Source organism: Passer montanus, unplaced genomic scaffold (genome assembly GCF_014805655.1).
Source record: "Passer montanus isolate IOZ18808 unplaced genomic scaffold, ASM1480565v1 scaffold121, whole genome shotgun sequence".
Taxonomy (NCBI): Eukaryota; Metazoa; Chordata; class Aves; order Passeriformes; family Passeridae; genus Passer; species Passer montanus.
Window position 1 is genome coordinate 1,062,434 of NW_024358834.1, and position 71,802 is coordinate 1,134,235.

General features: G+C 42.6%; 1 protein-coding gene across 1 annotated transcript; it reads left to right on the forward strand.

Moving 5' to 3' along the window:
• Positions 1–18,466: 18,466 nt before the first annotated feature.
• Positions 18,467–41,408, forward strand: GPI (glucose-6-phosphate isomerase). Its single transcript, XM_039698158.1, has 18 exons — positions 18,467–18,715; positions 22,970–23,060; positions 23,449–23,517; positions 26,463–26,582; positions 29,016–29,099; positions 29,185–29,331; positions 31,055–31,126; positions 32,131–32,175; positions 32,946–32,999; positions 33,986–34,046; positions 35,519–35,562; positions 35,791–35,943; positions 36,264–36,393; positions 36,744–36,820; positions 38,149–38,277; positions 38,671–38,746; positions 38,827–38,893; positions 40,347–41,408. Exons 1-18 carry the CDS (start codon positions 18,597–18,599, stop codon positions 40,468–40,470), a joined length of 1,662 nt encoding a protein of 553 aa, XP_039554092.1. The 5' UTR covers positions 18,467–18,596; the 3' UTR covers positions 40,471–41,408.
• The last annotated feature ends 30,394 nt before the right edge of the window (positions 41,409–71,802 follow it).

Sequence of the window (71,802 nt, forward strand, 5' to 3'; positions counted from 1 at the left end):
GGGCCAGGCCGGGCAGAGCCGGGCAGAACTGGGCCAGGCCAGGCAGAGCCTGGCCTGCAGCACCAGGGCACATCCGGAGCGAGCCCTGTGCTGGACTCGGCTTCGCTGGTGTCCCGCCAGGCCTGGCCCTCAGCAAGCCCAGCTCTGTGGCTGCTGCTGCTGGTTCTGCTCTCCAGGGCTCCCTGTCCCCTGCAGGTCCCGGCCATCCCAAGGCCAGGTGTGCTGCTCCCAGGAGACAAAGCTGGGGAGGAGCTGGCAAGTCAGAGCGGGGCCAGGCCGGGCAGAGCCGGGCCAGGCTGGGCCGAGCCAGGCCAGGCAGAGCTGGGCCAGGCCGGGCAGAGCCGGGCCAGGCTGGGCCGAGCCAGGCCGGGCAGAGCTGGGCCAGGCCGGGCAGAGCCGGGCCAGGCCGGGCAGGGCCGGGCAGAGCTGGGCCAGGCCAGGCAGAGCCTGGCCTGCAGCACCAGGGCACATCCGGAGCGAGCCCTGCGCTGGACTTGGCTTCGCTGGTGTCCCGCCAGGCCTGGCCCTCAGCAAGCCCAGCTCTGTGGCTGCTGCTGCTGGTTCTGCTCTCCAGGGCTCCCTGTCCCCTGCAGGTCCCGGCCATCTCAAGGTGTGCTGCTTCCAGGACACAAAGCTGGGGAGGAGCTGGCAAGTGCTGCTGCAGGAGCGGATGGCCACAACCACAACTCTTTTAATTGTACCCTGTTTTACCAACATGCAGTTTTACCAAGAGATCCCAAAAGCCCACGAGCCATGCTGACTAAAGTGCACTGTGTTCACATGCAGAAATCTGTTCTACAGACTGTGGTTTACAGCTCAATACACCAACGGGTTCTTTCTCACTATCTGGAGGTATCCAAATCTGCTCCTATTTTGTTATCCTACTGATTTAATTCAGTGGAGTGTGCAGAAAGTGGTTCTGTCAACACTAACAGTGGAGTTACACACAATAGTCATATTTTTTATTCTGACTCCCTGGATTTATTTACATGTTGTTACGGGGTGGTTTTTTGTTTTTTGGTTTTTGGGTTTTTTTTACAGTGCTATATTACAACTTTTAGCACATAACTATCCCTAATGAGCAGACATTTTATTTGAAATTTATTGCAGATTAAATTTATGGATTGAGAGCATAAAGGCACAAAGGACTTGTAGGAATTTTAGCCTTAAAGTTAATATGTCTTACCAGATGGCAGGAATTTTAGACAGACTGTGAAATAAATAGGAAGTTCACACTTCCTGATATAAACAGGGCATGAAAACATGCAATTCAACAGAGTGTATAATAACCAATGAGGAATAAAGAGAAAACTCTCAAGGGCTAGAAAATATGTGGTGTAAGTATCTATTATGACATCATACAATAAAATTATTTTTCTGAGGTCTTACAATGCAATATTTAAAAATGAGTAGTCTATTTTTAAAATTTTGTGAATTCTATTTTGAAAGATGGTAGTAAGATTAGCTATTTAGTAAAGTCCTACGTAGATCAGCATAGAATAGATGTATTCAGTTATGTTTTCCCCATTGATATTACATGTAAGAGAAGAGTGCTTTCCAAGACCTCCCTTGAATAGGAAGGGAAGGAAGTCGGTGCACAGTTTAAACAAAAAAATGTAACAATGCTTTTCTAAAAAAAGAGGAAAGCAGCTTTGAAATGTATTATGAGTCCAACTCAATGTTGTGGGCTGTAGGAGGAAGAAATCATTAGCTTGGGAAAAGAGCAGCACTGGCACAATAGCCATGTGCAGATGTTAATAAGGATATGCCTATCAGCAAGGTGTGGGATAAGATTAGGAGGATGAACGTTAGTAATATAATCCCTAAAGAGTGTTTTAAAGGAAAAACCTAATTCACAAGAGGTTGTTTCTGTTAACCAGATGGATATGTGTTTAGGAAAAGGAAATGTGGGGAAAACCAGGGTGATTTTGGAAAACAGACCTGACCACTAATGTCCTATTGTATCAGCAGTGATTTTCCCTTTGTGGTTGGTAATCTCTGTGGAAGCTGTAGTGAGAGCATGCTGAAGTGCAGGATGAGCAGAGCAGTGTTGCCCTGGTGCTTGGGCTGTGTGTGCAGGTGGAGCTGAGCAGCTCTGGCTGGGGCTGTGTTGTACAGTCTGTACAGTGTGCCACAGCCCTCGTGGCCACAGCCTGACCCACTCCTGCTTCTTGAATGTTTGACAATGCAGGCATACATGTAGGCAAATCGGGCTTCTAAAAATACCTTTCACAAATCATCCATTCCAGCTGTCAGGGTGAGAGCAGTCCTTTTGTCCTGCAGCCCTGGACAACGAAAATCCCATTTCAGACAAATGAAATTTAGTCCTTTGCTGCCCGCCAGGAAAGCTGCTGACCTGTGCTTTGTGCCCTCAGTGCTCTGCCCACCATTGTGTCCAACCTGAGGCTTAGCACACAGTTGGCCTCTTGCCCAGGGCTCTGTAAACAGCAGCAACTGGCAAAAGCAGGCGTGGGCAGAGCCCCCAGGGCTCTCTGGAGCAGCTCCTGCCCGCTGCCTCCTCAGGGCCAGTCCCACTCTGGAAAGACTGAGCATGGCTGGCTATAAATGGCCACCTAAAAATAAAAAGAGGCACAATCACCTTTTCTTGTCAGACAAATCAAAGACCCAGGTCACCTTAAAAAATGCTAGGCTGCAAGCCAAACTGGTTATAGGAAAAATAAATAAGTATATAAAGTATATAAACCTCTTAATCCTGCGTGGATCAGTCCAGTTTTGATCGAACTGAACGGAGGCCGTTTACTTCAACTGACACTGGATGTGTCCCATGACCTTCTGGTTTATATATTTAGATTGCCCATACTAATCTTCTCTTCCACATGTCTGATGTCATCACCATTATTATAAACAGAACTTGTGACTTGATTGACAGCAAACAACCTTTCCAAAAAGTAGCCAAGGAGTAAGAATGTTTTGTCAGAGTGACACATGATCATGACTGCCTGCAGCCCATTTTTGTTTACAGGCAGTGGAAGAATTTCAGATATTTATAAGGTCAGTGTCCCTAGTCCAGAGAAGAAGGAGAAGGTGTGTTTGGTTTTAAATTGTTGTTCTGCTTACAAAATTGACTTCCAGTTGGGCTTGAACGAAGGACTAGGCTCTGACGTAAATCCTTTGCCTGTTGCAGCTTGGAATGGGCTGCTCCCAACTGCACACACAAAGGGGTCACTGGCACGCCATATTTTTGCTTTAGGAAGTCAAATACTTAAACATATGCATGATTCTTTTTTACTGTCTGGTGATTCAGATGTCTGGGATCCTTGTTTCATTTTTCTTGCTTTTTTGAAAACTTTCACAAAAAGGAATCAGCTTGCAAAACCACAAAAATGTACTTCTCAGCCAGCTGTGGTAAAATAGTTTGCATGGCCATTTCAATACTGGAGAAATCTTTATATTTAAAAAATCATTCTGATGATTAACAAATGAGCATTAATTCATTATCAGTAAGGCATTAGCAGTTGCCTTAGAACCATTCAACGTATGCTGCAAACGCAGAGGAGCTGAGAAAATATTTGTGAGACAAAAGAGCTGTTGACATTCAGTCATACTAGAATTTGGAATATTGCTTTAAAACAGATATGCTGCAAATGTGGGAATGAGAACTAGACTGGGTTTTTTCTACTTAATTTGGCATTTAAGTATATGGCACAGTAAGATTTGACAAAAAATGAAATGTAAATCTATGTAACTGACCCCACTTAAGAGTGTGTTAAGGACTCGTAATATTATAGAGTCTAAATACTACTTAGGAAGAAGTGAAACAAAATTTAGAATTCATGCTAGAACATTTATAAGCAGGTATAGAAAAATAGTGTCCATTCTACTAAATGTTAGAAATTAGAGTCTGCCTACGAAATGATGTTGTGTTTGTTTGACCTTGTTCAACTGATTCCATTAAAGTGTTGTGTATGTTTCAGATAACAAATTTTTACTTTTTTAGTAAGTGTCTTATATTGGATATAAAATTGTTATTTTAACAGTTTGTACTGAACATTTTACCATACAAATGGTAAATTTTATTTAACTTACGTTAATATAAATACACAAAAATAATACATGTTTATAAATACATATAAATATTTAAAGTGATCTAGAAAGAAGCCTAAATGGTAGTTTTAAATCATTTCCATGTGGTAATTCCTGTAACATGGGATTGTAGGAGGGGGACTGGTTAGGGGCCCAAATGTTATTGCATTGACTTAGTTTTTGCCAGGGCAGTGTAACAAAGGCAACTAAGTTTCAGCTGTCTTAGTGGTACTGTTATTACCTTTTGCCCATACAGATTTTTATTGTGGAAAACTGCCAAATAAGGAGTAATTTTGTAATTGAGAACATGGGTTATGAAAGTAGTTTGAACAGAAGGATGAGGGAAACATATAAGTTTATATTTCATGGATGAAACTTTGCTGAATTACTTGATAACATAAAGTGTAGTAGATTCTTCATTAATTGTGTAGTAGATTCTTCATTAATTACTGAAATGCTCAGTGTTTCACTGTGTATCATAGGTCCAACTATGCCTGAGATTGGGATGTAAGTACCCTCCTTACATCAAGGCAGGAATCCACTTACGGAACCGCCTGTGAGACTGACCTAACCTCCTCCTGCTGTGCCCACCCTGCAGAGCCTCTTTGGGGTGTCCTGTCCAAACCAGGCCAGGTCTGGTGACATCATGAAATGGGAGATGCCCATCAGCTCCTCTTTGGCCTCGACAGAGCTTTGGCCACCTGTCTGTCCTATGCTTGAGAAGATATTCAGGATGTTGACAGAGTAGAGTGGGACTTACCTGCTAAAACTTGGCAACGCAAGCTCGCCTGTTCTCCATGGGAGAGTGCAGCCCTCCGTGCTTGACTGGCTGAGGACCATTTTCCTCTGGCTCCAACAGGAAAACCAGCATAGGTGACCTCCCTGGCTGGTTTCAGGTTCCTGATTTGTTTAGTCAGCTCCAATGCCTTGGTACTTTCTCAGACTGCTGCCAAGGCTGTACATGGTTTGTTTGTATCGTCGGCCTCTGCGGGACCGGGCTCTCCTCCACACCTCTGATACCAGGTCTGAGCAGCTTGCTCCTCCCCTTGTCACTAAACTAAACTTGATGACACAGTGCCCAGTAATTTTTTTGTTTGCTTGCTTGCTCTTTTCTCAGCAAAGATGGTACCCAACTGGCTGGGTTATCAAGTGCAACTATCCTGTGCTGCTGGACACATGCCAGGGATGCAGAAGCAGATCTCACAGGGATTGTGGTCCACTCTACTGTTGTCTTTTCCACAGTCCAGAAATTCCACAAGGCTTGAAAATTAAGGGCTACCAGAAGTTATCTCTCTGGCGTCTCACAAAACTGAGATCCTTCAGGTGCACCAGGCAGAGAGATGCCCTTGATGTCTGAATGACTGCTTAATGGTGCTCTCTGCATCCCCTGTCTCCATTTCTGTGCCCTCCTTGTTTCAAGAGACATACAAACCTCTCTGTTGTCATTGGGTTCCAAAGGTCACAATTCATCTGTCGATATAAATTGAGTGTAGCTTTGTTGAAACTGATAATTGTGGTTCCCTGCTTTTTTGCATGATGGCTAATCAATTGCAGTATTGTAAAAGAAGGTAGATTAAGCTACCAAGTCTGTATCAGATTATCAGATCACAGTTGTGCCTGGTGTGAGAGGCAGGCAACAAACCATCAGACCCACCAGAACTGCACATATGAATTATGCAACTCTTGTGTGAGTTGTCACGTCTGTGAGCACGGGCACCGTGAGACAACAGCCCTGTGGTAGCAACTGACAGCTGAGGGAAGGAAGATCTTCTTTGTGTGTGCCCTGCTAAATAATTCAAAGACAAGATAAACAGCACCTATAGATGCATCTTTTCTTCATTTCACAGCAATGAGTCAAGATACTCTAAGTCAAATATGTGCATTTCAGATCCTTTTAGGCACCCATCAAGCCACCAGTTACTAGAAGATAAGGGAGATAAGACAAATTCTATACATCAGTTGTTTTCTATTATTGAGCTTTACATACGTTAGTTTTTCTTTCAGAATTCCAAGAGTAAGGAAATGATATTGTGTATTTCTTGCAAAGTTAACCTTTGATAGTGATATTGAGTCAACACATTGTATTCACACCTTAAGGACCATTGTAATTCCAGGAGCTGGGAGATGAGAAGGCAGTAAATAATAGTATACAGGGTAAGCTCTTTTTCATTTTTAATGGGAAAATATTTCAACCATGGTGATGTAGTTGACAAATATTTGGTTTAGCATAAAAGAAAAAGGAGTCAAAAAGAGACTGAAATGCATAGTCATATAGGAAATAAAAACCCTAATCAATAAGTAGTCACAAAAACAGTGAAAAACTTCTCCTATAGTGTTCTTAAATTAAAATGTAGAACATGCACATGTATCACCCAATCTGCTCGATATTGTTTCTAGAGAATAAATAATCTGTAGATTTGTTGGGGTAACACAATTTGCTATTTCCTGGAATAATTGCCCACAAACATGAGCTTGACCCCTGTGTTAAAGTAATGAACTCCTGCCTGTGTATGGAGGGTCATCCCAGGGACGGATGGTTACAGAAACGTTGGATTTGGATATTAGACACACATGTCCCTAGCAGGAGTTGTGGTTTTTCTCCTCATGTGGATTAAAAACCCACTGACAGCCTTCAGAGTTGCTAATTTAGGCCTTTCTGATTACAAGTTCCAGGCAATTCCATGTTTTGCTTCATCGTATAATTCTAGGAATGGTGGTTTTCTGAGAAAAACAAGCTCATAAGGCTTTGGAACTCTCTCTCTCTCATGGTTTCTGTGCATGCAGAATTGGCAAACCAGCACAGAACATAATAAGAATGAAGTTCAATCTGTAGTAGTTTTACACCCTATGTTTTTAAGTCTGCAATCATTTTTCTGAAAACATATGAACAGAAATCCTTGTAAAGCTCTTTTTTCCAGCTGTACAATTTTCAGCCATAACTATAGTAGCACAAGCAAATGCTTGTTAGCTTCAGTCACGTTTTTTCTTATGAATTTTAAAAACCATGGTGCTGCTCTTCCAGAGACATCCATTTGCACATAGATCTCATTGAAGGCCTGGGACCTGCATTTAATATGATTCCATTCTGTATCTAATTACACTCCCATTTCACATAAAATGAAGGTGGTAAGTTGGTTCAAGGTCAGCAATTTATTTATTAATAATAATATTTGTAAGTATCCTCAAAATCCAATTCAATAGGAATTTGAGGACCTCAAAAATGCAAAGATCTGGAGAGTTTATACCCTGAAAAATTGCCTGGTATCATGAATGTTGAGGTATGAAATTGTATCTGTACTGTAAGAACCTGCAGTTATTTGCAGTGTAGTAATTTTTGCCCCCTGTATGACCATACCTTTTAAATTCAAGTGTCTGATAATACAGATGAGCAAAATCAAACAGACAGGTAGTTCAAACAGAATCTGTAGAAAGGACAGCAGTAACATGTAGATCTTTTTCAAAATATTCAATCTATAGAACTGGGATTTTAAAGAGAGAGACTGGAAAAATAATCAGGCTCATCTGATATGCAGAGGAAAAAACGTCAACCTGAGGGTAGCATCTTCTAGAACAAAATCTACATATCCAGAGAACTTCCTTGAACTGAAACAAGCTGCAAGATGGGCTCATTTCTTAAAATATTAATAGTAAACTTGGGTGAGACATTCTTATTATGCTTTCACTGATGCAAACTCATTAAATTGCAATGATAATAAATCTTGAGAGATTAAATTTATAACAGAATATCAGATGGTTGTTTCTGGGTTTTCTAAGACCCTGAGACGGGTTTGGCATGCAGCTGAACCATCATTTCTCTTTGCTGACAGCCCGGTTTTCATTCCCAGGCTTTGTGCTGCTGTGCACCAAATGACACTGTCCAGTTGGGGGTATTTTTAGTCTGCTCTGTAGCAGATGCAGGCTGGCACATCCCTGCCCACTCCAGTGATGTGGGTCACATTCCCAGCAGGAGCCACACCAAGAGAGGAGGAAGGAAGCCACTTGCAGAAATGGGAGTGGTGCACAGCCCAAGCCTCAGAGCTGTGCTTTAGTGGGTCAGCTGCCAAGAGCTGCGTGTGAGAAGTGCTTTAAAGCTGTCTTTGCTTCCCTTCAGGGACTCGACTTGCAATTGAAATATCACACGTGGGGAATTTGCCAGAGCTTTGAATTAATATGCACGTGACCAGAACAGTTAAAGTCACCTCCTGTTTGGTGCTGAGATTCCTCGTCCTCACATGCGTATTCTGTTCACTGCAGCAGTGACGGACGTCTGGAGAAGTGAGTGTAGAATAAGGAATATAGTCCAAGAGTTCAGTTGTGCTGCTTTTAAATGTGCACATTTAAATTTAAATGTTAAATTTAGCTGCGGAGATCAGGCTCTATGACTACAAAAAATTATTTTTCTAGAAACCAAAGTAACTGAAATATCTGTATTAAAGCATTTCCGTTGTGAAAAATACCTCTAATCTGGAAAGATGTAGCATTAAATCTCAATAGCATTTTATAAGACCTTTCCTCTCTATTGTGTAGTATATGTGCAAAATCAGAACAATGTGTAATATGCACATAATTATGCATCATTATAATGATTAATATTTAATTAATGCTAGTAAAACAAATAATAAATATAAGAATTCCTTCAAAAAGTAATAGCTACAGGAACTGACATAATTAAATTAACAACAGAATGAATTCCCCATTGTATTCAGCAGAACCCCATTTCCCTGGCTGATGGAGTCACCTTATGAAAACGAGACCAGGACAGCTGGATCACAGACCTGCAAACCAGGCAAGGTGAACTTGTGCTTTTACTGTGAATGTAGGCTGAAAGTACACCTATTTTAACAACTTTGCTACACTTCTACATGAAAAAAGATCTGCTTGCTTTCTTTTTAGATGAGTCCTTCTCCTGCAGGTTTGTCTCGTTCTTGTGTCACCACTAATGCACTTAGGACTGAATAAGCTCCCTGGCTGTTGCATCAGGTGCAGAATTATTGCTTGCACTTCCTGAATTTATCTTCATTTTCATATTGAAGTCAGTAATAGTAACATTTAATATTAAATGGGCCAGGCTGAAAACTAGTAAATTGAAACGGCAAACAAAATGTGGTATAAAAATCAGAGGAGTCATCATTGTATTTCTTCCAAACACTTGAAATAAGAGCAAAAATCTTATTTCAGCTTCGCTGCTTGCAAAGGAGAAGAACCACTGGGGGTTTCAAGAGAAGTTTCTGTGTCGTGTCTAAAAACACCTCGGGAGGAGCTTCCCTGTCGCCAGGGGTTTCAGAGCGCCGCGCTCTGCCTGCAGCGCGTCCCGGGACCGGGCACGGCCCCGGAGCAGCCGGGCAGGGATGAGCGCCGCTCCCACCCTGTGGAAGGGGCATTCCCGGAGAGCTGGGCACCTGGCACTGCCGGAGCTGGGTCACCTGGCAGTGCCCATGGTGGGCCCCTGGCACTGCCTGTGCGGGGCACCTGGCACTGCCCATGGTGGGCACCTGGCACTACCTGTGCTGGGCACCTGGCACTGCCGGAGCTGGGCACCTGGCAGTGCCCATGGTGGGCACCTGGCACTGCCCGAGTTGGGCACCTGGCACTGCCCATGGTGGGCACCTGGCACTGCCCGAGTTGGGCACCTGGCACTGCCCATGGTGGGCACCTGGCACTGCCCGGGCACCGTGCGCTCAGCCCGGAGATGGCACTCGGGTAACACCTGGTGTCCTTTTTGCCCGTTTTTCTTGGAAGAGTGAAAGCTGTGGGCAGTGCCCGCGGGCAGCGGCGCTGCAGTGTCACCTGCAGGGCTGGCTCGGCTGTCCCCGCTCCCCGGGGTCGCTCTCGGCTCCTCCGGCAGTGGCGGTGCCACCGCTGCCCGCGGACCATGGCATTTTAGCCTCCGGTGACACGCACGTAATGAAGGGAGTTTGTGCTGCTCAAATGAGTGTTCTTTACCACCATTGAAAGCTCTGCCTTCTGTAGCAGTGTTACTGAAAATTCGTGGTTGTGTGCTTATTATTCAAAAGAGTACCCTTACCTTCTGATATAATGGTAAATTATAAATTAATTTCCTACACAATGGTTAAAATCCATTGTGTAAAGAGGAATTGTACCCAAAATAAATGTATTCCTGGGCTACCAAAACTGATTTATATATGGTAGCTAGTATTTGTTTCATCTAACAAAAAATAGCAGTCTTCGTTAGAAAAAAAAGACATTTTAGAAACTCTATTACTTGGTAGCTTTAGCAAAACAATAATTAACTGAAGAGATTTTATTCTGTGCTAATAGAAGTGTTTTTATTGTCACAGTTTGTAAACTCAGGAAAAGCATCTCCTGAAATAACTCTTCCAACCTTCTCAAGTGTAGGATTCTACTGCTGGATTTGCCTCCCATGGTCACATAAACAGTGGTACCCTGCTCCTCTCCAAGGAATACAGGGTTTAACTACACATGCATCTTAGCAGAGACGAGACCCACACGTGGCAAAAAGGAAATTGCTCTCATCTTACAGAGCTTGATTAAAGCTCAAGGCGTAGAGCTTTTTAAATGACAAATGCTCAATGAAATAATATTATGTCTTTATACTCCAGAGCTCTATTAATCTGAGGTTCTAGGACTTTGAGAAATGTTAATTAACTCATTACCATTCACATGAAGGGTTACCATTACATTCATTATGCGGGCTGATAACCAAAGCATGGAATTGTTCTATTTTTCAGAAAGAATGAGATTGGGGTTTTCTTCCATGTGTGTTCCCTATCAGGTATTTACAGAGATGTTAACTGTTCATGCAGTAGTGAACTCCATGGATCTTCAATCAAGTTAGCCCAAAAGGAACAGCGACAATTTTGGGAGAGATGGAACAACTTCAGCAGTTGTTCCTACCCAAAGAAGAAGTTTCTGCAGCTTTAAACTTCATGTTGGGTATTTGGGAGCCCAAATTTAATAGCTAAGAAGCTAGGCAGTGTTCTTAAGAAGAAGAAGCTTGAAGAAGTTGCATGCTCTGGGAAATAACAGAGACACTTCTGGCTGTTCTGCAGAAATGTGAAGGTTTGCATCATTTTAAATATTTTTTTTTCCCAGGAATCCTGCTCTTATAATTCAGGGTAAATAATATGCAAATTAGGAAGCCACTATTTGGTCCATTGAATTGCATCTCAGGCTTGCTGCAACCTCTTTGTGGTTTCAGCATAATGAAAGAAGAGGATCACTGCAAAACACAACTCACCACAGAAATGCTGTGCAGTGTGGGACAGAATTTGTTCACCTAGTGCACACACAGCCTCATGGTTTGTTTCCAATGGAAGCCACCAGCAGATAATTTGGAGGAAAGAAGACCCATAGGTAAAAAATAATCTGCTGTATGCATTAGATCTTAGTCTTAAATCTGTTTGTATGGTAAAAACATGAAGCGTGACATTTTCATATACTTCCCACAAGTTTTTAGTCAAAGAAATTACTGCTTTCCAGTCCCACAGATAACAATTTAGCCACTGAAACTGTTCTGAATCTTGTGAAACTGTTGGTCTCAATGATTTTTCTTAAGAATTAGGTTTTATAATATCATTACATGTTTATGTTATTATTGTTATTTTTTTCCTTTCACAACAAATTTTTCTTTGTTCCTGTTACAAGACAGCAAGGACTGAGGTTCAAGATCTACCTTTTCTGTAATATGCTGCAATTTTTTTGTTGTTGTTGTTTTTTGAGGGTTTTTGTGTGTGTGTGTGTATTCTGATGGGTCCCTCCCAGCTCAGCACAGTCTCTGATTCCATGGCTCTATGATAAAATGCCCATAGTGGTTTCACCCCAGCAGCCCCCAAGGCCCTTGCAGGGCTCTCTCTCCTCCAGTAGAATCAGGCGAGGGGAGGGGAAAAGTGAGAAAACTCCTGTGGTGAGATAAAGACAACTGGGAAAGCAAAAGCTGTGCACACGAGGAAAGCAAAACAAGGAATTAATTCCCATGGGCAGGCAGGTACTCAGCACCTCGAGGAGAGCAGAGCCACATCCCCTGGAAGGGTGACTTGGGAAGACAAAGTCCATCACTCCAAACATGCTCCCTTCCTCCTTCTTCCCCCTTCAGATGCTGATGCCATAAGACATGGGATGCCCCTGTGGTCAGCTGGGGTCATCTGTCCTGGCTCTGCCCCCCTCAACCTCCCAGGCACCCCCAACTTCCTTGTCAGCATGGCAGTACAAAGAGTAGAAGAGGTCTCTGTAACCTCAGCCATAATAAAATCAAAAGCATTTTATTATTATCAGCTCTGTGTTCAGCACAAATTCAAAACATAGTCCTGTACTGTGAAAAAAAAAATAACTCTACCCCAGCTGAAACCAGCACAATGTCTTACTAAAAAAATATAATTTCATACTTTGGAAACTGAGTTTTACATGTGTATATATATATATATATATATATATATATATATATATATGTATAATTTCACACACACACACATTCATACATCTATAAATGAAAAAATTAATCTGAAATATGTCGCCCCACAATCTGTCAAATATGTGTATATATATATATATATATATATATATATATATATGTATAATTTCATGCTGTGGACAAATCTCTAGTATTTTAAGGGTGACATCTTTCGAAAATGTTTATTATTCAGAGAACCTCTAGTGAAACCACCGACTCTCCCGTTACCTGCCGTGGTAACGAGACGGACCGCCCTGATGGCATCCAAAAGCACCATGGCGTGCGTAAACCACGAAGCAGGGATGTTCAGAATGCCTTTTCTGGACCGTTTGGCAGCTCCCGGGCAGGGAAGGACCAGACGGGCCCCACACGCGGGTGGTGAATTCTCGGTGCGGTACCGCCATCTCTCGGTCCCGCTCCGCACAGCAGCGCAGCGGCCCCGCATCCCGCGCTCCGCATCCTGCACTCAGCTTCCCGAGCTCTGCATCCCGCGTTCCGCATCCTGCACTCAGCTTCCCGCGCTCTGCATCCCGCGCTCCGCATCCCGCGCTCTGCATCCCGCACTCTGCATCCTGCGCTCTGCATCCCGCACTCTGCATCCCGCACTCTGCATCCCGCACTCCCCATCCCGCATTCCGCACTCTGCATCCCGCACTCTGCATCCCGCGTTCCACATCCCGCGCTCTGCATTCCACACTCCCCATCCCGCGCTCTGCATCCCGCACTCCCCATCCCGCACTCTGCATCCCGCACTCCTCATCCCGCGTTCCGCATCCCGCGCTCCGCATCCTGCACTCTACATCCCGCGTTCCGCATGCCACACTCGGCATTCCCGCACTCCCGCTCCGCACCCTGCACCCCGCGCTCCCGCAGTCCCGCGCTCGGCGCTCCCGAGCTCCCCCGCCTCGCTGGATGCGGTTCCCGCGGCTGCTCCCGGGGGGAGGCGTTTCCCCGCAGGAATTGCCCTGCGCTGCCTGGCACGGCTGGGCCCGCGGCTCCAGCCCTGCTCACCCCTCCTGTTCACACCCTCCTCCACACCGGGGGCTGCTTCCCAGGGCAAAGCCTGTGGACACCCGGCAGGTCTGTAACAGGAATATTTAATAATCCCCCATCCCTCCGAGGGGGAAAGTAGAGAATAATCTGCAGAACTTCTCTGCGTGAGTTTTCAAACCTGTAAAACCTGTGATAGATAAAGAGTATTTAAAACACAGTTCTACTTTCTAGCCAAGACTTGTTTACCTATCACGGATCTAATTGACAGCTGTACTTTTGAGTAGAGAAGAAGTGGTGCAAGAGCTGGAGTTGGGCGTGTGGAGTCCCAGTCCCAGTGACTCACCAGAGAACCGTGCAGAGGTTCAATTTCTCAGCTCTGCCACAAGTGTCAGCAGTGGCAAGGATCTGTACAGTGAATTCAAAGTCCTGGAGTGCTGAACTCTGCACAAGGTCCACCAATATCCATGTTTCCTAAACCTGGACATGCCAAAATATTTTTTTATCTAATGAATCAAAAGTCATTATGAGGACTCTATGAACCACACGGTTACTAGAACCAATTATTCCATACAGATATTAATTCCGATAGACAAGCAATACAACACAGACAGAATTAGCAGTGGGAGCCTTAACCAAAGTAAGCACCACCTGTGATTGCTCTCCTGACCACCAAAAAAGCCTTAAAAAGTATTCTGCAAAGACAAGCCCAGGAACAAAAATGACAACATGGATATAATGGAGACATTGATCTTACAGTATGTGACATTTTCCACACACAAATCACCTCGTGGCCCAAAGGAAACGGGTAACTGCTGTTCTCTGTTCTGTATAAGACCAGCATTACTTTTCCCCTTGCAAGTTTCCTCCACTGTTGCATGTGCCAGGTATCCATTTCTTTTCCCCCTCATGTTGTCGAACTTATTTACCAAGCAAAGTTAAATTCAGAGCAGTTTCTTCCTGCCTGTGCTTAGCATAAAGTTTGCTCTCTCTGTGCCACATTTGAAGAGGAGTGTGTATCCGAACATCACAGTCTGGGAACAAAGATTACCTCTCCTTGCAAAACACCCCAGCCTTGAAAATGCAGGACACATGTTATCAGAAATACTTACAGATGCAGGCATAGACCAGCAGCTCAGGTATTTCTGGGCTAGTGCAGTGACACAGCCCCCTGACCGCAGGCTGTGCTTTTGCCCCACAGCTGCTCCAGTCCCTCTGAAGCGCTCTCAGTGAGCCCTACTCCACCCAATTCCCCACAGTGAGATACAGCCAGGTTTGTCCCAGAGCTAAAAACAAAAGCTGATGACTGTGAAGCCCTCTGTAAATCTGGGCCCTTTTTTGTCTTCGAAACCAGGAACTGGATTCGAAATAGGATTTGAATATTTGATCCCTTTTTTATCGTCTGTCCTCAGGAAAATCCATTCTACTATTTTCTATGTGGCCATGGAAGTATTTTGTTCCATTACCGGAAGAAGAAAGCAGGATTCAAGACTGTAGTTTTGTTTGCTTTCATATCATAAATTAGTACAATGGATTTAAATGGAAGTGGAATTATATATGAAAATTTTTTATCATGCCAGAAAATTTCAATTAGGGGAAATTAGCCACTTGGTTCTTTCTGATAAATTAATCATAGAGATTATCTATTAAATGTGGTACTTAACCTTTCTGGCATAAGGGCCTGAGGCAGTAGTATTTAGGCTCTCCACATTAATTTGGAAATATTAATTTCTAGGCAGCTGTCTTCCAAAATGGAATCTTCACGTGTCTTTTTTTAAAGTAGGTCATTGTGCAGCTGTTGTTAAAGAGGCTGGCATTTGTGGAATGGTAAATCCACCATTGTACCCTATCAGCCACAAAATTGATGTCCATCAATTACAGAATATCCCCTACTGAAATGCCCTTTTTCAGCCCCAAAGGATGTCATCCCTCACTGTGGTGGCCTTTGGCCTTTTCTGGAATGGGAATGTGTTTCAGTGGGTTATCCTGCAGGAGCCGAAGCACCACTGTGTTCACACTCTCTGCCTTCCGTGAAATAAGGGCTTGCCTTGACTTCATGTTATTGCTTTAATCTACATTAGAGCTGCCTTAAAATTCATCCTGAGGGAAATGGGTGTGACAGCTCTCAGGTGCCAAAGGAACAGCTGGCTCACCTGCTGAACACCCAGGCCAACCCTTCCTTGTACCTCCAAATGAAATCAGTTGGTGCTGTCACTGGGGACAGGCCTCGCTGTCCCTGTGCTGCTCAGCTGCTGCACAGCTTATGGAGAGACAAACCTTGTCCTGTGCTCCTTCAGAATCAGAGTCAGGACCTTGGCCTGCTTATCTTCCTCAGATGTCATAAAATTTGCATAGTCTGCTGCAGGAATAGTTTGAATTCTAGAACTCTCTGCATTCTAGAGACAAAAAGAGAGGAAGTAAGAAAGTGCTAGAAGCAAAGGATTCTATGAAAAGGAGTCTAAGGAAAGAAAATATGAATGGCAGACAATTTATACAATTTAATGTTAATGAAATGAGAAAGAATATCTCAAAAATCTTAGAATAAAATGTTACAAAAAAAGGCAATGGAATATACATTATGTGAGCAGCAGGAACATTAGTAATGGGTAACCAAATCAGTGTCCTAGAAGACAAAATTGGTAGCCAGGCTACCAAACCTGGGACTGTGATGTCACAGTCAATTTGTCCCTACTGTTAACTAGAATCAATAGATTATCAATCACCTTATTGATTACCTGAACCTATAAGTTCCTGCACTGATACAATTAAGCATAAGAATGCTTGTAGGCTTGGAATGTAAAGTTAACAAAATCCTGCTTACTTTGGGATTGGGTCAGATAAACTTGAAGATTTTTGAGGTTTAAGATATGGAGGATTTTGAGATAATTCAAAAAGGACTATGATAAAGTAAGACAGGGAAAGGAAAACAAAATTGAGACTCGTGTCTCAGTCAAAAATGAATGAATTGAAATTCATACTTGGACTGAGATACAGTTGAGCAGCTGTGTTGCACAAGGCCATGGGATTCATATTTTGTGTGAAAAGGGAAATAATTATTTCAATAATAACAATTCTTGTGATCAGAGCAGTAAGAAGCTAATAGTAGGTCTTGTAACCTGACTGTGAAATCCTGAACGTGAAGAGAGTAACAGCTCAGACACCATCCAAATTTTACACGGCAGGATGGGAATTGCTGGTTTTGAAATAACTGAAATAATAAAGTTGGTGCAAAATTGAGACATTATCATCAATTAAAAAATGATAGGATAGCTGGGAGGACCTGCAGGAGAAGCAACTGTTAGTGTGTAAACATGGCAGGCCTTTGGCTGATCAGCAGAAAGAGATGAAGGTGCTCTGAGAACAATGTCTACTGCTAATAACAGCAGAGAAGCTTGGGAAAATGTGTGTATGAGATCCCTGGATTTGATAGGGATGTGGTAAGAACACTTTAATGAATTCTGCTTCCCTTGATTTGAGAGAAATCTGACAGGTGACTCAGGCCTGTTTCATGGCTGAATATGAAATGCTGTCAGTAACATTAACATTTTTAAAAAGGGTATTTGCTCTGTCCCTATGACTAATAGGAGATATTTGTTAAGCCAAAGAACTTTACAGCACAGGTTACAACTGGGTTACGTTTTCTGACTGAACAGGAGTCTGTGATTATTCAGGGCTGTATCCTAAAGGTCTTGGACAGGAAGGAAAATGTGTAAAGGTGACATGGCAGTGTGCATGATATGTCATGTTAAAGACTTACCGGGCACTTGTGTTCTCCTCTGTGGAATCAACTCCAAAGTTTAATTTTTGCCATTTTATTTTCCTGCCTTAGATGAAGGCATGCAGGGAACCACATGCAGTGAAAAATGGCCAGATAGATTTAGGTGCATGAAAGAAGTAGCTCTGTCTTGATGAAGTTGTCCAAACCTATGACTGGAAAGGCTGAGAGTGGCCTCCAAAAATGTAAAAAAACCCCTGAGAATATGTCAAGTGATTAATATTTATTTTGCTGAAGAAAATTGTTTTCGTCTATTAAGAAGTTATTTTAAGTCTGAAAAAGCAAACCTTAGAAACAAGCAAGAGTGAGGTATGGAAGGACTTTTGCTAAGGATCAATTATGAATGCTTTTTGTTTTGCAACAAGGACAAGATGGTGGTTCTGCAGCTTAAGATTTGGGCTGTGATTTTAGTGCTCTGAGTCAAGTTCATGCTCTGTGACTCTGATTTGGGCCCAGATCCATAAAGGGGCTTAGGTACTTAAAACATTATTTCACTGGGATTTGCTCCCCTAAGCTGCATAATGCAATCTCTGGAATTTGACAAACTCCTTTATACACCCATGTTTAAACAACATCCTGCTTTATGCCCAGAACAGCTTTTGCCCCCAAGGATGGCACAGCTGCTGCTCTGCCTGCCCTGGCCTGCCCAGAGCTCAGCCAGGTGGGATGGACGGGGATGAGGGCAAGAGGGACCGGGCAGGGGTCTGGCATGCAGGGACACGGACAGGGGTCTGGCACCAGGGGACACGGACAGGGGTCTGGGATGTGGGGACACGGGCAGGGGTCTGGCACCAGGGGACACGGGCAGGGGTCTGGGATGTGGGGACACGGGCAGGGGTCTGAGATGCGGGGACACGGGCAGGGGTCTGGGATGCAGGGCAGCACCCTGCACGCTGGTGCTGAGGCCGCCTCCGAGCGCTGCCGCAGGACCGGCCCGGGGTAAAACCAGCCCGACAAGGGACGGTGTTTCACCGGGCACCCGCACGAGCAGCGGCCCCGCACAGCCGCGGGCGGACACCGGCTCCGGGCAGCGCTGCGCCGTGGCGGGCACACCGCGATTCCCTCACGCGGGAGGTACAACCGGGAGCGCTGCGCGTTCCCCGGGCCCCCGGCCATAGCTCCGGCCTCGGCCTCGGCCTCGGCCCCGGCCCCGGCTCCGGCTCCGGCTCCAGTCCCCGCCGCCGCCGCCGCCGCCGCCGACTAGGGAATCCCGCGGCGCAGGGAGGGGCCGGGCCGGGCCGGGCCGGCCGGGGCGGGGCGGCCGCAGGAGGCCGCGTCGCCGCTATAAAAGCGGAAGCGGCGGCGAGAGCTCTGCTGCCTTGCCCCGTTCATCCCGCCTCGCCTGCTCATCCCGCGGACATGGCGCTGTCTGGCGACCCCCATTTCAAGAAGCTGGCGGAGTGGCACAAGGCCAACTCCTCCAAGCTCGTCCTGCGGCAGCTCTTCGAGGCCGACAAGGATCGCTTCCAGAAGTTCAGGTGAGGCCGGGCGGCCCCACGGCCGAGCGGGGCGGCGGGCCCTGGGGCGTACGAGGCCCGGGGAGCCGCGGCAGCGGGGCCGCGGCGCCGCGGGCGGGGGCAGCTCCTCGCAGCCCCCAGGGGCGGCCGCGCCGCCTGCCCTTGACTCATCCTTGCAGCAGGGTACGTGCCGGGCAGCACAGCGCCCGCTGCGCTCGCACAGCCGCACTGTGCGGCGGCACTCGCCGCCTCTCGCACGCCGTGCTTAGTCACGATAAGCTCCGCGATAAAATCGCGAGGGGCCGTGCTTCCCCCGAGCCCCCTGGGACCCTGCCCGGAGCCGGGCAGCGGGGGTGTGAGGGGGTCTAGCCCTCGCTGCAGGGAGTGCCTTGCAGCGCAGGGAGGAGGAAGTAACAAGTGGAGGCATCGTGACAACGTTCAGCGCCTTCATCTTGTGAAGTGGGACACGTATTTGCTGTTTGCTGGAGACCGTGCTGAGAAGGCACGCGGGTGGTTACGTTGTTGTGCTATAGCAGCAGTCGGAAAAATCTAATAATTTGAGATGCATCCCAGATTTGAGTTTTAAAGTGAGCCTGAGTAATGGAGATAAACTGACTTCCATTCTAGTGCTGTGATAAGACTTGTTGCTGCATCAAGCTTTTCATTGCTGTCGTGCGTAAAGGGTTTTTTTTCCCCTTTTGAGCTCATTAGAAAATGCTTACATTGTAATTAAAGATTGTATATGAAGTCCCGCATATCATATATATATATATATATACATGAGATAAAAATCCATTTGAATCGATGGAAAAATTATGCTAAATTTTTTGAGTGCTGAGCCCTTTTAACAGGGCTTTTTATGTTTTTAAGAAATTGATCAGTAATATCTTATTAAATCTGATAGATCCTCACTAATGGACTTAGTTCCCATTGCAAGTTTTCCTTATCTCCAGTATTTTTTGGTGAAATGGTCTTTACTGAGGTTATTTATTTCAAATAGCTCCTCTAATTCATGTCCTTTTGTGCTGCCCCATAAGTAAGCAGTTGAAGTGTCTTCAGTTAGCTTCATCTATCTTAATCCTTTATTTTATTATTTCAGTCCTGTGTCCTGCAAAGCCATCTCATTGTAGTCCAGGAGAACTTCCTCATAGCAAAGTACAATTGCAGAGCTGATAGCTTTGCTGGTACTCTTACCAGTGCTGGCTGCTCTGAGCCAGATCACCAGAGGATTATAGTTAATATCTGTTGCAAACTATGGTCTGGAGGTTTGGCCATGTGGTCCTGAGTATTTTGAACTTCCCTCACATGAAATTAAGATTTATGAACATCTTAAGTTCTGTTAGATGCTGTAAAATTGACTTCCTTCCTTTAGAAGGAAAAGAGAAATACTGCCCAGGTGAAAGTGCTTCCTGATACTGGTTCTGAAGGAATTTCAGACTGGTGAATAGTTTTTAATCTGAGTATTTTATATCTGGGCACAAGTGTCTATTTAATATTATTGGAAGAACCTTATACTCACTGACTGCATCCTCTCAAATACGTATACAAAAGATCCTTTCTTCCTTTTTGACCTATTTTTTTCCTAGTTCAGAATTTGTAGGTGCTGTTTTCCTGGTAAGGAGTGTAGCCACACCTGTAAGAGATCTTTGCCTTTTTTGCCACCTAAGGTGGTAAGGTAAGGCCTAATAGGAAAGGAGTTCTTATCAACATGTTTCAATGTTCCAGTGAACAATGTTCACTGGAAACTGCTGGTTTTGAAAGGGTTAGAAGAGATGTTATGCAGCCATCATAATACTCAGCAGGTAAGAGATGTCTGTGTGCTGAGAAAGGTACCCCTGGTGCAGATACCAAGTGTAGAATGACACTCCTGCTGCTTGGCTTGTCTGTTGTCAAGGATAAGAGTAATTGTAAAGGAAGTGTAAATGAAAAATGAGGTGGGAGATGAAATCATTGAGGTGCTGCAGGTTAAGGGCTGCATCGCTTCCAGGTGGCTGTGGCCTACGTGACAAGGCTCTTGTCCCCTCTGAGCAGCACTGCCACCAGCTTCTGCATTGCAGAGTGGGTACTTGGGCAGAGCACAGCTCAGCTGCAGGGCTTGGGGCTTCTGTTCTCACAAAGGCTGCACGGATCCCTTGCCATAAGGGCTTAACACAGGATTACATTGTACACTGTGTGTTCCACCTTGTGCGTGGGAAGTTAAATCTGATAGCCATTACTTGATTTGGTTTTGCCTGGAAAGTCTTGGGTAGCACATTTCTGAGTTTCTTCAAATGAGCAGTGGCTTGAATCCAGGCATAATTTCATGAGATATTGCCTTCTAGGTGTAGTGAGACTGATTTTCATTCATATATATATAAGTAATGAATTGTAGGTGGAAGACATTTTGAGTAAACATGAAATCCTTTTCTTATGGAGTAGAACACTGGGAGAGGCTATCAGCTGCAGTTTAATGTAGAAAGAGAATTTCAAGAGTTCTGCTTCTCTAAACTGAAGAAGTGTGAGTATGCTGAGGGTCTTGCTGTATCATTAGTGAAATGTGTTCAGGTCTGAGATATCTAGAAATAAATTGCATCAACTATCGAAGACTTGTTCTTTTTTTTTTTCTTCTGTGCTGTATCTGAGTAACAGTTGTGGTAGGTGAGCCAAACCAGTCCTTCCACTAGCTAGCCCTATTCCAGGGATCCTGGTGCTGGGTGGTCAGGATTGCTGCTGGCAGCCTGCTGAGAAGGGTGGTTAACAGCACTGATACTGCTTTTCCTTACTTGTCTGTGTTCTCACTTATTAAAGAAACATGGTTCTAAGACTGTGCTTGAAGACATCTTCCTTTCCTTATTCACACTTTTACTTTAGGACTATAAGAAGGATGTTACTGTTAATGAACAGTTAATGAAGCTAACAGTAAGTGAAACCACTGAAATGTTAAGGCCTTGCTGGTTATTACTGTTATTGTGAGTTCAGCTCCATTCTTCCTTTGAGTCTTGCCTGCTCTGTCACGTTATGTATGAATAGCAATTATCCTGTGGTGTGTCCCTGTAAAGTCTCTGGCATGTGTGGTGGCTAAAATAACAGAGCATGTTTCTCTGCTCAGGTATTGAGAAAGAAGCAGCAGGGGAAACAATAAACAGGGCAGAAACACTGAGAATTTAGATGGCTGCAATTTCCTGTTGGGGGTATGTGTGGAGCAACAGGGAGAGTAAGATGTGCTTTTATCAAAGGCTGACTTACAGAATTCACCTTTCAGTTACAGTAATTCTGTAGAATCAGTTGGAAATTATTGCAAGAAGAAATTGGTAACACAGTATTGTAAAGGTCTAGAGGAACTACAGAACCTATCACATAGACAGAAGGATAGTAAATGCAAATGAGCTCACTTGGTTTCTGCTGGGCTGCATTGCTGTGTTTCTTCTCAGATGTGAACCTACAAGTGCCTGTATTTTGACTGTCAGGCTGTAGCTTGCAGATCATTTGTTAAATAATTTGGAGACCTCAAGGATAGTAAATGCAGATGAGCTCACTTGGGTTCTGCTGGGCTGCCATTGCTGTTTCCTCTCAGATGTGAACCTACAAGTGCCTGTATTTTGACTGTCAGTTAGGCTGTAGCTTGCAGATCATTTGTTAAATAATTTGGAGACCTCCACCGAATCAATGAGGACTATGAGACTACACCATGCACAAATGGGGCTTAATTCTGCATAGTAGTTGACAGTATTTATTCATGATGCTGTATAGATTTTTAATTAGGCTTGTTCAAGTCTGTGTGAAAGAATGACAGGACCTGTAGGAAGACAGTTTAATTTTCCAGCAGCAGAAGAATGTGAAAAGCTCTTTACTGATAATACATTAGGAAAAAGCTGATTATTGCTAGAGAATGATGGTGGAAACAATATGTGATTGTCCAACTGTGCATCAAATATACTTAATAGTGTTTGGCTTTTCACAAGTAGAAAGTGGACATGGTAATTCAGATTGTGAAAAACATGGTTTTCAAAAAAAACCAGCAGTCATTTTATGAAACTTTTTGGGCAAATTGGTCACTTTTCTTTACTAAGTTAATCTAATTAGGATTCCGGTAATTCAGATTGCTGTTTTTTTGAAAACCATGTTTTTCACAGTCGTTTTATGAAACTTTTTGGGCAAATTGGTCGCTCTTCTTTACTAAGTTAATCTAATTAGGATTCCCATTATTTTTGTAATCTATAGCAGAGTTACCATTGTCTTCTTTAAAACAGTCACCCCTCAGGAATGTATAATTAAACAACCTGTTGGTTTTGACAGCTTGACCCTGAATACTGACCATGGGGATATCTTACTGGATTACTCCAAGAACCTTGTTACAGAAGAAGTGATGAAAATGCTGATTGAACTGGTAACTATTTAAAATCTTGCATTAATAAACAAAATAACTTTTACCTGCAACTCACTATTCTAGCACTGTTTATAAACACTAGCTAACATATAAGATAAAAGGCATCTGTTTACTAGTCTTGGCAGGATTCAAATTCTTGCATTGTCATCTAGCCCTGAGTTACAAAGCTGTTTTTCAATGCGTGTCTGCATTGAAAAAGGAAAATAATATTCTCCTTGAAAAAGGAAAACAATTTTTTTTTACCTAGAATCTAGTGGGTCTTTCAATCTGTCATAATTTTTGTTTCCCTGTCTTGTGTTAAATGTTCATACTCTTTAATGTAGCTGGACCTTTGTAATTCATGTGGACTTCCACTATTTTAAGAGGAATCTATATTTACCTTTCTCAGGCAAAGTCAAGGGGTGTGGAAAGTGCCAGAGAGCGCATGTTTAGTGGAGAGAAGATCAACTTCACTGAGGTAAGGCTATTTCTGTCCATGGTTCTTTCCACTTTAGTTGTGCCCATTATGGATGTTTGTGTCTGTGTAAGCCAAGTCTGAAAAAACTTACTTTAAATCTTTGAAATCCAGAGTGGTTGTAATGTTTGCTGCACTACTTCAAGAGAAAATTTTACGGCTCTTACTAAAAATACCTCCTTCCTTCAGGACATCTTATTTTAGAGATTTTGGTGGTTTTTTTTCCCCTCTTCCCTGTTTTGTGGAGAGGAAGATGAGTTAGACCTTGCAAAGGACATGGAGCAGAGTATTGCATTCCAGGTATCCCTTACCTGCTTTTGCCTAGTGTTAGTGTTCATAAAGCTTAGTAAACTGCCTAAAGGGTGTGAAGGGAGGATTGTCTAAGACCTTCTCTCTTGGGCTCTGATGCTGCTTGTCTTTCAGTACAGTTAACAGGTGAGACTATAAACAGTCTTGGGAAATTAGCCATGTATTTCAGTAAGAGGATGAGTAGCTTCCTCCTTCTGTAAATCTGAAGGTTCTAGTTATGGTTAAATCTTTACTAAAACATATAGAAAGCCAACTGTACTTTTTCTGATATTAAAAATAGGATGAAAACTGGGAACTCCACAGTGCAGTGGGTTTAATTAGTCTGCATTAAAAATGCTACTTAGTATGCTTAGTATGGCTACTTAGTATGTTTGAGGCAAATCCAGAGAAACCAGTAGTTCCTTTGACTTGGCTATTGACTGGTTTAGCTATTGCACAAGCTGTTTGCTTAAACTAACTCAGCAGTTGGACATTGTATTGTTTGTGAATGATTCATGTTTGTGAAAAGGCACAGGCAGAAACAAATACAGTTTCACTGGAGAAGTGGTTCCTGTTCCTTCTGTACTAATGCCTTCAATTCGCAGATGTAGTACTGAAAAAAGAAAGCAGGGAAAGAGGGTGAGGAGTCTTAAATCTGTCTGGAGGGTTGCTTTGTCTCATACTGCCTTTCACTAGCTGCTTGCAACACAAATTATTACAGGGTTAGCCTATCTCTAACTATATTATGGAGTTGTGTGTACACAACTTAAGTTGTGTATTGAGAGCAGGTGTAGCAGAAGGGTGCAGTTTGAACAGAAAGCACCTAAACACAGTATCAACTCTGTGTTTGGTTTCTGCTGCTAGCTCCCTCATCTCTAACTATATTATGGAGTTGTGTATACACAACTTGAGTTGTGTATTGAGAGCAGGTGTAGCAGTTGAAGTGTCAGAAGGGTGCAGTTTGAACAGAAAGCACCTAAACACAGTATCAACTCTGTGTTTGGTTTCTGCTGCTACCTGTTTTCCTACTGCCTTGATACCACTTCATGTATTATGTAAGTCTACAAACACCTCTTTTCTTCTCAGGCTGTTTCTCAGTTACTTCCTTTCAGTTCGGAAGTTGACTTAGATGGGGTTTGCCTAATTTTTGTTTGTATAGAGTATCAGATCAGGTTGGTTTGGCTCTGGAATAGGAGCACATGGACAATGTGAAACTGCCAGATGTTAAGCAGGATGCTGTCAAACAGCATGAATAAACCTAAAGCACTAAGACATGAGGGAGCTTCTTGATGGCAAGAACTGACTCGTCCACTACTCTTGATCTGCTTTAGAACATTCTTTGGATATTCGTCTGAAGTATTTTAGACTTGTCTGTATTTGGTGCTGCAGGCATTGGCTGCATGATGTATGCTTATGTGGAAGTTCTTTACAGTGCATCCATGTGTGTCACTGCCAGGTGTTTGTCGCAGACAAGTTAAAACTTGGAGCTTGACATGGTGCAAAGAGCATTACAAGGTAACTCATCTGACCACTCACATGGGGACAGTCTTTATAGCCTGCATGGTGTTCAGAGAATACTTCTGCTTAACCACAGAGATCAGGTGATCAGGTCAAGTATGCCTCCTCCTGATTAGTCAGAGCATCCTTCAAGGCTGATAGTGAGCAGTACTTACCAAATACCATTCCCTGGCTGAGTGCTGCAAAAGAAATTCTCTGTTCACCCCAAATTTGAGTGGGTATACTTTAATTAGCAAGTGAAAGAGGTTTTTTGTATTCCAAGTCAGTAACCACAAACTCAATGATTTTTGAATTAGCATTTGGTATTTAAATTATAACTTGGCAGTTCATATTGTCTGTGTTGTCTTTGTCTCACAGTGCCTCTCATTGTGGAACAATGAGGTACAGCAGACTAATTTTTTAATTTGTTCATTAGTAATGACTAATTCCTTCATTCTGAATTAAAACTGTTAAGCTCTTAAACAGCTGAACCACAGGGCAGATTTTGTGCTTTGACTTATGTGCAGCTGTAGAGAAGTAACATAAATCGTGCGTGCTAAGAGATTTTTTCTTCCAGCACAACTACTACAAATATATGGTATGCAAGTGTTCAGGCAGCATTTAATTGTAGACAGTGGATAGAGGGATGTGGCTATTGTATCCTTTGTTGTCAAATCTTTAGATTATTTCTTTTCCTGTATTAAATGGAGTACTCAGGATAATTGAGAAGATGCCTGAGAAAATAACTTCAGCTGCTTGTTGTAATTGATTTTTTTGGTGTTGTCATCAATAAGAAACAAATTCATTCTTGTATACCTAAAGCATGCCAAAATAAAGATCTCTGGGTCAGGAGTATTGCTGGATTCTGAACCTCAAGCTCTAAATGCTTTTAAAGGGATTTTGAGCCTTTTTTCCCAGGTAGACTATTGCTTTGCATATCGTGCTGTTGTAAGCTCCCTCCACTGAGCTGGTGAAGTGAGAGGGAGATTGAGGTAGCCACTGCTGCTTGTATGCATACACACTGAAAATACTGCTCTACTAATTCCAGTTAATCTAAAGGATTTTTAAATCCGGACGACTGTACTGCCTTGTGGATGAGGCATCTGAGGCTCTGGGGTGTAACTTGGAAAGAGCCTCATTTGATTTTTGTCCCCTTGTTTCAGAACCGAGCTGTGCTTCACATTGCTCTGAGAAATCGCTCCAATGTGCCAATCCTTGTGGATGGGAAGGATGTTGTTCCAGAAGTAAACAAAGTGTTGGACAAAATGAAACACTTCTGTCAGGTATAGTGCCACCACAGCTTATTTTTTATGTATTTGTTTTATACCCACCAGGTTCTTACATGTGGATTGTGAACCATTGATTGTAGACTGGTTCATGTAAATTGTGTCCTTCTTTGAGGTTTACAGTATTTCTGTAAAAAATACAGAATACGCTCAAGCGTGGAGTTGGAGCTGGTTTTATTGATTCACTTTTCTCTCCCTGATTCCAATTGGGTTTTTCTTTAATGGGCTTCCTAGATTTTATTCCTTCAGCAGTAATCTTGTGTGTACTTTGGATGTCTTGTAAATCATTAAGTACCATTCAAATATTACTTTATTTCTTGCTAATTTTTCAACTAATTGGCTGCACTAGTTAGAAACTGCCTCTTAACATTTGTGTAAAATCAGGAGGGAGGTAGAAGTTCCCAGCTCAATTGCAATTTGATTATGCTCTACTTAAATAGTTTCTTAAGGGTCTTTGGGTTTTAGATCAAATTACTTTGATTCTGTTCTGTTTGCAGAATACCCACCTGGGTAGTTTTAATGCATTTTAAACAAGGCTGTGAGGACCTGGACTTGCTTGGTTGCTGTTGTGAGTCTTAGCCAGGTGGTAATGCCCTGTTCCACTGCCAGCTCATACTTCTAACCTGTGCAGAATGAGCTTGCATTCTGTTCTTAATGATAAATGCTAAAACCACAATAACTTACACCAGTTGGTGTGGATCTGGTACTTTATTCATATGCTGTGAGACTTGAATGGCCATGGAAATTCTGTGGTGTCTGACACTGTAGAATTTCTAGCTGATTAAGATTTTGGTAGTACAAAACAAGAGTTTTCACTGGTACTATCCTCCTCTTGCTCTATGGTTTCAGTTATCAGAACCTGTGAACATCACTTTCATGCAGATGTATCTTCTGTGCAAAATAAAAATCATGTTAAGCAATTTCTTTAAAAATATTAACAAAGATGGTGGTTTCAGTTTACTTAGCAGATGGGATTTTAAGACTGTGGCAATATCTATGGGGTGCAGGAATGCTGGCACTAAAAGTGGATTTTCCGTTTGGAAAAATTGAAAGTTTAAACATTTGTAGCAAAGGAGAGCAAGTATCAGCATAACTAAGTGCTGCATAGAAAAATTGCTTTAGAATTGGGGAATGTACTTGGAAGTATTCATGATACCAGAAAGATTGCTTTTGTGATTGGAACAGATAGAATGCATAGGTGGTAGATGATGGACAAAATTCAATGTAGAGTTTTAGTTAATGATTGGAATTTGGTTTTGGGACATTCAGTTCCAAAACAGTGATGCTTAAAGAACAGGAATAGAGCAGGAACTTAGACCATGTGCTGTTAAGGTGCAGCCCAGAAATAAATCCTAATGCAAAGCATATTTGCAAGAGAAGCTTTGAGGATGTTCCATTTGCCACTAAATCTCTTATGTCTGTGGCTTTATTCATACTGTCTTCCAGTTTAGTTAGTGAAGCTCTTTCTAATTAAAGACACTTAAAGAACAGCTTCAGGTGTGAATCTTTGTTGCACATAGTTTAATGCCCAGATTTTATCATTTTTGGATAGATGTCTCTTGCCCTAGCAAATGCTGTAAATGCTACAGCAGTTCACACAGTAGGGGGAGAGTTTTAACTTCATTAAGTGTTCCCTGTTGCAGTGTGTTTTTATTTCTGTCTTAGACATAACACAATGTCTAGCTAGGAAGGTAGCCCTAAATGTAGGCCTTAAAGTCTAGAGGCTTGAAAGCTGTCTTTGGCAACATTTTACAACAATACCTGAAATCCAAGCCTGTTTCCTGGTCTTGGGTTAGCATCAGTAGCTTTAGTGTGAGTGTAAAATAGTAATTGTGTCTTTTGTTATGTTTTGCTGGTGTTTTTTTGCCACAGAGGGTCCGTAGTGGTGAATGGAAAGGCTACACTGGAAAGGCAATCACTGATGTGGTCAATATGAAGCTTTGAGGATGTTTCATTTGCCACTAAATCTCTTATCTCTGTGGCTTTATTCATACTGTCTTCCAGTTTAGTTAGTGAAGCTCTTTCTAATTAAAGACACTTAAAGAACAGCTTCAGGTTTGAATCTTTGTTGCACATAGTTTAATGCCCAGATTTTATCATTTTTGGATAGATGTCTCTTGCCCTAGCAAATGCTGTAAATGCTACAGCAGTTCACACAGTAGGGGGAGAGTTTTAACTTCATTAAGTGTTCCCTGTTGCAGTGTGTTTTTATTTCTGTCTTAGACATAACACAATGTCTAGCTAGGAAGGTAGCCCTAAATGTAGGCCTTAAAGTCTAGAGGCTTGAAAGCTGTCTTTGGCAACATTTTACAACAATACCTGAAATCCAAGCCTGTTTCCTGGTCTTGGGTTAGCATCAGTAGCTTTAGTGTGAGTGTAAAATAGTAATTGTGTCTTTTGTTATGTTTTGCTGGTGTTTTTTTGCCACAGAGGGTCCGTAGTGGTGAATGGAAAGGCTACACTGGAAAGGCAATCACTGATGTGGTCAATATTGGCATCGGTGGCTCTGACTTGGTAAGCCCCTGACTTCTATACACCCTGCCCATCTTTGTGTACATGCTTACAGTGAGGATAAAGTCTAATTGTGCCTTCTCTCCAGGGCCCTCTGATGGTAACTGAAGCCCTGAAACCGTATTCCAAGGGAGGCCCTCGTGTCTGGTTTGTGTCCAACATTGATGGCACTCATATAGCCAAAACCCTGGCTGAACTCAAACCAGACACTACTCTCTTCATCATTGCATCAAAGGTATGTCTGACAGAGGCACTGCCTTGGCTTGCTCTGCTGATAAAGAGTTTGCAGTCAGAAGGGAGGGCTGTCCACAAGAATAGCTAGATCAGGGACTTACAGTGTGGATTATTTCTAAACAGGCCTGTTGTGATTCTTTCTAAACTTGCAGCGCAAGGTTGTGTTGCTGCTGAAATACTTGGGGATCTGTAAGTCAAATGCTGAGAATTACTTAACATAAATAAGATGCATGAACAATTTCATGTTGTCTGGGGTTTATTTCTCAGTCAATGTAAGTTTTAGCTTTATTCACAGAAGTTTATTTTACTACATTTCTCTGTAGGTGGAATGTAGGATCCAATGTAATTATTTCTTTAAAATTCTGGGTATTGTTTCATTCCTAAAGGACTTTTGATCCTTTATTTTAAAGTACAGTGTACTTGTTAAATGTTCTGGTTTTTTGTATTAATGAATTGCATGTACTTTAAGAATCTCCATTTTACAGGGTAGTCACAATACCTTCACCTAAATAACTTAAGTGTTGAGTTGCTTGAGCTCTATAAATGCTAAGCTGCTTTACTTAAAGAGGTAAAGATAGCCTGGTGGTCCTTCATGAGATGACACCTATTTCTGACTGCAGACTGAGTAGCTGCCTTTAAGTCTTGCCTTGCTAAGCACTTACTCTGTAAGCAATAATTGCCAGCAGCCCTCTCCCTCTGAGGAATGCCTCTGTCTGAGCAGAGCAAAGAGGTGGAGACAAACTTCATCGTTACGTAACTTGGGTTGCCTTGGTTTGTAAAGCACAGTAGAACTTTTCAGCTGTGGAGACAATCTGCAGCAAGTGAACATGTGCAGTGCTGGCTGTCTCTGCACAGTGCTCATTATCTTATCTTGGTGCTGCTGCAGCTGAGCAACAGCTTATGGAGTAATAAGGAAACTGCACAAAGTAATACTAATGGTCACTTGGAATAATTGAGTCCAGGGATCACGGTTCAAAGGCTTAGAAAACTGCCAGATTGAAAAAGTAACACTTGAGTTTGTTTGCCAGACTGTAGTTAGCTAATTGGATGTATTTGGAAGAGGATGAATGGCATTTTTTTCTTTCCATAACAGGCTTATGTTTCATAATGAAGGATTTCTGGAGATGGATGAGAGTAGGATGAATCTAGTGTTCACCCTTAAAGCTAAATTTTGATGGCTGAGTAAATCAGAATGGTTGTAGATACTTGCAAAACTGCATGACTGAACTTCTGTGCACACTTCATAAAGCAGGAAAATGTTTTCCTCTAATCAGCAAAAGAAAAATTATAACAAGAGTCTTGGCAGAAAAGAGTGCTCTTCCATGAAAAAGTAGGAATTGAAGAACAATAGAACAGTCCAGCTAGGTTATCCTGTTTAGATGTTCAATTGTTTTTAGTTGAACAGTAAAACTAATTTTTTAGTAAAAGACTAAAGTAGACAACTTTAGTCTCAAGGGTTTTTTGCAAAAAAGTTTGGGGAATGGGAAGGCAGGAGGAGATGGGGAATAATATTTACTAGTTTAAAACTAGATGGGTAAATCTAGCAATAGTAGTGTTTACTGGATTCATAAGCTTGCTTCTTTCTGTAATCTGGCAGCAGCTGAGTTATGAACACGTAGAATCACTCTGCTCTGGTTATCTGAACATGTGATGCTTTAGTAACCTGAAGTTGTTTCCATGTTAAGAACACTGTTTTACTTATTTGCTTGTTTTCCCCTGTGCAGACCTTCACCACGCAGGAAACCATCACTAATGCAGAAACAGCCAAAGAGTGGTTCCTGCGTGCTGCTAACGATGTAAGTCTGAGATGTGTAGCTTGAGTAACAGAATGCAGCAGTTTTTGTTGTGCAGTTTCTTCCTGGTCATTCTGTGTGCTTTGGAGCAGAGCCAGTAACAGCCCAAACAAAAGCTTAGCAAATGATGTACTTAGATCATTTCAGTGCTTTGGTAATGACAGACTATTTTGTCCAATCAAAGTGATAATCCACTAGTATTTCATTATAAATGGTTTTCATGCATTGTTCCTCCAAATCTTGCCTGTTAAGTAATAGAGTGTAGTGTTTGCTTAGAGCTAACCAATAATTTGGTAGAACCACTAGTAATGAAAAAAGACTAGTGCATGTGGCACTACCTTTAAATTATTGCCAAGTCTTTAAAAACTAGAAATGGAGCTATGGTTGGACCAATACACTGACATTTCTATGGCAGATGGCTGTGCTATGAATAGAAACCTTGTATTTGGCTCATTCTTCTCCTATTTCAAACTCTTAAAGGAAAAAAGCAGATACTGCCGGTTCAGGTAATTAAGATGGTCTGTGATCTGTTCCTGTTAGGGTAGCTGTACTTAGTTTGAAAGCTGGGCTTTGAAATTCCTCCTTAGACTACTGTTCAGACAACTCATCTTTATCAGAACACCTTCTGAAAGACTGAAATCTGACTCTGGAGCTTGGCATTTTTCAGTAATTCTTGGTTTTTTGCCCCTGGCTGGAAGGGTGGTGGGTGTACATTGAGCTCCATCTGCTCCAGGGCTGTGGTGGTGGTGGCCAGGCTGGTAACACTGAGGGAGAGGATGTGCCTCTCTAGAGGGATTGCTGCTGGAGGGGTTGATGGGAATATCAGCAGAATGTTCTCTTGGGATGTGCTGCCAAATCCCACACTGAATGTGAATAACATGACTTCAAATTAATAACGCTGTTGACGATCATCAGTTGTTTTGTTTAAATGGTAGCAGATCAGCTTTATAACCAGAAATTAAAATAGTCAACATTCTAGATCTAACTATGTGTTTATTTTTGTTAAGCCTTCAGCTGTGGCCAAGCATTTTGTTGCCTTGTCTACCAATGCTGTAAGTATAGTCAATCTAGTTAATTTTTCCTGTGTACCTTTAAGGCAACCTTACCTTACCTAGCAAGGAAGCCTATCCTTTAAGATGCTTGAATACCAAATTTTAGCATTCCTCTTGAATGGAAGCCTTTCTTTCCTATTCAAAGTAACTGAAACACTTCTAGAGTATTGAGCTATACTAAGACTGGACTTTGATTGTAGATGTGTGCTTCTTCTGCTAGAGTTTTAAATTTGAAATCAAGAGCTTCTCTTGTGCTTGAAATTACTTATTAATGAGTTTTACCTCTAATTTAAGTTGTGTGTGAATGCAGTTATATAAGCAGGTGTTATTCTGAACTCCAGGTAAGAGCTGAAATAGTGCAGGCACTTTGAAAAATGCTTATGGTGAGCACACTGTGATATAGTGCTTCATGCAAAAGTATGAAGTAGAGAGATTGGCAGTAATTAAAAGAACACTGCAGTCATTGACAGGGTGTCAGGGACTGATATGGTTCTGGTAAATGTAAACTGAGTGTCAGTCCAGCTTTAACTATATTGCCACTTAGTTTCATCAGAAAATGAATGTATATCATTGAGTTTTAATAGTGAGTAGTGATAGTTATTTCTGGAAATGAAAATGTAATTTTTGTGATGGATGCTATGCATTTTTAAAAATAGATGTAGTTGTAGGATCATTTATTTTATAGATATCAAACTTGTATTTGCTTGCTTGGTGTAAAGCTTTTTATGACTGTTGGTTTTACTGATGGTGTTTTTTCATCTTTATTTTAGCCTAAAGTTAAAGACTTCGGAATTGACCCAGAGAACATGTTTGAGTTTTGGGATGTAAGTAAATGTCTGATATTATGTGGTAGATGTTAACTGTTAGCTTTTTCTGAAGCAAGTAAGAGGATTCCAGCTAGATGTCTTGAAACTGCAAAAGCAGTTTCTAAAGCAGCAACTCCTAAATTATAGGAGTTGTACTCAGTGCACTGGCATACCTGAAAACCCCTAACAAAAGGCAAATTGAGAGCTTTTGCCCCTTCTGTTAAAGTCTTCCACTCAAAGGTCTGAAGAGCAGTCTTCCATGTTCTTGGCTGTCTAATCTCCTGTTGAGTAACAGGAGATAGTCTTGGCTTATTGCTCTATGCAAGTGGTTATTATAAGCTGTGACATTTGCCTGTTGGTGTCTATGGTATATAACCTAGGCCTGCTAAAGGTCAGACATCAGAAATGGGAGCCTGATCGAAGATTTTGTAGCAGATGCATATTTTAAGTATACTGCCCTTAGTCTTGGTCCTTATACTTAATTAGAAACAGGTTGGTATGTCTCATTGACTAATTGCCTGACAAATGAGCTGCTGTTCAGAAGTTATTTGGAATGTTACCTTTCCCAAGTGTCAGAATTTTGCTGAAGCAGGCTTTCCCTGTATAGGAGTTGATATTATGAAAGCAGTTATATAAGCTACAAATTCAGGATTTGGAAGTGAACTGGAATCAAGCTATTTACTTAACAGATGTTATAAAAATTGGACAAGTAGGGTAACTTTAGACTCTTAAAAAAGGCATTCATCAGGGTGCCCTATATATATAGTGAGCTGTCACCAGAAAGAGTATTGATTTTGCTGGGAACAGTCTAAACACACACTGCTGTTTTCTTAGGGTGCACTGTAAAGTGCAGGTTCCCCTGACTATGCCAAATATATATAGTGAGCTGTCACCACAAAGAGTATTGATTTTGCTGGGAACAGTCTAAACACACACTGCTGTTTTCTAATAGTTTGAATGTAAAAGCCTTGCACTTCTCTGTCTCAGCCATCTCTTGTTTGCAGTGGGTTGGTGGTCGCTACTCCCTGTGGTCTGCCATTGGTCTCTCCATTGCCCTGCATATTGGTAGGTATTCCTGGGATGTCACCATGCCAAGAATTGCTCTGTTTCCTTCAGGAATGTAACTATGGAGTGCATTAACAATAGTGGATTGTGAAATCAGATTTGGGGCAAATACTATTTACCTGCCTATTCTGAGTGGTTGGATGTGGGTGCTAAAAATTATCTGGAATGTAATGGAAATGTTGGTATTTTAGTACTACAAATACAGCTTTGGAAGTTACCCCATACTTGGGGACAAGTAGTCAAATTTAATTGCTTTAGTCACATAGCCAAAAGTGCCTGATTTATGTAAAGCTCTGTCAGTGTTGAAAATCAGACCTTACATCTGACACTGCTAAACTTGAAGTAGGGTATTTAGTATCTGTAAGTACACACACTAAAGTCCTGTCTCTGGTTCTGCATATGAGCTCTGTTTAGCATTGCTAACTATGTCCTTCTGCTGTTAATTCCTTTTGTTTTCAGTACTTTGTCTAGGCTAGAGGGCCTGATGAATGCATTTGTTCCCTCATCGCTGCTTTCAGATGTTTAAAGTCTGAAACTGTAATGTCATTTATTTTTCTAGGCAAAAGTTGGAATTCCCTTAGACTGGGGTTAGAAGAATAACATTTGGTTTGGTGTTTTTTTAATTATATGAATAGGAGTTTTCATGTGTAGAAAAATCTATTACAAGAACAAAATAAACAAGTCAGGCACTTACTGTTTCATCAGAAATAAACTGTTCATTGCTGCTGTCAGACAGATTTGGTGCTGACTGCTGACATGCCAGCCTATCTCTGCTTCTTCCTCTTAGACCCCTCAACTCCCACAGCTGGCCTCTGACCATAGGTAGAGCTGCTGCTTTGAGTCCAAACACTTCACCTTCCAATTGCTGTGTATGAATCAGGATTTCTGTCTTTCTTGAAAGACTAGCCTTAGTGAAACTGTTCATTTGGGAAAGGGAATGGAGGTTTAAATACCCTAACTACAAAGCAAGGGAAGCTCAGGTGAATTGTTAGTGAGAACAGGGAAGGAAGGGATAGCCTTTTTCTTTGAGAATATCTTATTAGAGCTGTTTCATCTCACACCGTTGCAGAAATCCCTGCTGTGCTGGCCTTGCCCTGTTTTTTTGGCAGATGCGTCTCCCAGTGGCTGTTGTTAAGTATTCAGACTTGCTAAAATGTGGCCTTAAAGTAGGCTTTGTATTAAGGGCCTCTGTTTTCTTTCTAGTTGATCATTCTGCCTGAATGAGGATTTTAGACAAAGGCTTTTGAATTATGTTTCATGAAGTTGGACTTGCTCTGAAGTCTGGGCTTTAAGAATAAGTGAATGTCTGGCTTATGGGATGCAATATCAGGTGAAGTGAAGCTTTAAACTTGGTTAGTGGTTGGGAGCATTGCAGCATACAAGGAACTGAAACTGTTTCACAGCTGTCTCTATAGGAAAAATCAAGTTTGAGTTATAATAGTAAATACAAACTGACTTCTTTCCATTATTAGGTTTTGACAACTTTGAGAGTCTGCTTGCAGGAGCCCACTGGATGGTGAGTGTGGGGTGCCCATTTCAGACTTGTTCCTCTTTATAAGTTGTTAGTAAGAAAACAGAAGGCACGTTGATTTCTAAAGTTCAGCTCCCCACATCCTCCTCAATGATGATAAAATGAGTTTGTGGGAAGCTCACACTGGATCAACATACCAATGAAAACAATGTAGGAGTTGGGAGGGATGGCAGTTGCTTTGTCAGAAGTGTAACTTTCCTTTGTGTGGTGCAGGATAATCACTTCCACACTGCCCCCCTGGAGAAGAACGTGCCAGTTCTGCTGGCCATGCTGGGCGTGTGGTACATCAACTGCTACGGCTGTGAGACCCATGCCCTGCTGCCCTATGACCAGTACATGCACCGCTTCGCCGCCTACTTCCAGCAGGTAGGGCTTGGCACAGCCCAGCTTCCAGCCAAGTGCAGATAAGATTCTGCCCTGGTTCAGCATCCCCAATGCATGTGTGAGATAAAACTGCAGTCACTTGCTGCATGTCATCAATTGCCACCAGAGCCTGGTGCCAAGATCGATATCAGCTTATTTCCTCACTTAAAGACCTTTTCCTTGCATAACTGTTATATTGATGTCCATAAATTAATCAGCTGTATCCCTCATGCTTAGAAAATTTCTATAAACAAGCACTGTTTATTGTTGTTGAAGTATGTATGGAAACTGATACTGAGTGATCCTGCCCTTTCCTTCTTTAGGGTGATATGGAGTCTAATGGCAAATACATTACCAAGAAAGGCTCTCGTGTGGACTACAGCACTGGCCCTATTGTGTGGGGAGAGCCTGGCACCAATGGGCAGCATGCTTTCTACCAGCTCATTCACCAAGGTAAGCCAGCTGTTAAATACCTTGTTCTGGAGTTAGTCTGAATGGCTGCAGGAGTCTGAGTTTGCACTTGTTCGGAGGTTGGGCTCCTATCTAACACAGCATCACACTGCTATGGGGTTTTTAATTAATGGCTTGTGAAGGCTACAAGATGCAGGTTTTAACTACAATGCGGAGGTCAAAAAAGGCTGAAACTCCTGAGCTGTATTGTTACTTCCCCTTGCTGCAAATAATATGCTCTTCTATAAAGCTTGTAAAAATGACTGAGTCTGCCAGCAATGAAAATGGGGTGAGAAGTGAAGGTTTTCTAAGACTTACCTGATGCAGAGTTAGTTACCTGGCTTTTTTTACAGGAACTCGCATGATTCCCTGTGACTTCCTGATCCCAGTGCAGACCCAGCACCCCATCAGAAATGGCTTGCATCACAAGGTAAGTTCTTTGTCAGGGTGCCAGATTTCTTATGGGTCAAGGCACTGAAGCTTACTTGGTATTGCAGTATGTGGTATTTCTAACTGTCCCTTTGAAATTATACACAAAAGCTCTGTCAATATTCACAACAGATTTTAAAATACCTAGATTATAATTGCAAGTTATATGTAATATGTAGTGCAGTGGTATGTTTTATTCTTGAAGCAATTGCAGTGACAGCTCTTGAGGCAGCTCAGTGCTGTCAGTTTCCTGTGGGTCTACTGAAGCTGGAAAGAGTTGAGCAATTAAGTGTTTAAAATTCCTTGAAGAATTTGAAGGAATATAGTTATTGGAGAGTAGGAAGAAGCAAATTCTCAGACCTGATGTGGCACCATCTCTGAGAAAGCTTTCAAGAATTAAATTCTAGAACAACATTTGGTGAATGTAATGGTATGGCTGTGGTGATGGCCTTCTACAAAATGTTTATAACCTGTCCAGTTTTTAGTTTATCATCTGACTAAGGATTATCAATTAACTAAGATTTTTCTTAACTTCCAAGGGTAGGAACACGTTCAGGTTAACTATTTACTACATACTTCACAAAAAGTATCTTTAGTCTCTGAATTTCACTCTTGTCATGATTTCAGATTACAAGTGCTATTTGCATTGTGTAATAGTAATCTTTTGTCAAGTAAGACCAAATACAAGTGAAAACTTTAAGTATGGCTTCACAAAAGAAGAGGAGAAAAGGCTTCATTTGACTGTGAAAAATTTATTGTGTCTTCAGATAGGACAAAAACACAAAAAAATTTGCAGGGTAATGTTAGATAGGGAGCAATAAATTAGAACCTTGCCCTGCATTGGTAGGGATTGGTGTATGGTAAGCTGTGGGGATTTTCCTGCATATAGGTGAGTCAATACATCTTGGATGGGTTACCTTTGACTAATCCTTGCACCTGGCTCTCTGTGAGATGGTGTAGAATGATATAAAATTATAGATTATTCTAGGTGAAAGGCTGTGTGAAGTCCTGGCTCCTCTGGTGCCTTTGAGACACTTGCTGCCAGTTTCAGCAGGAGCAGGATTCTGCAGAGCTGTCCTGGTTATCTTTGGATACATGTACTTTAGTACATGTAGTAATAGTAACGAAGTCCCCTGGCTCTCTGAGCTAAGAAGCAATAGCTAAAACTGATACATATTTTACTGGCACAGCATTAAAACTGATACCTATTTTACTGACACAGTGCTAAACTGACTTGTAAGTCATACTAGGTCTTGGTATGAGCTCAAGCACCAGGTACCAGTATTCCAGCTATGCAGATGGTAACTTGTGTTTGCTTCTCCCTGCTAGATCCTTTTGGCCAACTTCCTGGCTCAGACTGAGGCCTTGATGAAAGGGAAGACGGCTGACGAGGCTCGCAAGGAGCTGCAGGCGGCCGGGCTGAGCGGGGACGCTCTGGAGAAGCTCCTTCCCCACAAGGTGCCTGGGGGTGGCAGGGCAGCCGGGATGGGGTGGCACCCATGGCACCTTGGCAGGGCACTTGGTTGTGGGCAGCACTTTGGCTCTGAAGCCTTGGAGGTGTTCCTGGAATCATGGGCTATCTCAGCACTGCCCTGGGCTAGTGACTTTTTGGTTACTTCTTGTAGCCCACAGTGGCCAGCAATGGTGCTTGGAGACACGTTTTTCCATTGTGTCTGTAAAAAAAACGGGAATGATAGAATTTTATGGCTGAAGGCCTTTAAAGCTTTCAGGACTTTATATTTGCTGCTAATAGGAGTAGTCCAGTGTGGACTCTAAAGAAGACAAAATCTGCAAGTTTCTGATACATTGTCACCTACTATGTTGTAACAAGTATATCTCTTGTTTTGAAAGGTCTTCGAGGGAAATCGACCAACCAATTCCATCATGTTTACAAAACTCAACCCCTTCACTCTGGGAGCCATCATTGGTAAGTAAATACATTTCTCATCTCTGAATTCTAATGAAGACTGTGATCAAGTTTATTGATAAATCTCTTTCTGCTTATAGCCATGTATGAGCACAAGATATTTGTTCAAGGAGTTGTCTGGGACATTAACAGCTATGACCAGTGGGGGTAAGTTTCCTTGGTTTCTTGTATACTTCTTGACAGATTCTTGAATCTGTCATGAGTTAGAGAAAAGACAATCAAAAGGGTTTTATACTTGGAGCACATGATTATGGGATAGTTATAAACGAGAACAGATTTTCTGGGCATAGGTTACCATGCTATAATGCATAATGACTTGTAGAATAGCAATTTTGGCTAAGGACCTCTGAATTTAGATATTATAATAGATATAAATACTATGAATGTAAAAAAGATGCAGTAGTGAGGAAAACAGTCAAGCAGGCTGAACACATGCTCTGAGAATTAGGAAGGAAAATGTTTTGCCTATAGTGTGGAAAAAAGAATTTTTACCTCTAGATTAGTAGGCAGTTTGAGTGACATCTGATGAGCAAAAGATGGATTACCTCTTCATTTTCCTGTGCTGGAGAGACCATTCCTGGCAGAGGTCTGTATGCAGCAGCCCTTGGTTTCATGCAGGCTGCATCTGTGACTGAGGGCTGTGCTGGAGCTCCATGTGTGCAACAGCAGCTTGGAGGAGTCTGTCACTGAGTCACTTAAAAATTAGTCAGGAGCTAATCAGGTTCTTTCATCTGTAGTAATATGAACTGTGAGCATACTGTGTGGCTTAGGTAGAGGGATTGGGAAATAAGATTTTTCAGGTGCAGCCTGCCTATGCTGTGAGGAGTTGTTCTGAAGAGTACACTTGCTCTACAGGTGTGACTATCAGTTTACATTAAACTGTCTCAGTCTTTGTATGCATTCTTTGGTGCTGTGCTGCCACAGCATATTCTATAACCAAATACTGTAGCAGAACCAGAAAATGGTGGCCTGTGTCTAATACAAGCTGATGTCTGCTATAAACTCTGAGATCAGGATGTGGTTGGAGTACGTACAGCTTTTACTGCCACACATGAAATTCCAGAATGGTGTCCAAAACTGGAATGTAGGGATGCTGTAGAACCAGCCTCATTTCTTGCAGCCGTTGGAATATCCTAGGTTCTTAGACAGTGGGACTGTAACTGCTGGATAGGTGCTGGGGATGCTTCTAGGCTGTAGCTCAGCGGATCATGGTTTGGGTGACAAATCAGAGTTCTGAGCACTGTCCTGTTCAATGGTGAGCAGGAGCCAGCTGGGTGCATTCTGCACTGGGGCAGGCTGCATAACACAAATGAATACTGAGGTGAAAAGACTCTGCTTGACTTTGAAAACAAAATGTTCCCTTAGACATCCTGTAATTTGAGCTGTCTGCTCAGCTAAGGAACAATGAGAACTCCAGTTTTTCATGAATGGCACTGAGTTGAATACCTCAGCAGTAATTTTTGAGGAGTAAAACTGCATGTTCACTGGGAAGTTACTTTTTACTGGCTTGTATTTTTAATATCAATTGCTTATAGTAAATAATGTAAGTTTTTAGCACTAACATTGCTTTTTCTTTCTTCTCCTGCTTTTATAAATGCAGAGTTGAGCTTGGAAAACAACTTGCCAAGAAAATTGAGCCTGAACTGGAGTCAGATGCTCCGGTGACATCTCATGATAGCTCAACAAATGGGCTCATCAATTTCATCAAAAAACACAGAGCTTGAAATGAAATACTTAGAGGACATCGACAATCTCACCACCAAGTACCCAAATCTGTTGTAGATGTGCTTTTTTTTTTAGCCACTTCTAACAAAAATAGCACTTTACAGATGTAGCTCTCTTCACTTGTTGCAGTTAATCTTGTTGCGTCAAGTGTTACAAATGAAACTAGTTTTGTGAAACCCTGAGATTGTATAGTTGCTTTCTATTTCTGTGGCTGTTAATCTGTAAAGTGCAGCTGGTATATTCCTCAATTCTTATCCCTCAACTTCCTTAAAGATGGTCACCTACTGATACTAGAAAATAAATGGTATGGTGGATGAGTAAAACTTCTTCACTCTATTTTTGAAGTGCAGCCCTGGTAACATTTGCCTCACTCACTGTGTAAGGTCCTCTGAAGCCAAGTAAGCTGATTTCTGTCTTTTTGGACTGGTTCTACTGTAAGCTGGAAACTAGAATGTGTTTAAAGAATCAGACCTACAGCTGTAGGTTGTTCGGTTACATTTCATCCCTTTTGAGCAAGATACAGACTATTTTTTCCCCCCCCAGTGCTACTGTGAAAATGCAAGTTTACTGATGTTTGGTAAAAGATTTCCTGCTTTGTCTGTAAACTATGTGGACAGCTATCCAAAACGGAAGAAAGTTCCTGAAGTGACAGTGATGTCTTAACTTTTCCAAACAGTTTTCCAGAGTTTGTGAAGTAAAAGCTTGGGATCACTTGGAGAAGAGATGTTTTTGATCCTCCAGGGGCAATTTTTCACTGTTTAATCAGCATCACTGTCTGACAACAACAATGAAAGAAATAGAGAAACCTGTTGTCAATAAGTTGTTTATCCTCTTTTGTTCTCTACTACTGTTAACCTCCTTGCTAGCAAACTGGCATGCTCTGGCTATTGTTCTGTAACACCTTTAATAAAGGTAAGACACAAGCATTGAAAGGAAACTTTGGTTTAATGCCCCCAATGGTGACTGCCCTGTGTGAGCTGGGACCCTTTAGTGCCCATTTTGCCGAGTGGCTTCAGCGGCCGGGTGGGTGCTGCGGCTGAGCCGTCCTGCTGTGGCACCTCCGTGCTGCTTCACCCTCTGCCTGCGGGCTCAGGGTCCGACCCAGGGAGCAATATTGCCACGCGAAGCATGGTCACGAAAAGAGAACCTGCTAGAGGGGAGCACCCTGTCCTCCCGCCGAGCTCGGGTCTCTCCTCTCCCACTGGTTCCTGCATGGCCGGGTGTCGGAACCCAGGACATCTCCCTGGATGCCCTGGTGGCCGGGTGTCGGAGCCCAGGACATCTCTCTGGATGCCCTGGATGTCTCACAGCCCTGGCAGGGGCTCAGAGACCCTGGCAGGAAGCCAAAGACACCTGGAAATTCGATCTTAGGTTGGCAATTGCTCCATGAATTTATATAAAGAATTACAGGCCACGAAAGTTGAGGCGCCATGGCCGCGCGCGGGGCGCCCCCTGCCGGCGCGGCGCTCAGCGCTCAGCCCGCCCTTGGGCCGCCATGAGGGCGCGGCGTGAGGGCCCCGCGGGGCCGCGGGCAAGCAGCATGAAAGCCGTAAAGAGGCTTTAAAAACAGCTAGTTTTCCCTGCACTGCTTGAGGAGGCCACAAGTAATGCGCAAGGGAGGGTTTGTGGCTGCGTTTTGAAGACGAGATGTATAAAACCCACAATGGTTCAGGAATCTGCTGTCAGTGACAGGAATTTTTCTGTGGCCTCTGGGCCTTTGCCTTTCCCTTACAGGACTCTGCACTGTGTTCTGACCTGTGCCCTGACACGTCCCTGACACGCAGCCTTTGTGGCTTGGTTTCCTGAGCTCCACTGAACTGGTTTAAACCTTTCCATTTAATATCAAGCCACCACATTCCTGATAGAATAAAAGTGATTTCTGCATAAATTGTGCTCTGGTAATGAGAAACTCGAACACATTCAAGTATATCTGGGAAATTGTAATGAGCGTGGCTGAGGTCTGATAAAACGGTGTTGTCGTTCATATACAAGACAGAATGAAAGGTAATGATGTGCCTGAAGTCAGCAGAAGCTTGTCCTACCCCTAAAATGGCACATAATCCCTAATCCTCAATCCATTACCTGCAAGACCTGCTCCTTGTGCAAGCCTCTGAGGAAATATTGTGTGGAGATGCTTCAGTCAATGTAAGTTAAGTTGATGATATATTTTATGCTTGCAATGCTAATTTGACTATCCAATAGTAATAGCATCTCAATGTCAAAATTAATTTATGAATGTGTTTTAGGAGTTCTTGAGAAAGTAATTACTGTATTCACGGGGAAAATCTAATGCTTAAAATTATGCTAAATTCACATTGTATTCCCACTAGACATGTACTTAATGTAGATTGTGTGGATTTGAGTTTAACAGAGGAATATGTATAGCAGTTCATATAAAAAAAACTGTCTTAAAAGACCTATGCCTGTGAAGGCCTCTTCAAGTCCTTCTGTTTAAAGAGGATTTGGCAGGAATAATCAATGAGTGATCCCTTTTGGCCAAGTCAGATCTGTGTTCTGATCTGCTGGGGCCGTTCTAATCTCTAAACTATCCTGTGCTACATGTGGAGTTCCTGCAGGCATCATGAGCTTAGGCTGAAACCTTGAAGGAGGATAAATAAAATTTTGTTTATCTTATATATATAGTTCCCAAACAATACCAAGAACTTCAGTTGAACCTGTTGCTGTTATAAAGAAATAAAGAGCATTTACAGATCTGCAGTGGTAGTGCTGCAGTGCTCAGGTTATGAGTCTGTATGGAAGAAAAGAAGATGGCTTTGCTTTATTTGTTCTTTACCTATTTCAGGTATAGTGTTTATGTTGAGATGCTCTTAAAATTTTTCTGCTTTGGCAATTCCTGCTGGGTTTTTTATTGTTTTGGTTTTTTGTTGGTTTTATTTATGTTTGGCTTCCAGAGAGAAAAGCAGCTTGGCTTATTAATGAAAATTCAGCAGAGAAGAGCTTGCTTTTGGCTTCTAGCTCAGTCAAACTTTAATGCTAGTAACTGAATTGCTCTACCCTCTCTGAAAGAAAACTTCAAGTTTTTGCTAGTTTTGTGGTACAGGGATTGTCAAAATAGAACCAATAAAAAGTAGTCCTAAAGCTAAATGTTTCCAGAGGGCTGGTAATGTCCAGATAATTTTTTATGTCCTCACTTTTTTTGTGTGCCTTCTTTGATGGATTCTTCTGAGAGAAGAAAATTACAAAATCCTGATGTTCTGTTAAAACAAGATTTCCCAAACCTGCTGGATGTACTTGAAATATTTTCACAAAAGAATTTGTATTCAGGCTGTCATAGTCAGACCCTGGATTTTACTCTGGTGGTTTCACAAGTAGATACACTTTCAGGATTTCTTGAAACTTTTTTGAGATTACGTGGTCTTTCCTCTAAGGAAATATTTGGAGCCCAGACCTGTGGACCAGTAAGTGCTGTGTGGAGAGGGCACTCATTGTGCAGAACAGGGCTGTCCCTGCCTAGGGGAATGGAAGGAGCTGGGAATGGCCAATCCTTGCTGAAGCTGGAAGCTGGCTGCATGCAGGATGCAGCTGAGGGAAGAGCTGCATGTCCAGGAGCTGGCCTGCCACCCTGCAGCTGGAACACTCTCAACTATGTGGTAATTCCTAGAAAGGCTGAGCTCTGCCTTTCATCATTAGCAGCAGCCACGAGACAAGATCTGCTACAAAGATCCCTCACACAGGATAAAAGCAGAGCATTTTGTTTGTTGTTCTGAGTGCTAGTGAACTGTGAAAAAAAGTTAAATAAATCTGAAGTAGCAGTTTTTTGTTTAATGTTTGTGTAGCTTTGGACTTATTAAAAACACCAGTTCAGTCATTCCAAGTAAAGTGGGTAACCAATGAGTTTGACAAGTTCAGACATTGACTCTGACTTTTCATAAAGTTTACAATTTACAGTTGATTTATGTTTATTTGGAAACTGCTGGATTGACTAAAGGGTTTTGCTGTGCTTGCAGAACTGCTCATTTTAGGATTGCTTCTCCAGGCTTTTCAAGACATGCAAAACCTTTTTTTTTTCACCTATCTTACAAATCTATTCAGTTTGTTGTGGTCTTGATACTTTATCTAATAGGGGTTTTTTGTTTGCTTTGGTTTTGTTTTGTTTGATTTGGTTTTTGGGTTTTTTTTTCCCTTTTTCTTTATTTTCCAAAACCTATTACAGGCATCATCAACACAACAACAAAAGAGCAGCTGGCATAGCTCTGTGGCTGGGCAGTCTGTGCTTTAACACCAGTGTTTCCTGAGCTGCTTAAGAAAATCAGTATTCCAAGAGCCAGTACAGGGCATCAGGACAGAACAAGAGGGGCCAACACTTTACTGCCTTGCAACAGGACATGAGGAAATGGCCTCCAGGTGCACCAGGAAAAATTTCTTCACTGAAAGAATGATCACGTATTGGAACAGGGTGCCCCAAGAAGTTATGAAATCACTGACCCTGGAAGTGTTCAAAAAGCACATAGAGGTACATGGACATGTAGTGGGGGACCTGGCAGTGTTAGCTTAATGGCTGGGCTTGATGATCTTCAAGGTCTTTTCCAGTCTTAATGGTTCTCTGATCATCTAGAGCCTGACTGGAGCTCTCAATAAATAATTATCAGTGTTGATCTTCAATGGACTTTTAAACATGAATTACTTAATTTTGAGCTGGGTGAGTGTGCTGGTTTTGCAATAATTGACTTTTGATGAAGAGGGAAAAAATCAACCATGGAAGTGATAATGTCCTATTCACAGTGAGTGATAATGGTCTATTGCCTAAGTCATGTTCAGTTCTCAGCTCATACACCTGCCACGTGTAAGCACAGTGGATTTTAGGATGACAAAGAAGTGAAATTGAAATGAGTACAGGGACTTTGCCCACTCTAACCTTAGAGCTATGAGCATGGTCTGAGGTTAGAGTGGGCAAAGGTCCATATGCACAGCTTGGGTCAGATCCTGCTTTTATATTTCCACTGGATTGAGACTTTACTGGGGAGACTTACTGTCTTAGAATTCATACCTGGGATTTCATGGACCTGTGAAAATGCCTCATTGACTTCAGTAGACAGTGGTCTGTGCCTGGGATTATTAACTGCAGTCATGAGGAGTTTGGGGTGACCTGGATTATGTGGCAAAGATATTTTGGGCTATTTCAACCTGGTTACAGATGTACCTCCCTACAGAATAAGAGTAAGTAAGGAATCTGCAGTAAGAGACCAGATGCACATGCAAGGAACTTATAGTGTAGCCTATAAGGGGTCTGTTCTGGCCTCATAACTCTTTTCAGAGGTGAGCAGTATTCAATAATAGAAAGCACCAATTTTGTTTCAAATGTATACCTTTGGAGGTAAATTAAAGTTGTAGAAGATGAATGATGCCATAACTCTTTGATGTAAAGGAGATCCTGTAGTAGTGCTCTTCCTTGCTGAAAACAGTTTGCTGTGAAATAAGTTTAAGATAGAACAAAAATAATATGGTGGCGTCCTTAATTCTTCTAAAAAGAAAAAAGCATACATAGATATTTAAAATAGACATATGGATTTTACATATATAAAAACATATTAAATGTCTTTTCCCTTTTAAAGCCTCGGAGATCTTCCTTGTGGGAGATACTGACATTCCCTTCATATTGGGTGGATTTACCGCAAGGAAAGCTGGAGAAAACTTAAAAGTGTCCGGTTTTATTTAAAACCTTGGTGGTCTTTAACGGCTGCCCCACAGTTCCAGCCTGGTACAAACTTAAACAGAGCTCTTTGTTGCTCTTGAATGTGACATAATCCTTTCATCTGGCATGCTGAATGAAGTATGCACATGGCTTTTTTGCTACCCCTGCTGGGCTGCCTTGTTACACCTTCAGAGCAAACCACCCCCAGTAAAAAAGCTTGGGCTCTGTCATCCACCCTAATGCCAATAAACAACAGATAACTCTGGCATCTTTTGGCTTTAAAATGCTGCCCCTCATTAAACTTGTGTGTTGAGGAAGGAAACGGCTCCCCACATCATTGTTTCTTGTAGATACAGAGTACATTTTTTTGTTGTTTGCATGTTTGCTAATTTGAAGCTCTTTGAAGAATCCTACAGGGAGATCAAAGACAAAAGATTAGAACGTTTTTAATAAAGTGAAGAAGGATCAGGTTAGATCAAAGGGACAAGCTGACAGGAAATAAGTAGGTGCCGTTGTTGGCTGACACTTGCATGCTGTAGGGTGATTTCTGTGTTAATGTGAGGTCAGAAGGAGGATTGCTTTACATCTTATTGTCTCCAGACTTTGCTGACTGGGTGTGTCTTTGTACTTCACTTTAATCTCAAAAATTAAAACCCATAAAGTCACAGTTTGGCTCAGCCACATGATTTTTCTAGTTATTTAACTTTGATTTTGAAATAAAAATAAAATTTGGAATGCACCAGCAGGGTATGGAGGTAATTAATTGGTCTGCAAGGGGATTCAGCTACAGGAATACTCGTTATCAGAGGCACTGGGCCTCAGTCACCCCCACTGTCATTCTTGCTGACTTTAAGGGAATTAAGTCTTCCCCCACTGTTGCAAAAGGAAATGCATTTTCTTTACATGCCCACCAAAGCCTCGCATGCTCACAGGCTGTACTGCTGTAGATAAACCAATACAATAAATTAATGTAGGGCCTTCAGTTTATGGTGCAGTTTTATTACTATGGAGCTGCCAATTGGGCAGAGTTTATTTCTCTAAGAGATTTAAGTTGCAGCACTAATTGGAATGGGCTCAGTGGCCTCCTCATGAACTTCAGTTCTAGGCTGTGGTGGATGCAGGGTTGGCTTTGGCAGCCTGGTATCTGTACCTCAGAAGTAAGGTGTCTCACAAAATACCCTTTTCTTCTAAGAGTAAGTAACCTTTCTGCCTGATGTAGCTGGGAGCTAATTTGAGGACAAGCAGATTTCTTTACTATGTGATCCATGGGTGATTCTGTAGTTCCACAAAGCTTTATCTGCCCGTGTGTCTTCACAGGTGAAGAAAACAAACAAGTGCTCAAGAGGTTTCTGGGTCTTTGTGATCATGAAATCTCCTCTTAAAGGCTGTTTCCAGACAAAGCTGCACTGGGGCCACTGAAACAATCTTTTGTTCCACAAAGGCTGGAAGCACTGATTTTCTGTCCCACTCAACCACATGTGCAGTTGATCCTGCAGCTCTGAGGGTTCTGCTGCCCCAGTGCAGAAGGGCACCAGTGGTTAGGTACCTTGTTGGGCACCATGCAAGAAATGTTTCCAGTCCAGTCATGTTAAATCAAATTAGCAGGATTCAGTATGGCTTTAACAGAAAGAGCTGTGCTCAGCCCCTTGTTTAGGGGCTATGATACAGATAATAATCATACTTGATTAGAGAAATGTATTTTTATTGTATTCTGTTATTTTTGTCTTGCAGTTGGTTATGTAAAGGAGCAATCATTCTACTAAAACAAAGAAAAGTATTCTGTAAAATAAAGTTACCCAAACTTTTTGGGGAAAAGTAAAACCAATGGGAATAGATATCTCTTTGCAAACTGAAGAAAGTTGGTGAGTCTCAAAGGGATGTAAGAAAGAGCACTGGGTTTGACTGATGTGCACCAGTTGGGAAAAGGGCTCCTTTGCCCCGCCTGTGCCGGGCTGAGCAGAGCTGTTCTCTCCTGGGGCACAGGGCTCGAAGCCAGACCTTCACACGCTGCACCATTGTTTGCTGCTTCACACACCTCACTGAGGGGTGCAGCAGGGAGTGATGGAAAGCCACACGTGAGATTGTGGGAAGTGCTGCTGTTCTGGGTGCAGGATCACTTCACAGTGCAGTCTGTGAAGATTCGGTTTCAGGACACACAATGACCCTGGGGGTTCAATGTCATTAAGCCAACAGTAGAGAATGACATGGGAAGGAAATCACATGGTTTGCTGTTGTCTCATGTTTTAGTGCTTTAGTTTTTAGTTTTTGTGCTTGGTAGAATCTAATTAAAACTGCTTTTAAGTCAGAAATGGCAGCATTCAGACAGAAAAATACTGAAGGCTCTTCAAATAGCCCAAGTGCTTCTGTGCCCCTTGTAACAGCCATGTCCATCTGCCTCTGCACCCAGACCTGACCTCTCACCTTTGTCCCTGGTGAGTCCCTTGGTAGACTTGGCTTTGGTGGGAAATATGCCCTGATGTGTTTCTTTAAGCTTTTGCATTTAAAAGTGGCAGGTCATTCTTTTTGAGATTTATCTGTCCAGTTAAAACACTGGAATTTTACCTAATTTTGGGCTCTGCATGAGTCTCTTCTTTTGCAAAAAAATACAGTCACAGGAAGAAGACTGATTGCAAAAAGGAGTAATGCTTGTGTAGCAGAAAGCCAAGCATCTCTGGGATCTCAGTAGTGGTACTGAGATCCTGGTATTTGGACAGAAATGTCTAAATCCCACTGAAGGGATTCTAATGAGTCCATCTGCACAGAGGCTTCTGGATTATAAAAGTGCAAGAAAAATAGGCTGTCTCCAAATCAGAATAATCTGGAGTTGTATATTGATTCAGTTAAATTTGTGCAATCTTTTAGTATGTGCAACACCATAAACCTATAGGCATTGCAGGAGACTGATAGGACTGGAATGTAGCAGAAATTCAAGGTACTCGAAGCAGTCTAACAGTATGAAAGGAAATGGAAGAAAAAGAGAGTCTTTTTTAATGGACTTTGCGGAATGAAAATTAAAAATTCAAGGAGAGGTGCAAAGCAGGGAATAAGGATGTTGGCAAAGTGTTATGGTAACAGAAAATTCAGTGAGGAAATGCAGAATTCCCTGAGGAAATCATAAATCATCTTTAGTCTACAAAGTATGTTGGTTCCTAAATCAGCAGGAGTCTGGTACCTAAATAGCTTTGCAGTCCAGTCCCAGATGCTTTACTTTGGACTTTTCTCTTCCCTTTAGGTTTCGTGTGGTTTTAAATTTAACAAGGCACTCATTCCTTTTGAACTGAAACATATTAATAGTGTCCTTAATATATTTATAAAGCAAAGAGTCTTGAAGGGCAGCTTGGTATTTTTCAGAGTTCAGAAATGCTAAGTGTTTTAATAAAGTAGAAAGCACTAAGAAAAGGTTGAAAAATGACAGGGAGTGTCAAGCTGAGGCTGAATAACTTTGGAAGATTTGATTTATCCCATGCTTGAATTTTTAATGTGTCTTTTTGTGGCTCCTTGGACGTGTGGCTGCAGTGGTAGGGTACTCAGAACAAGCAGGTATTATCCAAACACAGACACGGCAGTTTAGTCGTTGATAAATCCGTCGGCCAAGGGCGGTGTGAGGTTCTCCCGTGTGGATGCAGGGGGAGGACTGGAGCGGAGAGCAGCCCGTGTCCACTAGGTGGTAATGCTGGGTGCGGAATGGGGGGATTTCCAACAGAAATTTAATGCGACCTCGGATCCGAGAATGTGCTGCCTTTTCACGGGAAGCAGGGCTTGGTAAACGTGGAGCGGGTGGCGGTGCCCCAGAGCGCTGTACAGGTGCGCCTTGTGCAGGGGTGCACAGCTGGCATTTCTCTAGGCGAGTTTTGGGATGGTTTCAAAGTTGTTGACTGTTAACTCTACAATAGCTGCGTTCAGCACCTGTTATCTCTATTTTAAAAATCTTCCTCACAGTGAATCATAGTCTTTGGTCTAAATAATACACAGAACTAAAGGAATAGCTGGTTGGCAAAGTGCTGTCACTGCTGTCAGTGTGAAGAAAATTTACTTGAAGTGATTTGTGGGGGGAAAAGCCACTGAGAGATGTTTAAAATTAACTCGGTACAGCAATCTGTGTGCTGAAGCCTTTGTTTAATAGTAGATCCTGGTGTCCTGGACTTCCACAATGTCAGGTTAGAAATTAACCCAAACTGAAAAGGGGATTTGGGGAAGGAAGAATGTGATTATTGCATCTAGAATTTGGAAAAAATTATTTAAGAAAAATTTCCTTGGGTCTCCTGACTGTAAATATCAGCTACATTTCTATTATTTTTCCTGAAGACAGAGTTACCAGAAGCAAAATACTTTGTGGATCCAACACTGGGTTTTTCAAGATTAACAGCATAATTATTCCTTCTTGCAAAGTCTAGGGATGCCCACTGGAAAACTCCTGCTTCAGTCTTGAAATAGCACAGAGCAGTTTCACCTTACTTTTCACTGGTGAGTCTGTGAAACAAGCCTGTGTGTAGTAGGACCATAGATAGAGATGGGCTCTGCCAACAAACCTGCTGTGAAGGTCTGTGCCTGGAGGGGCTGCAAACTTATGCTGGAGTAGAAAGTAAAAATTTAAGAGAATTTCAGAAATTATGAAAAATGTATTTGAGAATATCACCCTGGAAAAATTCTAATTTTGAACTCTGTATAAATCTTTAAAAACGCAAATGAAAATGCAGCTTTCAGCTGACCAGTGTTAAGGTTCAGGGCTGTGCCCCGGGTCCTGCCTTTGCTCAGGCAGCTCTCTGTGTCGATGTGCGAGGGGGACAGAGGGTGAGCAGGCCACTGGCCGCACTTAGGGGCAAGTGGAGGGGCAGCTTCCAGCCGCCATGGAGGGAAGGGCGGGCGGCAGGGCCCGCCCAGGCTGCGGCAGAGCCCGGGGCTGATTTGAGCCCGGGCTGTGCGGCTGCTGCGGGAGGGAGCGCGGCTCGGCCGGCTGAGCCCGCTGCAGGCTCTGCCGTGGGACAGCCAGGGCTGAGCCCCAATGCAGCCCGAATGCAGCCCCGGGCACCCCGCACTGAGCCTGTGAGCTCTGCGCCTGCCACCGTGCACCATGAGCCAAACTGCGAGCCGGGGTGCGGAGAACCACTGTGCCATTGCGTTTTGGGGGAATTAGCTGTGCTTTATTTTTTCCCCTGCAGTATGAGCTCAGTCTGGAGTCAAGCTGTGTGATTGCTGCTTTCATCATCTCGCCTTTTCTCTCTCAATCAGGTGTTTATCTCCCTTCAAGTGTCTATATAGTTCAAAGACACTTAAACCCCAGCATTAACTCTAGACTCAAAACAGACCAGTAATGTCACTGGTATAAATGAAAGCTCACAAGAACAATAGATGTCACTGTTTTAATGTTGGCAACAGAGATTACTCATATCCTTTTTGAAGAAAATTTTGTATTTTTGCAGTGCACTTTGTTTTCCTAATTAGATTTCTTGTCAGGCTGTGCCTGTAACTTAATGTAATTTTGCTAAGCCTGTGTTTGTAGAAAGAAACCAACATGAACAACACTAAAACTTGGTTTTCATGTTCCTGATCCTGCAGACTCACCCCCAGAGATGGCACTTTTGGTTGGTATAGAGCCCACTAGTTTAAATGCATTTCTGTGTGTGCATTATGACTCAATTGGGCAAATCAGTGCCCTGGTCAAGAACTGTACTTGCCAGAACTCACTTGGAGTAGGAAATATGTCTGTTAGAGCCTGTTAAGTCTACAACATATCTTTCTCTGCCCAACTGCATTTTGACTCTAAGCAAAACATAATTCAACTCTCTGTGGGAGATTTTTTTTCCTTTAAAAAAATTCTGTTACATGTCTTTTGGTTTTTTAAAACTTATCTGTACTTACTTAAATTCTTTACTACCTATATTTGATGTAATTGTCATTTGCTGTTTTAAACTCATCTCTAATACGTTATGTTTGTGTGACTGGAGAAAAAAACAATTTTCTCAGCAAGTCAGAATTTTATTTTGGCACTATTAAGCTTCTCCCTCAAAAGTAAAATATTAACATTAGGTGGAATGAGGCACATCACCTAGTATGTTAATTATGGAGACAAGCAATCATTAACTTTATTAAAGATCTTGAGACTGATCGAGGATTATAGAAAACAAATTGTATATTTTGCTTATATTTTGTTAATTAAAAATGTGTAAATGCCTTTTGGATGTGATTTGAAAAACAGGTAAAACAACCTCAATTTTTTAAAGAGTATATACCCTCTTTGTATGCAACTCTGACAAAATATGGGATTTAACTCTAGGATAAGCTTGCTGAAATATTTGAACAGTTCTCTCCAGAAAATGTTAATTGAAACCTTAATATTTTCAACTTAGAGAAAAAAGATTGGAGTTTTTATTCTTAAAAAAAAAAAAACCTCAGCAGGATGATTCTTACCCAAACCTGTGTTTTTAAGACTTTGGATCTATTATTTGTTGCTGGTACCAGAAAAGACATAGAAGAATATTCAAAACACAGTAAAGCCCCAAAGTTATAGCGTGGGTATTTGCTTGGGGAGACAGAAAATATTGAAGGATATCCTACAAATGAGCAGGGCATTTCTCTTCATTGTACACCAGTTACTGGCACTAAATCCTCCGGGACCAACAGGCCAAAATCCCCTGTGAGGAGAGTGCAGGGCACGAAGCTGCCTTTGGCCTCTGCAGGCTGAGGGTGCCAGGGCACGCCGGGGATGTGCTCGTGTCTCTGAGCTGTCACTTGCTGTCCTACAGCTGCTGGCCCTGGCTGGCCATGGTCCTGTGTAGGAATCACTTTCTGTCACACAGCAAGAACGGAGAAGCACAAATTTGGAGGAATGTTGGGATTTTAGGAGACATTTCCTCAACACACTCTACTTTTTGCTTTTCCTAAGTTTTGGCTATCATTGATCAGAGAGTCTGGGGTCACAGAGGAGCAAAAACTCCAAAACCAGCAGCAACCTGTGGCAGGTCTCACCTGGAGGAAAGGAGCAGCTCCAAAGGATGGTGTCTCATCCCAGTAGCTGATTGCAATCTCCACTTTGGGATTTTTGAGGCATGACAGGAAACTTGTTTAAGCCTCTTCTTTAAGACTGCAGGTGTTACAATCTCTGGCTTCCAAGGGAAAAATTGTGCCCTTTACTGGGGTGTCCTGTGTCTTATTTGCCCATTTTGAAAGGATATAATAATACCAACACTTACACTTTTTACATTGAAAGGTAGAGCACTCTCTGTGTGTCCTGTGGAACAAAGGATTTGTTACTTTTTTCCACCCCTAATTAATTGATAGATAAATCACATATTCTCTTGTACTCCATATTTCCTGTCCTTTTGTAAAATGTTGTCTTTGTAGGTACATGTAATGTTTGTTCAGTCTGCAGAAGAGAGATGAGAGAGGAGAGAATTGACAATGACACACTGAATGCTTTAGACAGTTGCCCTGTATAGTTGCATTAATATGAAAGGAGAGATCATTTTGGCATGTGCTGGCTTCTTTTTAGATAGTAGTAGATGTTTCTTAAAAGTCAATGGGCATGTGATGTTCAATTGGAACTGGACTAAAGCAAACACAGACTTTCTCCTTTGACAAGCTTACAGTTCATTAGGGTAAATTGCCCAGTACTGAGCTCCCTGTATGGTTAGATGGTTATGCATCCAACCTAATTAGTTTAAAGCTGGCTTGGGTATCTCTGCACAACATGGCTGTTATTTCTGTGCTGCTGTGCAGACTTACTCTAAATTCTTCATTTGAAGTCCATTAAAGTCAAAGCAGTTCTTTCTGCTGGTTGAATAAGCTTTGCATCAGGCTGAAAACATGTCAAGAGTACAGTACAGAAAACAGAGAGCCTGGCAACGTGGTCCAGGCCTGGCGTGTTTGTGGGGATGGGGCCAGGAATGCAGGCACAGGGTGGCACAGAAGGGGGACAGCAGGCTAGGGGCCAGAGCAGGGGCACAGTGAAGGGGTCTTGTGTGTGATGGAAAAGCACAGCAAGGAGACGGGGACAAGTTGGAGTACCAGAGAGATGAGGGAAGAGGAACTTCTGAGGAGTTTTGCCAGCGGTGGGAGGACGCTTGGATTTTGTCTGCAGAAAGCCAGAGCAGCAGCCAGTGGCAAAGGGCTCAGCCAGTGCCCCTGGGAGAGGTGGGCGAGCAAAGGCTGGGCCGGCAGCTGCCATGGATGGCACGGAGCAGGCAGCCAAGGGAGGGAGCAGCTTGGGGAGTAGGCACAACCAATCTAAATAGTCAAGTCTTCTTTTCCCACTGCATGAAGTGATTTGCTGCAGCCAACACTCTTTAAAGAAATCCATCCTGACAGCAGTGGGGGAGCAGCAGGTGAGCCCCAGGGCTGGAACAGACAGTTGCTCCTCAGACTGGTGGAGACATGACCATGCTAAGGAGCAATACGCTTCTGAAAAAAAATATCTGAAAAAGCATAGCAAGCATATTTTAGGGCAGGATGGAATGTTTGCTCAATTAACTAGTCAAAACAGGATTTCTTTGTGTTCCTCACAGCACTGCAAAGGGAACTCCCTTTATGAGAATTAAGTTCCTTGCCTGTATCTTTATTACCCAACATATACCATCTTCAGAAGTTTCACTAGCGTTAGCTGACCACACTCCCTGTTGTGGACTAAAGAAATTGTTTTGTCCTGACCTGACTGGATACAGAAGCAATAGGGTCAAAATTAAACAGCTTGTTCAAAACCTGGAAGATTTGCAATCACAGTGAATGTCACAATACTGTTCTCCTCATGTAAGCAGGACCATAAGATCAGCAGAAAGCATTTTCATCAAGCCTTGACTATTACACCATGTTTTTGAAGTCAAAGCAGTTCTTTCTGCTGGTTGAATAAGCTTTGCATCAGGCTGAAAACATGTCAAGAGTACAGTACAGAAAACAGAGAGCCTGGCAACGTGGTCCAGGCCTGGCATGTTTGTGGGGATGGGGCCAGGAATGCAGGCACAGGGTGGCACAGAAGGGGGACAGCAGGCTAGGGGCCAGAGCAGGGGCACAGTGAAGGGGTCTTGTGTGTGATGGAAAAGCACAGCAAGGAGACGGGGACAAGTTGGAGTACCAGAGAGATGAGGGAAGAGGAACTTCTGAGGAGTTTTGCCAGCGGTGGGAGGACGCTTGGATTTTGTCTGGAGAAAGCCAGAGCAGCAGCCAGTGGCAAAGGGCTCAGCCAGTGCCCCTGGGAGAGGTGGGCGAGCAAAGGCTGGGCCGGCAGCTGCCATGGATGGCACGGAGCAGGCAGCCAAGGGAGGGAGCAGCTTGGGGAGTAGGCACAACCAATCTAAATAGTCAAGTCTTCTTTTCCCACTGCATGAAGTGATTTGCTGCAGCCAACACTCTTTAAAGAAATCCATCCTGACAGCAGTGGGGGAGCAGCAGGTGAGCCCCAGGGCTGGAACAGACAGTTGCTCCTCAGACTGGTGGAGACATGACCATGCTAAGGAGCAATACGCTTCTGAAAAAGAAAAATCTGAAAAACCATAGTAAGCATATTTTAGGGCAGGATGGAATGTTTGCTCAATTAACTAGTCAAAACAGGATTTCTTTGTGTTCCTCACAGCACTGCAAAGGGAACTCCCTTTATGAGAATTAAGTTCCTTGCCTGTATCTTTATTACCCAACATATACCATCTTCAGAAGTTTCACTAGCGTTAGCTGACCACACTCCCTGTTGTGGATTAAAGAAATTGTTTTGTCCTGACCTGACTGGATACAGAAGCAATAGGGTCAAAATTAAACAGCTTGTTCAAAACCTGGAAGATTTGCAATCACAGTGAATGTCACAATACTGTTCTCCTCATGTAAGCAGGACCATAAGATCAGCAGAAAGCATTTTCATCAAGCCTTGACTATTACACCATGTTTTTGGGTTTTTTTTTTAATTCTAGATTTTTTTTTAATTTTAGATTTTTATTTTTTTTTAATTTAGAACCCCCACTTCACACTCATCTACCAACTGCAGGTTGCAACACACCCTATAACAAACTTCAAACTGTTAATCTTAAATAAAAGATCAAAAGCAGTGAACTGCCATGTCCCAGTAAAAGAGATCTGGAGTGAGAGCTTCATTCTGGTCTTGGGTTCTTACATTAACATGAAACTTGTTAAGTGACATTCCCAGATTAACTGGAAAGCAAACTATGCACTACAGTACACAAGAAGACAAAACAATTATTGTCCTGTCCCTTAACAATATGATCAAATTTAAAAGTTTTGCCTAACCCTGTGCATCAAAGGTGTATAATACCATAAAGAGTATGAATATCCTCACTCTATAAAATGTTTGTTGCTTCAGGGAAAAGGCATCAATTTTCCCTCTTCCACAACAAGTCCTATAAAGTTGTATGTAAAAGGGAGAAATATTTGCAATTTCCTAGCTTATCTTGGACAACAGGAGTACAGCACAGATATGGCATAAAAGCCACAATCTCCTTAACATTAAAAGACCACATTTAAATCAGACAAGACTAAACTAGGCAGACCAGCCTCCCTCAGCCTCACACCTGCTCTCTTGTTTTGGGACTTGACATTACCCCATAGCTCTGAATCTTCTATCCTTTTTTAATAGTTCCTGCTTGAATATGGTTATCAGAAATATGGTGTTTTTTTGACGTTTATACCAACAGAATCTGGAGCAGGACCTTGTTTTGGGACTTGACATTACCCCATAACTCTGAATCTTCTATCTTTTTTTATAGCTCCTGCTTGAATATGGTTATCAGAAATATGGTGTTTTTTTGACGTTTATACCAACAGAATCTGGAGCAGGAATATGTCCTCTTTGCTTTAGCCAGGGTTTCCACTTTGTGACCTGAGGACTCGGTCATTTTGGCCATAGCAAGGAGGGAGGTGTGGCCTGCAGTTTTCAGCCAAAGGCACAGCCTTACATCTGATTGCTTACAGTGCACACAGCCACTCTATCAAGCAACTGGTTTGTCTTGGAGCCCTGCTCTTATTACTATTTGCCATTCTCAAATGAATGTGTCTGTTTGGATATTAAATCTGTGGATTTAATATCCAAACAGTTTGAATATTTTTTGTTCTCAAATGGATGTGTCATCTGTGGATTTAATATCCAAACAGTTTGAATATTTTTTCCATTTTATAGGTTAAGATACAAAAAGGCTACTGTCAAGAACCAACCCTGTGTGATGCCATTAAAAATACAGCTAATTAGTGATGAGTCTCCATTGACCATTGTGCTTGTGGAGCTATTGCTGAAATGGTTAAAAGGGCTGAACTCCAACCAGGTTGGTTGCCGTGGCTGTTGCTGCTGCAGCTGTGTTACCAAGCTGTTTCTTCTTGGGTTGGGCTCTACGCTCACTCAAAGAGTAGGATGAGAGGGAGGACCTGTTCTGTGTGGGGCTGACTCATCTCTACGGCCTCTCAACTGGGCTGAGGCCAAGAGAACTGGTCTAGTGCATGTGCTGTGTCCGCCTTGGCCCTGTGACACACAGCCCCCTCTGCTTGCTGCTGGGGCAGCCTGCATCAGCTCTTCCACTGCTGATTCCCAGGCACTGGCCAGAGACCACTGTGGTGCTGTGGCTCTTCTCGGGGTCCGTCACAGGCCTGTGCAGGATTTTCCCCCAGCCAGGTGGCTCAGCCTGTGCTGCCGGTGTATATCAGCACATGGCTGGACATGAACCTCCTCCATGTCCAGGGAAGAGCTGAGGACTGATGATTGCACAGCAGTGTGCCCCTGCTTGTTGATCACCTTTAATGCACAAGAGACTTCAAGAGAATAAACACTGCCTTCCTCCAGAGAGGTCTGTGCCACAAAATGCAGCTCTAGGCTGCAGAGCTGAGGGGACTTTGAACAGTTCACTGACTTCTGTAGAGAAGAGCAGATTCAGCTGCATGGTCAAGGCTGGGAAGCCCTAGAGACCCTGGCTTTTAGGGGCCTGTGGTCTCACCAGAGTTATTGCTCTCCTGCAGCCTATGATAAACCCTTTAATTCCTTTATACTGGGTTTTGCCATTGTGTTTCCATATGCTACAGAGCTGAAAGTATACACAAACAAAGGTGGACTATTGCCATAGCTAAAAATGGATAGATGAATTTCTCTTTTAGCCATCTATTGCAGTCTATACCCTTCAGAGCTGATGTTTTAACCTCATTCCTGCTGTACTATAATGAACAGGGTGCCTAGGAGACAGGAGACTGAGCTAGAATGGGTGCTGAGGCTGAAGGCTGAGCTGTAATTTACACACATGCTACAGTCCTCAGATCTGTGGCTGTAACCATTTTTTTATCTGGTTATATGTACTCCTGCCACATCTCTAAAACATCTTAATTAACTGCTGATCAGAGCCAAGGCCAGTTTGTAGCCATGTGAAACTGGAAGTCTGAGTGGTGGCTGCTGCCTGACAAGGTGGCAGCATTGTTGCTGTAGCAACTGCACATTGGTAAAGAAAAAGAAACCTTTTTAGTGTCATTTTTGTCTGCAAAGCCCAGACAGTACAGAGCAGTTAAATGACTGGCTTGGGATGGGCAGACCCCCTTGCTTATCTTAATTTTTTGGTGGTGGAGTTTTTTCTAACAATGTAGCTTTTCACTTTACATTGAGGAAAACATGGGTTGCATTTGCTAAGAGCAATTGAATAAAATGTAGCGTGAAGTACGATAATAACTGATAAGCAGACAAACATTGTTGGTCTTTTTCTCTACTGAACATGTCACATGAAAACAAAAATGCAACCTGGAATAGGCTTCATTCATTCAAAAGTGAGTGAAATCCCTAAAGGCCATTAGCTATAACATGGGAAATATGTAAGCCTAATACACCTGCTCTTTAATCTACAAAAATGCCATTCTAATAATACTGCCTTGAAGACATAAAGCAACCCCTTATTATGGTCTTTGGTTTGGGTTCACTTCCAATTTTTAGATATAATTTCACTAAGGGAATCAGTAGCTCATAACTGTACACTTCACAGTTCCTCTATATGTTGCTCAGGAAATAAAGTATTTCTTTGTTTTGGTAGAACCCTTTGTACTAACCTTGAGTTTGAAGATTTTTTTCCCACTTGTTTTAATATATTTTAGGTTTTTTTCTGGTTTGCATTCCTTCTGATGCTGCCCTGGCTACCTTTATAAACATATGAACAGTTACTCTGTTTTCAGATACAAAGAACAATAGCACCTCAAGCGCAGTGAAAATACCAAATATTGATCTGCCCCTTGAATGCCAGAAAAGCTCAGCAGGAGGCATACAAAATATTTCTAAAAAATGATAGCTTATCACCTGCAGACCTGGAGATTGCTGTCTATTATTACAAAGACTTGCTGGGGGGCTCCAGTGACCTCGAGCCTTCAGCTATTTGTGTCTCTTTCAAGGCAAAGAGAAAAAATCTCAACCCTCTCCACAATGTTTGCATTCACCTCATTTCCCGTGTCTTTCACCTAAGTTATGGAGGTGCCCTGAAACACATCAGCTACAGTGATGCAGCAGCATCAAAATTTCACAGCAGTGGTGGGACCTGATGCATGAGCTGCTTTCAGAGCAGAGATCTGGCTGCCTTGTTTACACCCTTGCAATATCCCTATCACTTAATCAAGTGGGGTGGTTTTTGGAGACGTGACTCTTGCTATATATATGTTTAAAATCAAGCTGCACCTTAATGCTAATTGCACTGTGTGCTCTGATGTGGTAATTATTTCCCTGTTAAAAACATGCTTGTGTTAACCTGGGGGTACCAGAAATGTTAATGCTGCTTTTCCAGTCAAATTTGGCCCTGTGAGGGCAGTGGGGGTTTCTGTTTGCTCTGCCTGGCCTCTTGGGTGGCAGTGGCCAAACACTGCTTCCGAGGGGTGCTCACCAGCCACCACAGGTTGCTCAGGGAGCTGGAAGAGCCACTGTAATATCCAGAGTCATCCATTTTGGAGAAACAGAGACTACTTCTAGTTTGGCCTTCACTTTTTCTTTTGGACAGGTCCTGTGCGGTCCCAGCAGCCCATTTCCCCAGTCCTTGGTGTTCCCTTGGTGTTTCCCAGAGGGACAGTGGGTTCTGGGCTACTGGTCTCTCATCAGAGAATGAAAAGTGTGGTGTTGAGTGAACTACTAAGGAGAATTTGAGCCCTAAGCTTGTGGTGGAAAGTGGAAGAAAGAGTGATCAGTGATCAGTGAACCTGCCATAGGATGAAGTGTTCTTGAGAGCACCCACTCCACACTCCCCTTGGGGCTCAGGACTCCAGTCAGAGGTGCAGTGTCCCTGTGTGTTGTGGCAACAGGTGGAACAGCATGGAGATGGCAGTGCCACCCTTTGGTGTCACAAGCTTTTCTGCCTGCCTTCATTTTTCTTTTATTGTGGTCATGAGTGATAGCGTCCCCCTTTAGTGTCATAACTCTGGGTGATCACTGTTATAACAACTCCACAGACATTAAATTCAGCTGGAAGAGCTAACCTGAAGGTTTGTTTGGATACATGGTGATGTGCAGTAGGTGTGTGTGCCTGGTTGGGTGATGCAGTAGGAGCTGTTACCTTCACTTTATAGCTGTAAATTTAAAGTGTACCTGTCTCTGGTTCCACTTATGGGAAAGGTGCTGACACTCTTAGGTCTTCCATATTTTCTGGAGAGGAAATGGGTAGAGGGCAGTATTTGGGATGGGGTAGGTTCAGCTCTCGGCTTGGTAGGGAAGCATCCCTGGTGAGCAGAGGGAGAACAAGAGCTGAGCACAGTTGAATTGGGTTTCCTTATGTGCTTGTGAAGATAAAAAGCACCAACACAGAAGGTAGGTTTGACTAAGTAAAATAATTAATCTCCATATGTGGCATAAATCCACATAAAATAATTACTTTTTTTAAAATTTCACAGTTAAAAATATCATATTGTGGTATTGAGTCTGTTATGTAGTAAATATGCAATCCAAATCCAATTTATGCTCTACTGCCAGGTATGCTCTAACTACTTTCACAGTCAAGGTGGTACCTCTGTTCTCTTGCCTTAAGCTCAAAATCAGGTACCTCGTGGTCCTTTTCAAATGTCACATCAGTTACTGTCACAGTGCAGGCTTCTTCATGTCTTTTTGGTTCAGCTTACTCAGTCATTTCAGCACCCTCATTGTGTAGTGCTCTCAGGACTTTGCTAACATTTCACTCCAATGGTCAGTTTGAATTAGCCACTTGTGTCAAACATAGGGTCACATGCACCCCTGGTGCAACCCACAAATAAGGAATGGAACACTAAAGCTGAGTTTATCCCAATAGGGTCACAGTCTGCCACTGTGAAATTTTTTTTTGAAAACTGTGGAAATAAAACCCAAACAAACCAATTCTGAGAGCTTCAAATCTCTTTTTCTTTCTATGACACAAAACCTTTATATTCTCCTATGGTTACTAACACCTGAGATAAGTTAATTTAACTCACTGTATATCTTATAACCTGTTTTCTTTTTTCCTCTCCCATATAAAAATGGTCAGTCCTTGCAGAAATTGCTGTGAGAATTAACATTTAGGGTTTTTCCTTCTGTTTTTCAACAGAGGGAGCTCTAAAGAAGCTTATCTTTCCATTGGAAGAGCAAATAGACTGCATCTTCAAAAATGCTTGAGGAAGCAGCAACTCCAATGTGCATGCCTTTCTGATCATGTTTCTAAGCGAACCAAGGCCAGCCTTGAATTCTCTAACAAGGGAGCATTTTCATTGATTTCTGTATGGAGGCTGGCCTGTAGCTTTTTCTTGCTTGATGAGAGTCACTCTGGAGAACTCATCTTACAGCCCTTCTCCCCTGGGGACCCCGGGGCTCTGCTCCTGCTGCCCGGGGGAACGAGGTGGTCCTTGTTAAAGAGATTTACAGTGAGCAGGGATTTCAGGCTGGCTGTTCTCCCAGGGGTGAGAGCTGGACTCTAATGGAAAGGTGAATTCACACAGGCTGGTTGGAAATCACAGCCTGTGAGGCTGGCAGGGCCCAGGGGAGCTGTCCCAGTGACCTTGGGGATGGTGATGCTCAGGTGTTCTGTGTGCAAGAGCAGGCCCATGGGGTGGTTACGGAGCCAGCTGGAATGTGGGGTCACTGCCACTGGGGCTTTGAATGCCTCATGCAGCCATGTGCTCCCCCGAGTAAAAAATGCACACCAAAGGGCCTTCAGGCTTTAAAGATAAAAATGTATTAGGAGCCAGGCTAGTACTGAGTGAATAAGTGTGTGTGTAGAGACTGGGGCTGGTTTTATCAGAGCCATCTGTTGACAATATATACTTAATATCTGGCAGGGACCTATGGAGTTTTTAAACTGTATTTGTATATACAGTACCTGGAAACACAAGGCCAAGTTCTTCCAAAAATCATTTTGATTTACACTTTTGGGAGGAAAGAGGCATACCATTGTAAAAACAGGGATTTTACTGTTACAATGCAGATATACATTTGGCTATGACATTAATGCATTTACAAAGTGTTCCTTTTACCAAACATACAGGAAAATAGATCTGAGAAAAATGACAAATGCCACCCAGCCTTGCTGCAGCTTCAACTTTTAGCAGCAGCAGGGTGTGGTTTATGGACTTGGTATACCTTTGTTCTCATAAGATCATCTTTGCTCTTGTCCTTGAACCAAAGCTTCAATCACATATTCATTGTCTTTCAGAGATTGTTGTACTAAAATGAAATTACTCTCTTTCTAAAAAATGAAAACCTAAAACACCACTGCTCCTTCCCCAGCTGATAAATACTCTTTAAAATATAACAAGTTGCAGCAATCTGTGCATTCTGCTGACGTACTAGAAATTATGTTCATACTAGAAATCTTTGTCAGTAGTAAAATGGCAAAGACGAAATACTAAATTTTTGTTCTTGTAAGTCTTCACCTCTGGGTTGATGTGATGCTTATTTTCTGGTTTTCTTTAGTCAGCCAGCTCCTGACATGGCTAACATTGATGGTAGATGTTTGTCAGCTGGGAGGTGACCGTACATCAACACAAAGGATTTCAGATGTGACCAATTTAGCTCCTGGTTTTGCTCTATAAAATTCTGTAGCATTTTAAACTACAGTCTGCTTTGTATGCTGAATCATATGATTAAGGAATGCAAACTCCTATACTATTCCACTGAATTGGAGTTCTCCCCCCTCAATGGTGACTGTAGAAGGCTTTTATTGTTCTCTTCAAGTCAGGCCCTATGCAAGCAAAGGTCAGGCTGCAGACATAACTGTATGAACAAAAACACTTGCTAGCAGAGGCTGTTTTGCTTGTAAACTGATACAAGGTAGGTTGGTTTCAAAGCAGACAAATAGTATTTTTTTTTACTCAGGGTAGACTGTGTATTCTTAGATGTTTTGTTCACCATATATGCAAACTGCAGGAATGAGGCTTGTTTAGGAAGGAGGTATTTCACTGTGCCTGTTGGAAGTTTCAGGAGTGTGTGTGTGCAGCAGCAGCTCCGGAGCTGTGCTGAACCTGAGCCCTCCCCGGGCGGAAACAGCAGCAGGCTCTCTGTGATCTTATCTGCCTGCCTGGAATTATCAAAGCTTAGTGGGAGAGAAAACTTGTATCACTGCTGCTGGAACTCTGTGGAAACTGTCTTAAGTAATTCAATACATTTTGTCCTTAGAATCTAGGTGGGCTCTGTAGTTCTCATGCACAATCAAACCCCCCCACACTGTTACTGAAAGAGAGCCTCTAGTTAAACAACACAAAATGTGCATTCCAAGTGGGGCAATGTCTGTGACCAACAGGAACAGCTCAGAACAGAGCAAGTCCTGACCCAGAAAGCCTCGTCCAGGCAGGAGGAGGAAATGTCAATGAGAGAAGGGGGTTCAGGGCAGAAGGGGCAGCACAGTCTCTTGTGCCACTCTCAATCCCTCACTGCTTGCAGGAAAACTCTGACTGCAAGATGTACTGATGGGGGAACTTTAAAGACTCCTCAGTTTATCCTGAGGAGAGGTTTTTTTGACTGCCAGATAATAAGTTGTTGACTGTGACACAGGACATGCACTCCATATTTTTAACTCAGTCCTTTATCATGCTCAGCTGAGTTTCAGTTTAAGAATATTGAGGGGTTAAGGAAAGAACAGCAGTACAAAACATTTAAAGAGGGAATAATTTGAAATAGATCTAGAGATGTCAGTCTGACTATGAAAACTGGTCACTGTTGTGGAGCAGTGTACTCCTTATACAGTCATTTGTATAATTTATAGTAACTGTGCAGTTCTTATAGCCACAAGATTATCAGCACTCTTTCAGGCAATATTTTTAAAAACATATACTAATAAATCCCAATTGGCAAGAAATCTCTTCTTTTAACTTTTAAAACTATTTCAAGACCACAACAATGTAGAGCTTTACAGAAATGTCAGGTTTGAACAAAGTCCATCTTCTTTGAACAAAAAAACTTGTTCAATACTAGAAAATAGGAGTGGGCAGAAATATCTCCCAAGTAGCGTGTTTCAAATTTCAGTTTGCTGCAAAGGGCAAATGGAGATACGAGGCTGGTGCCTGTGCCCTGCTTCTGGCTGGTTTGCATCACCTGAGCTGCCTGGCTCTCTCACAGCTGTGCTCAGCCAGTGCCAGCCTGGAGGAGACACCTCCCTCTGCCAAGTTGGCCTGACCCAGGAATAAACCCTGGCTTGTTCTCCACATTGCTTTTCTTCTAGAAGATGTTTGAGAATGTGGTTATGCTATTTGTAAAAGTCAAGCATGTAACCACCAGCTTTATCAGATACTGCCATGTATTTGTGGAGCACTGGCCCTTGAAAATGGCAATTATACAGGAGAATTCAACTGAACTTTGCTTATATGGACTAGTGTAAAAAAAAAGTAGGTTTTTGGGGTTGGGTTTTTTGTTGTTTGTTTGCTTGGGTTTTTTTAAGTGAGGCTGATACTAAGAATGTTTTTTTCCTATTTAAATATTAATGCTGTCTTTATTTTTTTAAAATGTTAGTAGCTAATCCTTTTTATATTTGCCCATGATGCCCATGAACGTCAGTGGGCCAAATTCTTTCATGTTCATATTTGTTGCACCAGTCACATTGCTTTCAAAAATCTTTCCTATTTAAATATTCATGCTGTCTTTATTTTTTTTAAATGTTAGTAGCTAATCCTTTTAATATTTGCCCATGAACGTCAGTGGTCCAAATTCTTTCATGTTCATATTTGTTGCACCAGTCACATTGCTTTCAAAAAATCAGCCAGTTGGTGTGCAATACAAATGCAAAAGCTAGACTGCTTAAAAATTGGAGAGGCAGAGTTCATTTGAGGAGCACAGTTGAGGTGATGATGAAACAGGAGAGGAGGATGGGAGGGCTGTGGGACTCTGGGCTCTAGGAGGTGCATTTCAGGTGCTGAGTGTGGCAGGGCCAGCAGCCTCTGCCCCATCCCTTGGCTGGGATCAAGGCCAGCTCTGAAATGGGGCAGCTGTGTAAATGTGAAAGAAGCCTGTGAGAAGGCTTCCTGGGGCCTCTCTCCCTTCAGGAGTCCCACTTCAGCTCAGTTCCTTGCCTGTGTGTGTCTGTACCTGGCTGGCCTTGACCTTGGCTTGGCTTCCTGGCCCTGCCTCATCACTGCAGCCTGGTCTGGTGAGTGCAGGACTGTGGCTGACCCCAGGCAATGCCACTGGAGCTGCTCTGCCTGCCCAGAGGCTGTGGGGCTGTGCTGCTCGTTTGGGAGGTCCCTGCCTCCCTGGCCAGAGCCCTTGCTGCTTCCAGGTATGTGTTGAGGATTTTTTTCCTCCACTTTGTCAATAAAAAATTGCTGTCCAGTTGGTCTGAGTGTCTGTGAGAATGAATATGCTTGCTTGGGAGGATGGCCTTGTCGAAGCATGCAAGTGGAATTATTCTGATGGGGTATTGATTTGATCATGAAAGAAATTAATTGTACTGATCTGTGTTAATGAAAGGTGTTTTTTGTTAGAAGGGTAAGTACTGCATGTTTTGGTGATGTCAAAAAAATAAAAACAAGACATGTAACTATTGGTTACACTGTAAATTCTACACACAAGAGGCTTGATCTGTCTTACAATCTAAGAGAAAGAAACTATATTAGATATTACAATTTTTGTCAATTTAGTGAGTTGAAAATTCAGAGCTGAAAATGGACATGGTAAATATTTCTACTGTGGGTTTCCTAGCTCTTTTTTACACCTCTTAGGTTGTTTCCTATGATGCCCAGAGCAAGTCATCCTCAGCTGTGCAAGTCAATGAGCTGATGTTGCTTGTGCCCATGGGAGGCCTTAACCAGGTTCATATGTGCAAAGTATTCAATTTTAAGAAGAATAAGAAAATATTAAGATGATAATGAGAATTTTGTATAAGTTCAAAAATAATTTGTTAAATCTTGGGGAATAACACTGTGCTTCCTGTCCCCTAAAATAAATCTCATGACCGGATAGCAGGTAATTAATTCTTTCATAAGAAGGAATTCTGCAATAAAAAGGGTACTTTGATGGTAAAAACCCTCGCACTCTGGGACAAAGCTCTTTCTCTGGCTCACTGCTTGTGGTAGCTTTGTTGGCAGAGTAGGGTAGAGGAAGAACAAATTCCCTGCTGCGTGCCAGGCTGAAGCCTGGCAGAGCTGCTCTGTGCTGCCCTGCCTGGAGGGCTGCCCAGGGGGACAGGGGCAGAGTTCTCCTCCTCCACAGTCCCAGGGCAGGCTCCCAGCTCCCACCTCATTTACCAGTTGGACCTTTCTTGAGGTAAATGCTGCTCCTGCTCTGTGCTTGGCATTCCCCTTCCCGGCTGGTCCAGAGCCACTCACCCACCTGCCCTCCCCTGTTGGAGACCCTTTCTCCAAGACTGCTCCAGTGCTCTCTGATGACTCCTCTGCTCCCTCCTGCAGCTCTGAGGGTTTGGGTCTGGGAATAAACTACTGGAAGACTTTGAGAACCTCTCAGGTGCTGCCGTGCCACAGCACTGGTTGTGGCCAGGGACCAGCCTGGGTGCAGCCTCACCCTGCAGTGGCTGGGCCTTTCCTGAGGGAACCCTCTTCTTCTGCGGATGGGAAGCAGCCAGCACAAAGGGACAGCTACAGGAGCTGAGGGAATAGCTACAGTGTGCACAACAATGAAAAATAATGGATCTACTGTATTGGTGGTTGTTCTTAATTTTCAGCTTTGACAGGTCGTTATTAAAGGAGCAGACATGTTTTAGAAATGGTGGGTGTAAACATTACTTCATCTCTTTGCTATGAGTACTTGGTGGAGATCTGCTCCCTCTTCTTTTTATTTTTTCTTCTTCCTTAAGAAAAGAGGAATGTTTTCTCTTTGTGAATAGGTGTAAAGTATTAGCTTGTGCCAAGATGCCTGGTATTTGGCCTCCTCACATGCTTGTAGGACATGGGCTGCATGTAAAGCAGGACAAATGTAGAGGGTTGGGACAATGGATATCGGGGAGTAATTGAAAGATGAAAAAGAAATCTCAGACGTCGCAGGGAGGCAAAAATTATAATGAAAGTAAAAGGAAGGAATAAGGGCAAAACTTTAGAGGGCAAAAGAAGCATTCCCTTTTTTGAGGGACAAACACAGTCATGCAGCTTTTCTTTGTTTCTTGGCATTTATGTACTTTTAGTATAACAGGAGTATTGGAGTCCAGTTTTTTGGAAGAACCGAGGTTAAAATAAAAATCTACAGTGCTACTGTACCCTTGTTCAATTCTGTACAGGCAGTGATGGAGAGAAAAAGGTAATGATAACCAAAATGTTTTCCATTCATCTCTATGGCATAGAGAATAATAATTCTTCTGTATGAATTATGATTTGAAACCCAGAGAACTGTTTTCTAAATAGCTCTGACTTGAGATCAGTTTGAAACTTCACGTTAAGCAGCAAAAATGAACAAAATCTCCTCTTTCTTGCAGCTTAGTTCAGTGAATAGGGGTTCCCGTTTTCCTGCTGCCCTGTGATGTGCTGGTGCTGTGAGCAGGCTGCAGCAATGCCGGTTCCTGCAGCAGGCTGCAGCAATGCCAGTTCCTGCAGCAGGCTGCAGCAGGGCCGGTTCCTGCCCGGCCGGGCGGGAGGCAGAGGCGGGTCAGTGCCCTCGCTGCCGCGGGTCGGGGCCGGTCAAGCCTTGCTCCGGAGGACCTTGAACCACCTCTCTTCATTTGTTTGGTGGGAGGGTGCCGGCTTGCCTGAGGAGCCAGGAGCAGCTGAGCTGGCAGTGGCCCCGCAGGTTGTCCCTCTGCTGCAGAAAGTGGTGCAGGTTTGGCTGCGCCTTTGCCCCGAGGCAGAGCAGCACATTCCGTGCTCGGGCTGTCCCGGGGCTCCTGCTGCCCAGGGCCTGAAATGGCTAAAATCCGCTGAACCCGACCAAGACTGGCAGGGAATTCATCTCTCCACAGAGAAAACACTGATGTTAAAGGACCTTTGTCCCCCTCTGGCACTACAAATGCACTTTGAAATAGATTTAGGTGAGTTGCCATTTCCTAAATAGAAAAAGCTTTTCAGAATTATTGAATTCTGTAATAATTTCTTAATAGAATTCCCCCCCCCCCCAAATATGCATTAGTAAAACTTTGCAGAAGAATAAATCATCTTCAGAAGAATATGACTTTAGAAACACAAATTATTGTTTGGAATACCTCAATCTAAAAGCTCTCTTCCTGTTATTGAGCACCTCATTACTTCTTGGAAGGAATGCATTAAAATATCATATGAGTTTCTGTCACAACTCAACAGACTTCACAGCTATTTAAAATAAAAATTAGTAATATAAGTAAATAAATATACTCCGAAGTATATCTGAACGAGACAATGTTTAAATTTTATTTTGTGTAAAAATTCTTGAACTTCTAAAACTGCAGGAGTTTTTCCCCAGAGTAACTGTATGCCTACCTTGGAACCTAAAATAAATAACTATTTAAACTACTGCAATGTAATACATGTTGTTCTGTACCACTGACACTGTTGCATTAGGTTTTTCCTGTAACACAGAAATCACAAATTTTCATCTGAAATATTTTTAGGAACCTGGAAAATAATTTTTTTAAAATTTCCTACTGAAAACAAACATCACGATTTTATTTACGAAAGAGAAACTTGAGTTTTATGTAGCTATATCATTAATAAGTACAATAAAAACATTTAAAAAATAAAATCCTGCCTCATATGTAGGCTTAGAGGCAACTCTGGGAAGACCTTATAACCTGGCAAAATGTGAAGCGGACTTACAAGAAAGATGGGAAGAGACATTTAGGAGGATCTGTAGTGAGTGGACAAGGAGTAATTGTTTTAAACTAAAATAGGGTCACTTCAGCTTAGATACGAGGCAGAAATCTTCCCCGTGAAAGATGCTGAAACAGCAGAAGAGGTTGCCTGGGGAGGGGGTGGATGCCCCATCCCTGGAACCACTCAAGGTCAAGCTAGACGGGGCTCTGAGATGCCTGAACTTGTTGAAGATGTTCCTGTTCATTGAAGGACATTTAGACTTATGACCTTTAAAGGTCCCTTCCAAACCATTCACTGATTCTAAGAATAATTTTTGGAACTTGAGATGAATTTCTCAAAAGATCCACACCCTTATTTTGTTTTTCATATATGAATATTTGATTGAATAAGGAATCAGCCTTTTGGGGATAGAAAATGAGGACTGGCTGGTGTCCAGGTGTCACTGAGATTTTTTTATTTATTAAAAAAATCAGTCACTAATGGGATGCAGACCAGGACACACATTCATGCTCATGAAGATTTATGAGGCTGCTGCTGTTCTCCTCTCATTTCATTAACACTGCTGGGGGCAGTCACATGGGTGAGTCAGGTGAGGCAGGGGCTGAGCATTTGGACAATATCCATCCCTCCCCAGGGCAGGAAGGTGGATGAGGAGGGGAACAAGGCATTTCCAGGAAGTGTTTCACTGCCATGGTCCAGTTCAGAGCAGCCACCTGAGCCTCACATGCACTGACACTGCCTGCCCTCCCTGTGCAAGGAAGCACCACCAGATTGGCATCTCTTGGTGGGAATGTCCTAGCAATAGTTTTTTCAGAGGTCTGCTACTCTGACAGAGATCTTTCATTTTTCAGGAGATGACTCAGAAGAGCCCAGCTTGGTTTTGGAGGGCTGACACGGCGTCAGGAAGCGGAGTCACGGCTCGCTGCCTGGCTGGAATTCTTTGAAGATACTGCTTCTCAGGAGATGTGAGGGACAAACTATAAAGACACGACCTGATGCTTGCCAAAGTGTGTCTGAAAATGGTGTTGTGCTTGATCTGTGTCAGGCCTCTGCCCTTTGTAAATGCCTCTTTTAAAGCTGTGTGTGTAACCCTGCGTTTACAGAGTACAGCCACCGTCAGTTTGTGAGCATCACTGATGGAATCTCACAACAATTACTTCAATGGTGTGCCAAGAGCAAGGTTTTTCAGATTAATAGTGACAAATACTGCCAGGAAATTGGGCCTGATAGCAGAGTATGAAGTTGCAACAGTAAATAGTCATTTGAAAACTTCACACAGGAGAAATAATTTAAATTCCTTTTCATATTTATATCAACAATGAAGGAATTCAAGGACAGGAACAAGAGATAAAAATACTGTTTGGAAGAATGGGTGGCCCATTGCATATCTGAGTAAACAGATCAGCTTCAGGTTGTTTTCAGGATGAACTGGAACTGGAGAAGTTGTAACCTTCCTCCTCCGTGGAGTCTGTCAGCAGCTGCTGCAAGGGGCTTCACATTCTGCAAATGCAAAGGGCGTCAGGCCCAGGGGCAGTACCAGCCATGTGTGCTGTCCTTGTGAGTCAGGCAGACCTGAGTGATTTTACCTGGGAGCTTCATGTGATTCTTTTCATATCAAGTTCCACCCTCACTGTCACTGAATGCTGAAGGACAACCCACTGAGTCCAGGAGGAGAAGGCAATATCCTCCCTCTCCTTCCCAGAAGACTTGCTTCTGATTTCTCAGCTTCACACATCTAGAGCATCTGGACCAAGTTTCAGTGCCTGGTGCACAGTAGGTCCTTTGCTCTTTACCAGGAGAAGAGGAAAGTGACCCCCAGTAGCCCTTTATGCCAATTCTGGCACCTCTGTGAACATGGTATTTACTGTTAAGCCTGTGCAGTTTTAGTCAGATGGCAAATTTGCAGAGCAGCCTGTGGCCTTGAGATGTCCCTGTGTCTGTGAAGGAATGAGCTACAGGGAGCCACCTGAGGCTTCAGGACCTCAGGAGCTCTAGAGGAAGCAACAGAGACTGCTGGCAGATGGACAAACCAAAATGTGTGTTTTCTCCAGAAAAAATGTGGAAACCTCTACGATATGACAATGGGAGAGGGGAAAGAGTTAAATTAATGAAACTGCCTTATCATGACATGTTAGAAGAAAGAAAAAAATGGTGGAGAAAATGAGGATAGGGATCTAAATTTCAGGTTTTCACCTGCTAATTCCATTTACACAGACGGTGGGTTTGATAAGGTCTAACACAGGTGTTTTGTTGGGGCTTTTTTTTTTTAGATTTCCATGGCATTGATAAGGTTTTTCCTAAGGAAATCATGCCAGAGACAGGATTTCTGACATCACTTTATCAGTCCCCTTATAACTTCTGAATTTTGGGCCAACTTCTAACCAAATTTGGTTGTTCTTAAAAGTGATGTGAAAATAGCTGCAGAGGAGGAAAAAAAGAACTTTAACTTTTTCTGAGGGGAAAACTGTATTCATTAAAGAATCCTCTGAGGACTTCAATTTGGAACATAAATCTAAGAGAAATAGTATTTTATTTTGCTGCTCAAAGAACTATTTGTCTTAACATCTTAACAAGATCTTTAAAAAGTTAC

What these genes read in the sequence shown, in the direction of transcription:
- GPI (XM_039698158.1), top strand. Translation starts at nt 18,597, where the DNA reads ATGGCGCTGTCTGGCGACCCCCATTTCAAGAAGCTGGCGGAGTGGCAC. An exon ending in CTACCAGCTCATTCACCAAG is followed by an intron (nt 36,394 to 36,743) that starts GTAAGCCAGCTG and finishes CTTTTTTTACAG; the next exon opens with GAACTCGCATGATTCCCTGT. An exon ending in CACTCTGGGAGCCATCATTG is followed by an intron (nt 38,747 to 38,826) that starts GTAAGTAAATAC and finishes TTCTGCTTATAG; the next exon opens with CCATGTATGAGCACAAGATA.